This window comes from Vidua chalybeata, chromosome 1 (genome assembly GCF_026979565.1).
Source record: "Vidua chalybeata isolate OUT-0048 chromosome 1, bVidCha1 merged haplotype, whole genome shotgun sequence".
In the NCBI taxonomy this organism is placed as follows: Eukaryota; Metazoa; Chordata; class Aves; order Passeriformes; family Viduidae; genus Vidua; species Vidua chalybeata.
The window spans coordinates 67,073,708-67,145,796 of record NC_071530.1 but is presented as its reverse complement, the minus strand read 5'-3'; the positions used below and the strand labels follow the sequence as shown (position 1 = coordinate 67,145,796).

Here is a 72,089-nt window from a genome sequence, read left to right as displayed (position 1 = left end):
CCAACACAGTGCTCCCTTCTGATCTCATGAGAAGGTGTTCAGCTTCCTCTCTTCCTTCATTTCTCTTGGGAATCAAGTGTAGTTCATGCTCCTCATCCATATTTTGCTACTGATAAGACAAGAAATCTACAACACTTTATAGAATTACATAACATCCATTCAAGATGGAGAACTGCATTCCAGCTTCCTCAAATTTTTGTGAAAACCCTTAGAATTCAAATGAAAAGCAGAACTGAATCTTCAGCAAAGTTAAGATGATGTCACAAAAAGGAAACTTAAGGAGATATTAGATGGGAAGGAAAGGGGAACAGTGAATACACAACAGGTAAATGGAATCAATAAAACATCATTTTAAAAAAAGTAGGTAAAAAAAAAAAGGACATCAAATAACAAACAGACTGCACATTGCTAATGCTTGTATGGCTGATTGCTTAGAAACACATGAGGTAAGGTAACGGGGTGAACACCCCAATACCTTCAGGGGAATGAATACCATTGGGTTTTTAAAGCCACAGTTGTGACTTGTTGGCTCTGGGCTAACACTGGGAACAAAGAGACACTCAGCCCCCACTCACCTGGCTGATGTAAGTAGAAAGTCATGACAACATAAGCAGCTTCTGGCCCCACCACTCCTTCTCCCTGCTCATCCCTCTTCTGCTGGCACAGCTATGCACACCTTCACCTGACAGAGCCCATCAGAGCACCAATCCTGCTCCAAACACCTGGCACAAGGGAAGGGCACCACTGCAACAAGTTGAGGAGCCCTCCTGAGCCCCATCAGTGTTCTGGCAGCTCATGGAGCATCTCTGGCCTTGGCTCTGAAGCCACTGCCTGACTGTGGCTTGCAAGGTGGCTCTCAGTCACCGGCTCATAGTTCTGGTGTGCCTCGTCATTTAGGTGTCCCAAATGTCCTTGCAGGCATGGCAGTGTCTTCAGTCAGGAACAGGGGTGCTACAATGAAGAGGTGGATTTCATTCATAACACTGGTTGTGTTGATTTCTCCCAAGAGCGGTTGCATTTTGAAAGGAAAATATTTGTCGATTTCTTATTTTGCCTTGTGATCTAATGTACCTGTTTTTCCTTTCCTTCCTTGTCACCACACTAGTTATTAGTTATTTATAGAGCAAGCAAAAATGGGATAAATTCTTAGAAAAAATAGATATGGGAAAGGTGTGGTCTCTGGTGCTAAAATTCTGACTAGATGTGATGGGGTAAAGTGGGAGTGAGAAGGCTGGAGGTTAAGATGGGCTCATGGACAAAGATTACAGCATAAGTACATTTTGGATGTTCCATTTTTATAATAATTTTGTTGATTCACAGGAAATCATTATTTTGCCATCCTGACCTCATACCTCAGAAATCAGTAACTTTCTCATCACTTGATCTAGTGGTTATGAAAAATTTCATTGCAAACCATCTTCATGCTGTTTTTTTTTACCTCTGTTGTTTCTGCTGCGAAACAAAAATAATGTTAATAGTTCAGGAAAGCCGAACTTTAGAATTCAAAATACCAGGAAATTTGAAGTTTAAAAATTGATAGCAATTTTTCTGTCCTGTGTTGAAGGAACTAGAGTCCTAAATTAGATGCGATGCTTCACGGAAGCCAAATCTGAGATCTGAAGTCAGAAGTAGCATGATCAAACAAATGTAAGTGGAGCTGGAATTGAAAACTTCTTTTGGGGGAGAAGCATGTGTCTCTGTGACCCTTGCAAAGAGCATGTTGCAAGCTGAAGAGTAGCACATGCAACAATAAAAGCTCAAATCAGAAATTTGGGTGAAGTTGTGGAAAAAGACACTCCTCAGAAAAAAAGTGGAAGGATCTGAATACAATCTAGCTGTATTGACAGGGAAGAGGGAAAAATAACAAAAAATAATCTCTACCAAGCCAGATTGGAAAGACAGTTTCTGACATTGGGTCATATCAAGAAGTAAATTTAAGACATATAAGAGATGCAGAAAAAATTGCATGCTCCAGTTTCTCCTTAATCTGAAATGGGTTTAGCGGTATGAGGGCCAGCTGTAGTGGACAATCCACAACATACCATTTCCCATTTCTGCCCACACTAAACCCTCAGATTTTCTATATTCTTTTGTTAAATTAAACATATTGAGTAGTATTTCATTAATAATGATGAAATTTGTGTAACAGAACTTTTATCTCCATCAGTGTTCCAGTTACATTCAATGTGCTATTTGGTAAGATGGGTCTTTCGTCCAAAAAGCAATGCAAATATCAGCTGCAAAGCTGTAACTTAGAGTTATCATTTTGGTGAAGCCTGAGTTTCTCTGACTAGCTAGCAGAGGGATCTCCTCTTAGAGCTGTAATGCAGCTCAGATGCTGATACAGTTTTTGTAAGAGAATTTGCCTCAGGTGTGGCTATAATTTTACCCTCCAGCAAAAGAGTCATCCAGATCAAACACAGAAGCATTGATATGAACAGGTGATCACTATTTTGTAGAATAACATTGGAAAGAAACAGGTTGAAATGTCAAATGTGAACTGCTGTGAGCTCATTTCACATCACCCTTACTACAGGACCTGACTGCTGCTCACATGTGAAAAACCCAGCACTTCACGTGAGAAGACCTCAACCAACTCAAGGATGTGTGTGCATTTGTGGACAACATTTACCTCAGGATCTAATTATCTTCAGGCTTTTGTCAGTGTGGCTTTGGCACCTGAAAAAAAAAGCTGAATTAGGCTGGTACTAATAGTAGACCACTTAAACTGACTGGCTGGCTCTCCCAGAGTGTTCCAGCAACTGCTGGGTGCCTCTGCCTCTTCCTCCTCCACCAGGTAAAGCCTGCAATGCCTGCTGGCTCTGGGTTGCAGCCTGCTGTTTATCTGTGGCAGGCAAGCAGCAGCCCCTCTGCTTCCAGAGCTCCAGCCTCTCCCCATGCTGGTGATAAGTTACTCCTCGAGTCCTTTCTGCCAATTGTTCTTGGCAAAAGGACCAGGGAAGACTTCTGTTGTTGCTGGCTGTTATCTCTGCCTCTGACTCCACTTGGCAGAGGTGCAAATCCATCTCTCTGGTGTGGAAACAAGCTGCTGGACTTCGGATGAGTCAACTCATTAATAAACAAAGAGTTACAAAGGAAGCAGGGATCGGTCTTAACAAAATAAATGCTTTGAAAGTTTGGATGCTAAGGTATTTGTCCTCCCCAGCATGACACTGCTTTATCTTGGGCCCCAGCCTTCCTATCAGAAAATGGGGAAGTTCATAGTTTATCAAATTTTAATCAGCTGAAATGCTGATGTATTACTTACATAGCATGGAAAATATTTTCTCTGCTGTTACTGGTGAAAGTGGGTTATTTTTAATTATTAATTCATATCTGTTTCTATACCTTCCCTGCTTTGTGGAATATGCCAGTGCTAAGTGGAAGACCTTCCATCACCTACTGCTTACCCTATCTCTCTGAACAAACCTAAGCAAGCTCCTCTGTGGGAAGCTCAGGACTGAAATATTAGGTTCTCATGGAATTCTCTTCTTTGCTGAAGTAGAAGTATGTGATCAGATTCAGGAACATGGCACTTGGAGGATGGGGGGTTGCAGCTTTTTGGTGGGTGGGGTTGGTGAGGTTTACTTTGTGTTAGTTTATTTTTTTTCCAGGGAGAAGGTATTTGGATTTTCTCCTTGTCCATAGCCCACTGTTGACCAGGAAAAATTTCCTTTGGATGGAGCCTTAGCTTTTGTCCAGCAACACCACTGTAGTGGTAAAAAGGAAAGCCTGGCTCAGCTTTCTGATGCTCCTTATGCCACCCCTAAGGACAGCAACCCCTCTTTCCTTGTGCCAGCACTGGGAAAACCTCACAGTTTCCTTATCTGCAAGATGTCCACAGCCAGATGCCCTTCTCTCACCTTCAGAAACCAGTCTTGCTCTCCAGCAGACACTTCAACAGCCAGTCCCCACTGAAGTCCACAACTATTCCAGTGATATAAAAACAAAGCAAGGTAAGTACTTTACACTTCAGAAAAGCTGGAAGCAAAAGGAGCTGTAGGCAAACATGCTGCTAAGACTATTAATTCCACATAAAGCAAATATGGACAGATAGATAAAAAGCTTATTTACAGCAAACTCTTAATAAGCAAGAGCCACAAAATATTACAAGTTTGGCACAGACTGCAGCCACCTTGCCTTTCAATACCTTTGCATGGTAAATTTATTTGAAAGCTTAGAAAGTAATTCTAATGGCATGGATGTACTTGCTTTATAGCGGAAAAAGAAATTGGGATCCTTTGTATTTTCCTAGCAGAAGCATGTCCTCTCTCTCCACCAAGTCAATGTGCCATTTAGTTTCCCCCCAGGGCACCTTTCAAAGCCATGCAGGATCCAATGTCACCCCACCTCCTACAAGGTATTCCCAACCAACTGCTAGGAATGAATTAACAAAAAATCTCACATTTTACTGGAAGTATGATGTATCCTTTTTCCTTTAACATTCCCACATCCTATTGCACCTCACTGTTTTCCTGGGTAGATAAACATTCATGTGCATTTCACAAAATTCTTGAAGAGGAGAATGTACATATCTCGTCATACCTGGTTTATTTCCAGTGTTAAACTTGTCAGTGAATTTTGGGCAGAAAGTTGTTCAAGAGCTAGGAAAGGTCACAATGAAATTAGGCCAAGAAAGCCAATGGAAACTTTCCTAAGCAGAGTCCTTTGATGAAGCATGGACAATTTTCCCAGAAAGTTCACCGACAGAGCAGTTGGTCAATGACAACCAACAGTGTGGACAACAAATCAATTGCATGTTATATAAAAAACCCAATTTCTCTAATCAGTTGTAACAGTCAAATAGATTTAATCAATTTTCTCTCTACTCTTGGATAATAAAGGAATATTAATAGATCTATGATTTACTTTGTGCTGTTTACTATATTAAAAACTTCAGACTCTACACCATGCCTCTAAACTTTCTCCCTACATACACACCTCTCAAAACTTCATTAGATTTTTGCTGTCCTTTTCCCTTCTCAGTCATATTCCTTCTGAAGTGGAGCAGACTGTATTTAGTAGTCCAAGTACATACTATATATCAAGCTTTTACATTATTTTATTTTTAGTACTATTTATTCTTCTCTTAAAACTACCTTATTTCCCATGTACGTCCTTGCTTTTCAGCCAACATGGCGTGATGGAAAGATCCTTTCTCTCAGTTCTTCACAGCCACATCTCTGTCCTTTTCTGACCTGGTTTCAATGAATTAAAATCCAGCATATACAAATAGTCAACATTGTTCTCTAAATCACATTACACTGCAATATCAGCTTTGTCATCATGTCAGATTGCCTGATCTTTGTTAGCTCCTTCCACATTTCCTTCTCCTCCTTTCTAAATGTGACTGAGTAATTTCTTTTGGGCACGTGTTGATTTTACGATCCCACTGCTTGCGCCTTCCTCCAAATCAAACATTAGAGAGCACCAGCACAAACTTTGGGGGAACTCCACTTAACCTTAATTAAACTCTATGAAAACAACTTGCATCCACCTTTTCCGCTGTAGAGCCTCATACTTTCTACCATAAAGTAAACCAAACTGACCTCTTCATGTTAAAGAACGAAAAAATAGAGGAAAAAACCCAGAACTGTGCAATCTCTGATATAGACTTGTTGAGGAAAAAAGTGGGTAAAAGATAGAAGTTAGAGCTCAGAGGGCATCCTTGCTCACTAGGAAGCCAAGCACAAAATTGAAAGGAGAAGAGAGAAATCAGAAGAGTGAACGTGACCCCTGAGGGTGAGTCCCACAGCACTCAAGGAGGCCATACAAGTGATGGCCACTCTCTTGGTCAGACCAACAACACCTGGCATGGTTAAAGAAGGGACTGGTCATTGCTGAAACTTGCATGTCCTCAAGGACCTCATCTCCTGCAAGTCCAAAGGCAGCTGTTGTACTGGTTGCCAAGGGTTTATGGGATGCAAAAACCAAGTCATAAAAAAGGAAAAAAAGGAAAAAAGGGAGGGAAGAAATGTGCTAAAACTCTCCAGTCCTCCCAGGTATAATTACAGAAAATAACAACAAAAATAAGGTGGCTTTTGGCACTTTTGGTGTTCCGAGGTGTTTACTGTTTTGAGTCTCGACTGCGGTAATGTGTAGGATGCATAAACTGTGGAGTTGGCCAAGCAGAACGGGCACGCAACCTGCTAATTGGGGAAAGTCTGCCCAAGCATCCGGCCACGGGATGGCAACACAGCAGCCCCCAGAAAGTCAATTTTAATTTTTTAATAATTATCTTAAATGCTGGCTCAACCACCAATCTAAAAATTAAATTAATATCTGTTTAATACGCAGAATCAATGGGTTTTGTTCTGAATATGCATTAGCTTTCATCCCATCTCTGTTTGTAGCATTTAATAGTAAGAAATATATAAAAATAACAAAACTGCCAATGCCTTATCTATGTAGTATTTCTGTCTCTGCAGTCTGGGTTTTCTCCTTTTCCTTAGTTACACAGAGGTTACACAGATCCCAGGAGCAAGAAATTATACTTAGCACAAAACACAGCTATTCCACCAACATATTCAGGAACCAGCCCCCACAAAAAAAACCCAAAAAAGCCCTACAACTCCCCCTGCTACTACACTTGGATGCACAGTAAATTTACCTGTTAGAAAGAAATGCAATTTGAGACCTTTTCTTTCCCTTTCAATTTTATAGAAAATAAATTTGGAGCCTTCATGACTCAGTTACTTGCACACTAAGAAAAGGTGACAATCCTGTTTTCTATAGACATTAAAATAACGACAATAAATTCCACTCCTCTCTAATAAATTCCATGTTTTTTTTAAAAAAATAAAATATATAATAGATTGCCTAAGGTTTCCAGACAACATATCCTAAAATATACTTTGCTTCCAAGAAAGCTGACACTTGAGTCTTCTTATCTAATCTTTAGCTGTTTATTGCTCAGTTAAATTTCTTCTGAACAAAGGGCTTAGCAAAATATCAGTATAGATATTATGGAATAACAAGACATAATGACTCTTCACTTACTTTACTCAGTTCTCTGGGACTGTTTTTTCTCCCCTCTTTTTCTTCCTTATGATCCCATATGGAGTGAGGGTCTGATTCTCAGTGCAGGTTTTAGCTAATTGCACAGGGCCGCAAACACTTTTTAGGTAGGTAAACTACATACTTCTAAGTGTGAAAGGTGGCAACCAAAATAATGTTTCACATTGTAAATTATCTGACCTTTCAGTTTAACATCTGTTACTGGCTTAATGGCCACTAATGGTGCTCCAGGAACAGAAATCATTTACTGCCTTTTACTCCTTTTGTATTATACTGCCAACTCAGCAATGGGCTGAAGTAAAGCCAGAGGGACAGCACTGGTGGAAAGCAGAGCATCAAGTCCCATAGCAGTCACAAGTATGAGGCCATGTGAAAAAGGACAGGAAGTGAATGCTGTAGGGCTCTACCAAAACAATTGTGGAAACTATTAGCTTATCACCTCTTTACTATGAGCAAGAGTAGAGATGGCAAAATCTTATTACCTACCCTTCACAGGTACTAACAACCAGCCTACTATTCATAAAACGTGGCATGAGCCATGAAACACACTAAAGTTCTTTGACCTCATTACTCATGAGATGCCTTCCAATTTTAAATGCTTGGAAAAAGCTAATTTTGAGTTTTGATGAACTATTTAAATCTTGATACAGGAAACAGGATCACATCTTCACTATTTCATAAAAAAGAAATAAATAGCTAAGTTGAAAACCTACAAAAATAGATTCAATTTGACAAAGATCTAAATAGCATGGACATGAAAGTTCAGTGGCATGAGAACAGTGATTACATTAATCAGATTTCCTCACCAGAGTTCAAGGCCATTATTTGAAAAAGAGACTTCTTGCTTCTGTCCTCAAGAAGTCATGCCTGATTACAAAACCCCCAGCTAAATTCTAGCTGCAGTGACGTTCATGTGAATTTTGCTAAAGGCTTCAGCAGGAGCAGGATTTTGTCCTGTTTTCCCTGGCACAAACACAACACAATGGGGAGACATGCAAAGCCCTCTGCTGAGTCCAGGTCTTTCTGGCCAAGCGATCCCTTGTAAATGCTGAATGTGCTTCCAGATGCTGACTCCAGACAGCCTCTGCAGCCTCTAATGCCGTGCTACAAGTGATCTCACACAGCCCTGGAGCTGGTAGAGCTCTGTTAAACCCTCTCAAAGAAACAAGAAAAGAAAAACAACTCTAAGGAAGGTAATATGATATTTACATATTCTCATTAAATCAGCACTATTTCCCTTCTGAATTAAATGAAATCAATACCTTTCGTTTTTAAGAATATATTCTTCATACTCCATCCAGATGCAAGAATGACAGTAAGTTCAGTTAACAGTTTCTGGTTTAATTCTACTCGATTTTCAATGTGCATTGACTTGCAGTTTCCTTATTATAACTTCACAAATTTAATAGTGCAATGTTCCCTGAGCTGCCTTACTAAGATTCTTAATTTTGGATCCAAACACCCACTTTCAGAAGTATTCTTCATTTGCTTGATTATTAAACATGTAAAGCAAGCTCTTCAAAGATCAAGAGCATCAACTCTTTTCCCAGGAGCAGTGTTTCATTTTTTTATATGCCAATATAATGTCTATCATTCAGTCCAAATTGCAATTCCCTTTAAGACCTACTCAAACACAAATGAGTAAGCTAAAGATTAACCTGCAAAAGCAATTATTATTATTATTAAAAGCATTAATAGAACAAAACAAAAAGAAGAGGCATAAAATGAATACAGAAAGCAGATGCAGTCATTGAGTGACAGAAACTGGACCAAGATAATGCTGGTAAAAAATGACATTCATTGAGATGCATAAGAAAGAGATAAAAATGCTCTGTCACCACTCATTTTTTTTCCCATATGTTTTCCTGGTACAGCACATTTCTGAGACCATGTCACTGGCTTTACTTCATAGAGATAAAATGGGAAAACAATGACTGTATTGTACCTTCCTATCTCTAAATAAATTTGATTTGATAAGGGTACTTTGCCATCAGGTTCCTGTTCCTTTTATGTGTAATTCATGTGATTGCTAATGAAAGCTCATTAAGAAAGAAGCCTTTGCCTGTCACCAGACAAAGGAGGATGTAAAAGCACTTCATTGTTCCTGCTCTGAAGGAAAACAATTTGCCATAGCCAGACCCACCTCCCAGCAGTGCCAAGCACATGGTAATTTATTACCTCTGGATGACTGATTTCAAGCAAAGGAAACTGAAATGTCATACCTTCATTCATAACACCGCCTCATGGAATTATTTTTTCCGGATTCCTGGGAAGTTGAAATATTTGAGAAGAATATCAGGAACTGTTGTTTTAGCCTGTTTGGTGAGTAGATAATTGCCTTCCAACTCTATTCTTTCAGGAAATGATGTGAGTGTTGCATTGTTCCTAGATGGGGGCAGCAATGTTTTTTAACAAGACACACACATACATATTTTTAAAAGAAACAAAACACAATAAAAACATGCAGTCTAAGCCACTGTACTGGACCAGACTTTTTGAATCTCGCAGAGATAAGGGGTTGGCCCAGACAACATGTCCACATTTCACATAACTCAGAGCATTCTTTAGAAGGGATGTAAGCAACGCTTTTTGTTGAAGTACAAAAAAAAAAGAGACATTTCAAACAAAACCTTTTATGATGTGAGAGTAAAAAGCTCATTATGTTAAGTGATATCAAGCATGACCAGAAAAGACCCTAGGGAGAAATTACACTTTCTTTATTGGATTCTGTGGGACAAACCAGCCTGGGAACTTGAAAGCAGAAGGAAGGTGCACGTGGAAATCACATCATATATGAAGAATAATTCCTTACCGCGTGAAAATTATTTGGAAATAGTTTTCAGCTAAAGTTTCTCTTCATGGCAGCGTTTTCAAAGAGAGCACACTGAGGCAATGACCTACAGTAGCACTGATACAATGGCTGCTGGATAACCTCCTCACAGAGGTATGTGGTCCTAGTCCAGTAATGTGTCAATGGGCAAAATACAATGAGGACTGAAACTTGTAAGAACAAGGGCTCAGTTTGAGCCTCTTTCTTTATTTTGACTAAAGATAATGGCAAAAATTTAACACAGTTAAACTTCAAAAGAAAAAAAGAAAAGTGAACACAGTTAAATTTTCACAGTTTTTCAATTTCAATATAATTTTTGATTGAAGTAAAATTTGGCCTGGAAAGGGTGTACTATTTTTTCTAAGGGAGAGGGGTTTAAGGACTAAGGGAAAGCACGCAGGAACTCTGCTATGGCTTTCCATGCTCCAGATTGACCACCACACATTTCTCGAGGCATGCTCTGAAAACAAACTCAAGGAAGATTTTTTGCATTTAGTGACCGTGTGCTGATGGTGACCACCTCAGTGGCAAATACAAACTGTACAACAACCTGATGTAATGGGCTGCATTGTCCATTTCCCCCTACCTCAACATCTGGCTAAGAAACAAATGTCAATAATTAGACAGCTTTATTACATAATATTCTATCTGTTTCTGGATGTTTTAAAGGAAATTGCATATGCTGTACCATCTGCAAGCCACAGCTGCAATAAAGTTTCAAAACACAATGCATCCTGGTCATTCCAAATTAATTTTTTTTTTTAGTACATGTGTATATATTTTGAGATTTGGTGTTTTGGTTTTTTGAGTCTTTTTACAACTAGAGATGGTAGCCAGTGATTAGGCCCACTTGTCCTGGATACATGTGTACACAAAGAAGTGTTAAACAAAACAGGAGAAAGGTGCTGTCCTACATTAGGTATCTGTACGATATTTGTATTCTGTACAAGGTGCCCCAGACAGCAAATTAATCACACTGGCTGATAAAATGAGCATCTCTAAACTTGCTCAAGACACAAGTATCACAGTCCTGTTAGCTTCAAGTGCTTCTTGATTCCAGAAATTTTTTCCATTCTGGTGATGTATTGCAGGCTGCTTATTGTAAAAAAAGTTTTGAATCCTTAGGACTTTGAGAGCTTGACAGTTAACTCCTTAGGATTCCAAAAGCTAATTTGTTGATTGAAACCAAGCTGCTACTTAGGCATACTACTGCAATTCTACTTTACAATTTTGAACATATATTGTTTAGTAAATAAATGATGCCCGATTTCCTTTCAAATCAGTACATTGGAAGGATGCACAGTATTTCCTATTTATGTAATTCAGCTTAGAAGGTTTCTAGTTGACATAGTAAATATTGGAACATATTTAGAGCCATCTGGAGAGGGGATTTTCAGGAACCGGAATTTATTTAATGCGGGCTAAAAACATCTGGAAAGGACAAACTTGTGTCCCCTCATAAAGGACTTCCTATAACCTCAAGCAATCCTGAACTAAATTTCCCAGGGCTAAAGCTACTGAAAAGTGCTGTGCACATTCTAGAACACATTGTAGCAAGAGGCGTTTTTGCATATCCTAGTTTGGGAAAGCACTGACTAGGGACCACCCCACAGGCCTTCCAAATCAAGAGGGTAAATTTATTTTACAATCAATTCAAAGACAAGTAAAAATGCCTATCCAGTTCCTGCCACATTTACTGCAGCAAGAACAAAGGTTTGTTGTCTTTTTTTCCAGATTAAAGAATATTGTGACCATATATCATGAAATGCTGGATAAATTTATAGAATATGTCCATCTCAAAATGTTAGTAATGAGTACCAAGCAAAAGCCATACATAGTACCTTGGTTCCCACTAAATTCCATTACATCACAAATGCAATGTCTGATAAAAACAAATAATAATAATAATAAATACATATATACTCAATTGCGGGTCTCCTTGTATCCACCCAGTGAGTCATTAGTGGAAGACTGAGGAAATGCAAGGTTTTATTTTAAATTACAGTTTTAACATACAGTATTGTCCACCCTTCAGTACAGTTGTCTTGAAAGCTCATCTTGAAAGGGTTGTCTTTTTCTTCACAATCTACAAAATGAAGTTAAATAAAAATCTGAACCAACTATGTTCTGATTCGGCCCAGATAAAGCATGGAAGGTGGCAAACTGAAACTTAGCTGGATAGTTCTACATGATTACTAGTTAGGAAGTACAAGCCTGAACCCAGATTTTCAAAGCTACAGCTTTACACCCTAGCAGGACTTCTGCAAGGTTTTCTTCTTTCTAATGCTCATAATTGTCTTGAGTAAATTTGTTCCTACTTTGCTCATTGCTTATACATCTAACCACCAAGGTACTGCATGCAGAACTGTACACTCTGCAGAACTGGAAGTTACATGGATGTGGAGTAATGTATTTTACAGGATTTCTTTCAACCCTATAAAACTCCCTTTGTTAATTGCTTCAAAATAGACTCTGATGCTTTTTGACTTCTGCCCTCTCTTTTAAGTGTCTACATTATTTGGATTTTTTGAACAATCTTTGACTATTAAACTATTTATGAAAGTTGTGGTAATCATTAACATCCTACTACAACTGCTGCAATTCCATCTTCCTGCAAATTCTGCTGCACCTTGACACACAGACCAGAAGTTTGGCCAACAGCACTGGGCATATTGCATCTTTAAGCACTTTGAGAAGTCCATTTCATCATAAGCAATTAAAATAACTGGTCTGTTTCTAAAATGTCTGGTACAGTAATTTGATTCAAAAATTTTATTTGCAGAAGAGCCCATTTCCTTTTTATGGCGTAATCTCCTTCAAGAAGCTTAAATTTTTGCATAAAATCTTCAGAAAACCTGATCCACTAAAACCAACAGTGTTAGAATGCAGCTCTTAAAAGTTAATGTCCAACATTTGAGTCTAATCTGAGATTATAATAAATTTTAATTAGAATGCAAAAGAACTGCAGACAACATTGTTCACATCAGCACATGTTACATAAATAACTTTAAGAGTGTTCTGTTCTAATGGACCAAACGCCACTTGTAGCAGCCACTGGTAAATACTGTCACTTTATAATATAAAGTATGCAGCTTCATCCATCAAGTGTTTTTTACTTACACAAAACACTGTTACAACTGAACAGTATACCTCGTATAAAACCAGGCTTCCTCATGCTCCTTCTCCAAACTACACTGACACCTGCTGGGGAACTGCTCAGAATCCACACCCTTGAGACTACATTCAGCATTTTTCAACTCAGCAGTGAACTGATTCAATTCACTTCCTGATTATGCCATGTATCTGCTGTATAGTTTGACTTCTGAAAAAAAAAACCACAATTTTTGAGGAAAGATCTAACAAGCCATAAATTATCAGAGAAGATGTGATGTTCCAGTTGTAATGATCTACCTTTTCTTTAAAATGTATGTCATTTCTTTAAAATGACCTAGTGTCACCATGAAAAGAAGCAGAGGACAAACATACAAATCAACATTCTTCTTCATTCCTAGGAATAAAACAATGTGGTAGGCCTTGGATATAAAACATTCCAAGAAGAACAGCACTTAGGTTCTTTGTTAATATAAGGCAGTTAAAGAAACCCCAAACCCTTAAATACCTCTTCAGTTCCTCAATTTGTTATTGCTCCTAAGAAGGGGCAGATTTCATAAAGCAGTTCCAAGGAAGCCACCAGCTTCTTGCTATGTGTTTGTTAGAACAGAAAGACTAGGAAAATATTCCAGTGGTTACATGACACCCAACCCCACTTTCAGTTCCAAAGAACATCTCAGCAAAATAAGCAGCACTAATATTCAAACAAAAAGTTATACATATAGTCTGGTACGAAAAGGACTGCAAAACTCACCTTTCATACTAGAAGTTAAGTTAATATTGAGGACTTTTTTCAACTCCTACTGGAATCCAATGCAAACTTCTATCAGGTTTAACAGGGATTAAATAAAGCCTCAAGGTTTTTAAAACTATGGAATCCAGTCATGTAAAATTGCAAGTATAATGTGAAACACTTTCACCAATGGCATAAAACCAACTATTAAACTATTGATTTTTCTATTTCTCCCAAATAGCTGAGACTGTGAATAACAAAATCTGGAATTTTGCAAAGAAAGTTGCACTGTGGAGGACTATTGTGCACAGACAGACCATAGTCCCACTTCGATAAAAAAATGATGATGATAGGAATCTTTATCAGTCAGACATACTGAGATAGTATTGGACACATCAGGTATTGGTTGAGATTTTTTAAGCATTTGGACAGAAAAATAGGTTCTCCTACAAATGTTGGCAAGTTGCTTCAAACGTGATTAAACTTTTCCAAGCAACTACAGCATATCATGAAAAAAAAAAAAAGTGGAAGTTACTAAATGAAATTATTTCAGGAACAGGTATTTTTCATTTAGTCCCCACAATGAATAACATTGACCAAGAGGTAGACACATTTTGAAGAAGTGCACTTTCAAATGATCTCCAGCATAAAACATTCTGAAAGAGGAACACATTTTCTGTGTTACTACTTAAGAAGCTTTCAAAAAAAATCAGGAGTACACATCCCAGGTTTTGGAAATAGCACTTTATTTTCCAGTGAATATCCAACTTGTAACACTTGCATAATTGCTTATGAACCTTCAAATTGATGAAATCCTAAAACCTACAGGTCCAGTGCACAGTTACTTAGATATCTAAATCTTAATAAAAATTATCAGTGCAAAAATAAAAATTAATTCAGAATGCAGTTAAATGCATTTTGTTAGAAAGATATTTGGGCTTTGAGCACATATACATCAAATAATCTGGTAAGAGAAGCCACTTCCAGTCTGTGCTCCAAACAAAACTATTCCACACCCAAATCTAAAGACAGGCAAGAACTAATTTTTTCTTTTTAAATGAAAAGTCTGAGCTTAGTTACAACATTCATCAGGGGTACACAAGCTGAGAAATATTACAGAAGTCACTCTCTATTCAGATAGGAGTTGTTCAAAAAAGAGGCTTTCCTATTTTTCATGTGTGGGATCCTTTTGAGACATCTATGTTTTTTCCATTCAGAACAGAGAATTAACAGCATTCCAGTGTGCCCAGTGTTGGCAAATCCTCTTTTCAGTCCAGATACACAATGATGATTGATGAAGCTGTTGGGCCCACAGTAGCAGGCAGAGCACCTTGGCAGGAATTCAGTGTTATTGAAAGAAATCTCAAATACTTATTCCATCTCCTCCACTAACTTTAATCACACTATCAAAATGCTGCCAGGAATGGAGCCTTGAAACCAAGCCATAAACCTACACAAGCAACCCTTGTTGGTACATTACTGCTTCAATACAGGTAAAGCATAAATTCTGTTTATTTTTACCTGTTTCCATTCTACATTGGACACTAGCTAAATTATGGAAAGATATTTCCTGCACAAACGGTTAGCTGGTAGCAAATTTCATTAAGGTACTGTGTCTCACTTTCCTTGGTTCATGAACTGATTGAGTTAACTTCTTCAGTTACACTGCTGGTAACTGCAATTTTGGGATAAAGGAAAGCAGTGCAGCAGCGTATTTCACATATGCTGTAAAAGTTGGTCAGAAAGCAGATCAGTACTACAGGCATTTAACCACTAATCTGCTCATTTGTCATGCTGATAAAGAAACAAAAATCTTACCTCAGTTGCTTCATAAAGTTCTGACAAGCTTATCCTAAGTAAACCAATAGCATGCCAAATATTTAAGGTAAAATGGTACTAGCTACAAAGCTAATACAAAGACTGATATGCTTCTCATGATCACTTTTTAGCTTGCTTTGGCTTTGCTTAGAACAGTAAAAGAGATGCCTGAGACATTTACAGGGAGAAAAAAAGAGGAATTGTTGACCAAGCTTACCTTACAATTTTTATGTAGCCATTCAAATTGCAACTCTACTTCATAATACTGAACATTCAACCCAAAATTTGAATTAAAATTGGATTTAAAACTCTGTTGAGATCTTTCACTGGTTAATCTTCAAAGTAAAATATTCCATAAGACAAGTTTATTTTCTTGAAATCTACAAGCAGAATATAGTTTTCCCAGTGAATTCACAGCTAACCATGGCTGGAATCTATTAACCTACTTTTTGGGAAAGGGCTGTGGCTGCACACCAGGACAGTTGATATTACATTAGTGTCTGTTTACCCAAATGATACGATACTCTGTGGATGGGAGAGAACTCCAGTTTGCAACTCCCTGAGCTTGATGTAGTCACACAATTTCCAGTTCCACCTTCCAATAAAGAAAGAAATACTGGCATTCCACCTGCCCTGAACCAAAAAAGCATAGATAGGCACTTAAATTGAAAGTATACAAACCTTTTCTTCCTGTACCAAGCCTATAGAGGAAATTCTCCTTTTTTCTATCAGCTTCAGCTTTCCAAAAGAACCTCAATTTAAGTCAGAAGCAACTGAGCATGGCACAAATCCAGCATTATTGAAAAAAGTCTTAAAAAGAAGCGTATTTGGCCAGTTCCTTCTCCATCTCAGAATACTGCTCTTTGAGACGCTCCATAGCTTTTCTGTGCTCTTCATCCACCTCTGCACGTTTGTTCTGCTGTTCTTTCATGAACTCCTCCCAGTGGGCAATGCACTTCTCCTCACGAGCCATCACCTTGTCTGCCTGAATCTGACAGGAGGAAAATAGGAAGCTTTTAACAATCATTTCCATAGTAAAATAGGGGGGTAAATGAGAGCTACATAATGTTAAAGTATCTGGAAACTAGCAAGAAAACATATGGAAAGGGGAAACTAAAAAGAAAACTTTTATATTTGTATTGCCAATCCAAAACAAGTGGTAAAATGTCTGCAATATTATTAATGTGATTGTGCTAGCAATGATGCTATTTCTATAAAATACGATAACAGAGATATTAAATGTTTTGAAACTGGCAGCTAGTGTTTCTGCTTTAGCCAGCTAGCTCTCATTGTGACTAATGTCTTCCTTTATAAATAAGTTATTTTTCCCCTCATATTTTCCTACTGCTTGGCTTCTGCTAAGTCTAATTCCATTCACTATCTTATCTTGAAAAAAAAAAAAAGTCTAGATAGCTAGAAAAAGAGATCATCCAATGCACATAACAAAACACAGTGTAATTCTGTGGATTGCTTGCAAACTGTATTGACAGTCTGGCCCCCTCATATTACAAGTGTAGAAGCCAAAATAAATCTAGGCAGTTGTTCTTCCATTTGCTCCATCTCCCAGCAAAACAGAGGATTAATCCTTCTTTTTTTAGCCCCTCTCCTTTTCAGTGTATCAACAATGACTATTTCTTATGTGTGGTATTTTTGTCAACTAAAGGCACTGGGAATCCATTTATATATTCTTACACACTCTCTCCGCTGTTCTTCAAGATCACACAGCACAGGCTAAATACCCGACTTTTTTCAGTGCAGCCTTTGATACACTTTAACAACATTATGCCAAGATCCATTTTGTTTGCACCCAATTCAGTAACATTTCCTGACAAGATACACTAGTGCACACTAACAGTTTGATACACTACTTTGTATTCAACAGGTTTTGAAACATTGGTGTTTCAAACACTTATTGAGGTAATTATACATCACCTAACCAAGCCTGACGCTACATTCTGCCAAAATCTCATTATTTTTTCAGAACACATAATTTCAGAAAAGTAAGGAAAAGGTATTTCTCCTCAAGTGGCTGCACTACAATGACAACTTTTACCTTTATTTCTTAAAAATTTACCTACACGTTACTACTACCATTTGGAAAGTTTCAAGCCAGAAAGTTGTACTATGAAAACTTTAAGAAATGCTACGAATCCTGGACACCTGTAACTACTCTTCCACTACATATTAAAAGAAAAAAAGAGTGGAAACATACAGCTAATATTTTTTAAAAAGAACAGTCACCATTCTTACTGACTGTTCATTTTCTAAGTTATAAATTTCTTATTAAAGTTTTACTTCAAACAAACAGTAACAGAACTGTAAGAATTTCCTACCTCTCTATGAGTATCTACTCTAGTGTCAGACACAAGCAAATTCTGTCAGTGCTCAGACGTGTGTGTTGCCCAGTACCATATTCAATTGCAACTGCCCATCTTCATCAGTTGCAAAAAAGGAAAGAAAAACATGACTATCAGCTTACATCCATGAATGCACAGCCTGTTTTGCTTGATGGCCATGGAAATGTCTTTGGTTTTTCCTGAATTAAATTATAATCAACAGCATTTTGCAAGTAAAGAGATAACACAGGAATACAATAAAGAAGTAGTAATTGGAATACATGAAACTAATTTCTTGTATAATTTTCCAGGTTTTGGATTCAGAGCACATGTATTTCAAATAAGCAAAGTGTAGCCAACTGAAAAGGTTCCAATGATTCGCATGTTCCTATAATATACCTCTTCATTAAATAACCCATCCACAAGTGAAAAAAACACTTCCTTTTCAACAAGCAATATATATAATATGGTCAATGTTCTTAGCTAACTAGGAAAGATTTACATTTCCATTCTGGTAGGTTAGTAGATGTTTTTTGTTCCACAGAAAATAAGCATTTTTTATATTTAAGCTTTCCCTGTATGCGACAAATGTTATAGTCTGAACTAGGAGGGAAAATAAACCAAAGGAAATAAAAAAAATAGTTTCCATATATCAGGAGATTGTAGAAAGAGTTAGCTAGATCCATTAACTTTGCAGTGAGCATTTTGTAAGTGCAGAAATCACCCCAAAAGAAGTTTTACTGCCAGTATAGAAAAATATGTTTTTAAGTTTTGCTATACTTAAGGCAGACAAACTTGCTGTGAAGCACAAGACTCTTGGATCACAAAAATCTATCCATCCATACTTTACCTTTCTTGCTTCACACTCCCTCTCTTGGAGTCTACGGACCATAGCATTGGCAGCTTGCACTGAAACAACAAATTGCAGTAGATCAGCTGGAAATCAAAGGGATCGCATGAAAGGGATTTAGAAGATGCAAGGCTGTTGCAAGGTGAAGATTATATTCCACTGTGTCACTTAACTATGCTCAAGAGTCACCTGTACTTGCAGAAAATGCTTTACACTTACAACTTTAACACTTGTAAAAGTAAGCAGGCTTATTGCAGTGTTCAACCTTGGTATGTTCTAGAAGCCAAAAGCAGGAAGGCAGTGAGGTCCTCTTGTGCCCACACTCTTAGTGCTGCTGATGAGCTGGAGTGCACTCCTCAGCACCTCAGAAGGACATCAAATACCACTCTCAAGTCAGTAAGTAGAAACAGGTGATCAAACTCTAACTCTTAAGTTAGTAGTTAGTTTTTTTTTTTTTTTTTTCTTTATTTTTTCCCCATCAGCTGTGTATAGACTCCAAATATACAACATCTTTATGCTGGTAGTTGACACAACAAAAGGATTGCAGGAAAACATTGAAACTTAAAATTTAGTCATGCAAATAAGGCATCCTAATACCATCTAATTGGGGTGAACCTTCAATGCTGCTCCCTGACTTTCTCATGGCCAGCTGTGCGGTACATCTTCAGTAATATAATCCTAGAATAGTTGAGGGGTTAAAGGACCTCTGGAGGTCATGTCCAACCTCCCTGTTCAAGCAGCAGCAGCTTGAGCCAGTTGTCCAGGACTGCATCCAGTTGCTGCTTGGGAAATTAGTGTGTTTAATTCTGCGTTAAAATTAAGTGTTAAATAAGTTATGGGAGGGTGGGGTGGAAAGTGTGTGGCAATACAGTTCCTATTTCCATTGACAGGTTTTCCCAGGCTTAGTCTGGGAGAGAAGAGATGGACTGAAATTTTGTCCATGGCTTTAGTCAATGTGGAGCACTATTTCCAAGTGAATAGGAAAAGAATGAGCTGAAACAGCTTCTACTTAAACAACAAAAAACTTTAATGTAACCTTAGCAAGAGCTGATTGGCTGGACTACTATGTATCAGAAAACATCCCTGTTGTTTTCCTTTTAAAGTTGTACAGAAGTGAGAACAATGCACTAAAGAATAGAAAATTACCCAAGTGTGGTAATTTTTTAACAAATCATACTTTAAATCCAAACTATCTAAATTTTGATGCCTCAAAATGATGCATCAAGAGCAATAAGAAGCAACCTTACATCTCTTGAAGGTTTCACTCAAATTGTCCTGCATTGCCTGCTCACACTTCGGAAGAACATGCTCATTTGTTTCAAAGATCGTATTTTTGAGATTTTCAAGTACTCGCAGTTCTCGGAGGCCACGTTTTTCCTGCCACAAAAATGAAAGAAAGTGAGTGGCTAGCAAGGAATTCCACTTCACAAATTAGAGATGGCTTCCTAGTTGATAAACCAATAGCTTTATCTCAAAGACTAGACCATTGTCTACTGAAGTGTTACTCTACTTACTTAACAACATAGATAAAATTGCCAAAAAAAGAGAGCAATGTCCCATTCTTCACATTAAATTACAAAAATCCTTTGAATGACTCTTCTGGCCCTTGTGAGAAAAGACAGTATTAACTATTTACATACCATAGCGAAAAATGTCCTGTTTTGTATAGATAATTTACAGCATCTCTAAAACAACAGAGAGCAATACAGCTTTTTAATTTTTATAATTCAAAAATGAAGTTACTGAGAAATAACAAAGTAGTGATTCTACTTGCTTGATGTCTGACCTGCCACATTTAGTATGGCAGGAGGTGAAAACAATGCAAGTAAAATTGTTTTAACTGAAATAAAGCAATGAAGTTGATTAAAAAATAATATAACACAATTGAATAAAGAGGCAGCTCTTCTAGATCACTACTGATCATGATTAATTACAAGTACACGAATTATAATCTTGTTTTATTGTCTAAATTTACAAAATAATCTATTTTTCTGAAGCCACAGCACTATCCCCACTCTGAATTTCACCAGCATTTTACTTTAGATAAAAACTCTACATAAACAAAAAATACTCTATCACATGAAGTGGGATAGGGATCACCACACCCATTGTAAAACTTCAGAAACAGAGACACAGACAAGCAAAACTCCTTAATTAAACAGGCTCCAGATTTCCAGAGTGCAAATCTCCATTCCTTGCACACTAGGTGCTAATCATTGAAAAAATAAGACCATATCTCAAATTAGAAACAAGTGGAATTTTTGGGTGCTGTTGGTCCTAAGCTCACTTAAAAGAAATTCTAAGTTGCAAAAATTCAAACAATTCTCTACTTTGCTATTTTCCCCCCATAAAAGTATAAACCAGTAACTAAATTTCAATAAAAGATCTAAGAATGTATTAAATTTGTCTAAGAAACAGAACAAGACTTCAAGTGAAATGAGACAAATACATGAATTATCAACCTAAAGATATAAATTCTAATTTTGTCCAGGAGTTTAATGCTTTCCTTCCTGTGGAATGACATTTAAAACTACTTACTGTATCCTACAGCTTAGTTAGGGAAAGCAGAGAAAAGAAGTAACTTCTCATGTCTCTCGAGCCCATATGATACAGATCTGATGAGACTTTATTTCATCTCCATATTTTGCTAAACCAGCAGAGACAAAATAGACCTGCTTTAAATATAAGCTGCAATCTAGGTTGTGAGGGGTGAGAGGGAAAGACATTTTAATGTCATTCAAATCAGGTCTGCATACTGGTATTTTGAGGTGTAGCTGCATTTTCAGTTACATTTTTAAATTCCACATTCTGTAAGAAAGAAAATCCATACAGAAACAGCCTTTTGCTGGCATAGGATTAAAATTTTCTAAACTTCTGCTGCCATCTTGTGGAAACCAAATTATACTTTCCAGGCAAATCTGTACATAAACACTTCTACACATTCAGTACTTAAGCCTTATTTGCAGCCAATCAAATAACAGCTATTCATTTTTTAATGATTTTATTACTTTGCACAAAGTGTTCCTCTTCTCTTCCAATAGTATAACCTTCACTTGTGTAACGAAAATCAAAGAAAATAAAAATACAACTGTGCTAGCTGAATCCAGCTGAGGCATAAAGTAGCTTCTCAAAAAGATGTAAACCTACACTGGCCAACAATACTTTCCTTGAACCAACCAGACTTCTCTAAGATGTTAGGACTACATTTATTCTCCTACATCAAAATTCTTGCCAGTCTTCTGCAGGAAAAAAAAAAAAAACCTCAAAAATCCACATTTATTTTCAAAAGTTTTAAAAGAAAAAGACCTAAATTACTGCCTTGTTTGCTAAAGATGTAGATGTATACTACAGGTGTATTATTTTGGGGGGAAAAAAAAATCCACGTCAAGCCCTTTTGAAGACAGTTCTGTACCTACTATGATATCTAAAAAGATGCTAAAGCTGTCAAAGTTTCAGACCCTGCCAGCATCCAATAAGATACAAATACTTACTTCAAATTCTTTAACAAAGTAACGTATTTCTCCCTGAATTACTGGTCGGTGATCCAGCAGTCTTGAGTACACTTCCCCAACATCTAGAAGATTAATGAAAGCCAGAATTTTAGTTTTTCTCTCACTCTCACACCAGGCGACACAACACAGGCAGCACACTATACCTCAGTGTGAGGAAGGACTATTGCTCATCAAGCTCATACAAAACCAAAAGAGCACCAGAACAGAATTTGTAGGGTGACCTGTGTATCCAGCAAACTGCCAGCTTAGATAAAACACAATGAACCAGTATTCCAGATGCCAAAGACACCTTTCTGGAAAGGTGAATGCTCTCCTCTGCGTCTCAGCATCCTTTGTCTCAATCCTCTTCTCTTCAGTACAGCTTCCTTGTTAATGCTGGTAAAAGACCTGAGCTAAATGCTGCAGCTTAACAGAGATCCACAGAGTAAGTGTGGGCGACTTCTGCAGCAAGAGACAGGAGGAATCCTCACTACAAAGGAAAACTGTCAGCATTTTCATGTATTCTAGGGCCAGACTTGAAATTTAGTCTTGGAAAAGAGTATTTACTATTTAAGTATATGTGGAGAAACAGGCTCGCCTGTCACAAAGAAAAAGGCTGCTAAGTTAAAAAGAACTGTGAGAGCATAGCAAATACTGTTTCAAGAAACAGAAAATGCAGTCCCAAAAAAAGACTTTCAGGTGGCACTGCCATCTAAAGGATGCGTTCTCCTGCCCCAGCTGATGGACCTGCTCTGTGGCTCTACTGTATCCACCTGCGTTTGTTCAACACCCTGAACCCCACCACGTTCAAAATGGTACAGAGCGATTATTTAGAAATTCGGGAAGGTCATGATTGCAATAAATAATGCATTGGCTAAGCCACTTCGCAGTCCAAAGGCTTTTGAGCACGATTAACCACGACAAAACTTGGGTGAACAAGACCGAAAGTAAGAACTTCCCAGGAAACTCCATGCCCGTGGCAATGTCCTCGGCGGCCGACTCGGCCCCCCGAGAAAACGCCACAGAGACACCCTGGTATCCAGTTCTGACAGACGAAAGCCAGTTAAGCCTCCCAGGCGTCCAGCTTTAAACCTCAGCACACGCCGCCGGACTGGGCGGAGAGCTGGAGGGCGCTGCAATCCCGGAGATCTGGCCCGGTCCTGGGGGGTCCCGGGACACTGCGGCCGCTCCCGGGGCCCCTGGGCCGTCTCTCCGCCGCTGCCGCGGGGTTACACAGCGGGCTCGGCACCTCTGGGCGCCCGCACCGCTCCCTCCTTACCCTTTATGATGGGCTGGATCGGGGACCCGGCGGCAGGAGAGTCCCGTCTCCTGTCGGCGGGCGGCGGGGCCGCCGCGCCGCCGCGGCCGGGGGACGCGGGGCCAGCCCCGCTCATGGCGCTCGGCGGCCCCCGGGCAGCGCAGCGCGGGCCGCCCCGGCCCTGCCCCGGCCTCCCTCCCGCAGAGCTTCCGCCGGGCCCGCTGCCGCGCCGTGAGGTCATCGCGGCGCGCCGGCCGCGGCTGCGGGAACCGCCCCCGAGGAGCCGCGAGCCGTCCCGAACCTGCGGGCGTGGGGACGGCTCTTGCCGGGGGAGAGACGCGCGCGGGTCCGGAGAAGGGCGGCGGCGCTGGGGAAGGAGCTGGAGGGCATGTCCTGTGAGGAGCGGCTTGAGGGAGCTGCGGGTGTTTGGCCTGAGGCAGAGGAGGCTCAGGAGAGACCTTACTGCTCTCTACAAACGCCTTGAAAGGAGGCTCTAGCCAGGTGGGGTCGGTCTCTTCTCCCAGGTAACCAGCGACAGGACAGGAGGACATGGCCTCCAGGTGTGTCTGGCGATGTTCAGGTTAGACATCAGGAGGAATTTCTCCAGAGAAAGGGTGACTAGACGCTGCAATGGGCTGCCCAGGGACGTGGTGGAGTCACCATTCCTGGTGGTGTTTAAAGAAAGATTGGACGTGGTGGTCTAGTTGGCATGGTGGTGTTTAGTCATAGGCAGGATTCGATGATCTCAGAGGTTTTTTTCCAATCTAATTGATTCTCGGATTCAGTAATTATAGTAGGAGACATATATTAACACAGTTTGCTTCTAGGTGCAGCAAACGTGAATAACAACTGCTGGACACGCAGGCTACGAATAAACAAACAAAAACCAACCAAACAAATAAAAAAGAGCAACAGTCTCTTTTTACAACTATTTTAAAAAGCAAAAGTGATGCAAAATCCCTGTACATTTCTTTTAAAACCATTTCAGAGCACAAGAGAGGCTCTCAGTATGAGAAAGACATGGAGCTCCTGGAGGGGGTCCAGTGGAGAGCTACAAAATTGATTAGGGGACTGGAGCATTTCTTGCAATGAAAGGCTGAGAGAACTGGGCTTGTGCAGCCCTAAGAAGAAACAGTTGAGAGGGAACCTTATCAATGTTTATCTGAAGGGAGGGTAACAAGAGGATGGAGCCAGGCTTTTCTTGGTGGTCCCAAGCAATAGGACAAGAGGCAGCGGGCAGAAACTGATACACAGGAAATTCCGCCTGAATATGAGGAAGAACTTCCTTACTGTACAGGTGACTGAGCACTGGAACAGATTGTCCAGAGAGGTTGTGGAGTCTCCCTCCCTGGAGATACTTAAGTTCCTTCTGGATGAAATCTTGTGCCAAGTGCTCTGGAATGACCCTGCTAGAGCAGGGAGGTTGGACCAGATGAGCCACTAGTGGTCCCTTCCAACCTGACCCCCCCTGTGATTCCATGAGAGCATTAGGATATTTTCAGTATACTTCCCCTCCCTCTTGGCCACTTATAAATTACAGTATATTAACTTCTGTTTGTGACTTTTTTCTTCTTGCTACTCAAGAAACTCAATAATTTCTAGAACAGGTTGATTGTATTTAGGCCATTGCATCTAAATTTGTTTCCTTTTTTACATATTTTTTTTTAAATCTGCAATACATGCCACACTTCTCAGTGTCACTGTATGGTCAATGAAGAATAAACTGGACCAAAAATTTTGCTACAGGTACTGCAGCCTTCAGTGTCCTGAAGGCTTCCTTCCTACCTGGAATACCAGAAGGGTGCCAGTTTAGCTGGAACAGTTACTAGTTTATTAGCAGAATACAGAAGTAGTACGTATTCTTCATTAGAAATTAGTTCTGCCCATGTTCTACTCTGCATAGCTTTTACAAGTGGGAGCAGTTGTGTGGATCAGGAAAAAGGGGGACTTTTTTAAAGCTATTTGAACTGACACAAAAAATGATTATATTATTAAATCCTGTGCCACATTATAAAAGCTTGGAAACTGCTACTATACTTTTTTTTTTTTGGACAGTATCTATAATCTTCTAAACTCAGGCTTAAAAATTAGTTAATTGGTTTTGTTGTAACAATCTCCTCCAAAATCAGGCAAAATATAGCTGGAACCTGTCTAAATAATAAAATGAATCTTACATTGGGAAGTGGTCAATACTTCAACTAACATTATTCTTAAATTTAGCGTAAGTATATAATGTAAAATAGTTTTCTACTCCTTCACTGTTACATAGTCTGTATTATATTAATTAAACAATAAGTAAATATAAGAATTACTTTAAAAATAGTTCCCTTCTACATGAACTATTTCCTGAAAGTGATCAGCTGTTACAACCTGTAAATTAGTATTTATATTTTTCCACTTGAACCCAAAACATGTAACCATTTGACAATCACCAGTAAATTACACTCATGCTCATATATTGATAATACCTGAAGAATATTTCATCTGGCTTAATCATCACTACTAATTTGGGTAGAATTGTTCAAATCTTAATTTTACCCATTCCAGCTTAGCTGCCATCCTTTCATAGCCTCTCAGACAAGTTATTTGCCCCTCTAAGCCCTATGCTCCAGCTTTTTATTTGTTAAGAAGCAAATCCTGTAGTTAAGGAGCCTTGTAACTACTGCATTTCTAGGAAAGAAATGACTAATTGCATCATGACTAATGTCAGGTTCAGAATTATGGGACTGCAACAAGAGCAAATCCTGTGACAGATAGTTGCATTGGTTTCTAGGACTACTGTTCTGAAACCATTCCTCCTTTGTTTGAATAACAATTTTTGTTCCTTTTTTTTTCTTTACTTTTTTTTTTTTTTTTTAAGAATATGCTATTTGTTGTATTTATGCCTGGTTTTGTTTTTTGTTCCCCTGCTTACTCTCATTGCCCAGTCAAGCTTATTTTCAAAACATATTTTAAAGAAATTAAGGACTTAAAAGGTGATGGCTATAAAAAGACAATACTTGTGGAGCCCCTAACCTGTCAGTTTGTAGAAAGTAGTCATCAAGTCACAAAAATATGGAAATAGCTATGGCTTGGAGCATGAAAATCAACATATGTAGTCATCATGTATTTTTCTGGAAGATAGGCTAAACAACCTCTGTCATTTTTGCTATGCAATGGAACCCGCTTTCTCTTTTAGGGATCACCCTGCCACTTCCCATTAGCATTAGCAGCACTCTGAATTGCAAAATCTTCAGATGAACGTGCCGAGTCCTGTCATTTCCCCCACAGGCTGTCTGGCAATGATAATCCACTAAAGGATTATTTCATCCAAGTGGCGGTGTCCGAGTCAAATGCCGGCAACAGGCAGGAAAGCCCAAACCTGTTGAGGCAGACATCTGCCCAGATGGGAGGAATCGGAGCGACGGCCCTTAAGAGGGCAAGGCGGGGGACATACTTTGTGCCAGCAGAATAAGTCCATGGGCTGCACCCGTGATGGGAGAGCAAGACCATGATGGTGATGGCTGGAAGTTTGCGGGCTGCGATGCCCATGCTGGCCAAAGCAGGCCCCGGGCTGTGCTCTTTGGAGGAGTGCCTTGTCACATTAGCTGGGCGGCCACTGTGTTTGATGCTCAACCTGGACAGACAGGCCTGCCAGGCAGAAACTGCTCAGGCAGATGATGCTGGGGAGGACAAAAATTATCCAGCGCAAGACTGAGAAGACAGATGACACCCAGCAGGAACAGCAAGCCAAATCTGCAGAATCCACAATGCAGCTGGCTAGCCTGGGGCTACCTGCCTCTTTGAAATGGAATAGACATCACCTACGAGCTGTCAAATTAGATCACCAGCCTGAAAATGCTGAAAGAGATTTAGTTCTTCCAACAGAGAAGGGAAAGTTTAATGGATGAAAATCTTCCTAAAGGGGCCAAGGTAGTGTGGGAGGGGAAAGGGGAATCCTTCAGATGCAGCAACAATGAAAAATTAATCACTTCCCACCTGCCTGCAGAGTGAGAGATGGGATGCACTGTAGTCACTACCAGCATGGAAAATAAAGGCCACGCCTGCAGGAACATGCACAGAGCAGCAACAAGTAATGCTTGTTACAATATCGATCCCCCTTTCCAAATCAGTGATATCATTATGTTGCCCTGGAGCTGGGCTCTGAGGTATGATACATCTCACATTCAAGACATGCAGTGGTGGGATACAAAGGCCCAGTCTGAATCTGAAAACTCGGCAAAGCAAGAGGTGCATTATGGCATTTCCCCTTTAATTTATTTTGCAATAAAATTCCAAAACAAAGAAAATGTGTCTAATTGAAATCAATTTTGATACATAAATAGAAAAAAAAAATTAAGATTACCAAGTGAGTAAACATGTGCTCAGGTGTATGGTGAATATGAAAACTGGCACTTCCATCAGGGACAGCAGCAGCATGATCCAATTATAGATGCAAAAAAGAAATACTGCTCTCAGGTGGAAAATATTAAATGGAGCAATCCATTAAGCAGCTGTATCATTGCAATTACACTTTGAAGTTAAAGACTGTGAAACACACCAAGATTAAAAGAGATTATAAGATTAAAAACCAAAAGGGGAAAAAATCAAATAGGCCTACTGATCCCTCTTTCTAGAAAAAAAAAATCAAAAAGGCAGAAAAAAATTACATACTAGGTTCTGTATATACATACAATTGTAAAATCAATTTATGGCCATGCTAAGCAAATCTACTTGAAAAATCTATTCCCAACTTCAACATTCATGTAGCAGACAAACCATAAATCACCTGCAGAGATGCAAAGAAGATGCTAACAGATCAGAAAGAATATGAACCAGACTTCTGAATAGAAGAGCTTACACTGGATTTCTTAATAATGATTTTATTGGTCTATCTACTCCTTTATTTTCATCTCTCTCAGCTAATTGCTTTTAAAGTACATTGTCCTCTTCCAAACCAACATCTGTGTTTTGATCATCTACTGTTTTTTTAACCAAGCAGAAAATAAAGATAGCCAAGTTCTACTGCTCTTTCATCTGTATTGTTACTTGGGTGTATTTCACAGACAAAACCACTTCTAAGTCAGATTTTCATATAAAATAATTAATATAAATGAATGTCTTATTTGAATTGCAAAGTACATTTACATTAAACCTTACTTAGAGTCTCAGCTCCCTGGGAGTAACCCAGGATCCACACCCACACTGAAGGGTCCAGATTAATCTTCCATTAGCTATAATTGAAATTAATGTGTGTGTATGTGTGAGAATGAAACAAAGTGAAGTTGTAGAATTATCAAGATACTCCAAAGCTTTAACAACTATTGGGAAGTCTAAGGTGCACCTCACAAAAAATCAGCTCCTCATTTTTAGGCCTATGTCCTTCCAAAGATTCAGCCAGTAGCATGCAATTCCTGAGAGAAGGTCTACTTCAGTTTACAAATATTTTGAAAAGAGCTGGATAGACGATAGAGAAGGAATACAAGATGAGAAAGATTAAAAATATGTGAAAATACCACCTCTTACAGGCAAACAGCTAAAGTGTTTGCTAGGAGATTGCATTGGTAAAAGGTACTTTCTACACAAAGAATCTTGGGAAATTCAATAGATGCAAACTTATTCACAGCAAGTACTTACTGTGGGTGGGGTGAAGAAAGGTAACGAAACTGTCTGGATTGGACTCTTTCAAGTGTGAACCAGAAGTAATACCTTCTAACTCATTTTCTGTGTGAAACACTGGGATGCCAGCCTGGCAGGTAAATCACTCATGACCAGGAACATGACAGAAAACATGTTACACATTTAAGATATCATAAATAATTTCTTTAGTTTTGCTGCTCAAAAGCCTTCACTTCGGTTCCATTTGAATGGACAGATCTTAGTCCCCAGGTCTAAACTGGAACTATTTTTTTTTTGTTCAGTGTAAGCATTCCAAATTTCTCATTCCTACTCAATCTTTCCTAATCCCGTATTAAACCCAGATTTTTCTATAAATCACTGTTACCCAGTTACAAGTCTCAGAGCAAGGAACACCCCTAGAGACTTCGGAAGTCAAACTGAACTCTCACTTAAAAGTGAAGTTACACACACAAAGACAACTAAAAATCATCAGCACATTTCTAACATATCTCATGCAGTACTTGAACAACTGTTTCAACCTGGTTGGTCTACAAGCAGTCATCTTGGCATCAAGGGGAAAAAGTGCTATGTGTAGGATTTCACTGAACACTGAAAATTATCATATTTATTTCACTGTTGAATTCTTCTGTTGCTGAAAGGTTGTCATGCAGCACTATCTCACCATATGGCAACACACTCAAGTCCCAGGGGCACATACTTATAAGACCATAACATGTCAGGCCCCTTGAATAAATTAGAACAATTATGCAAAATAATAATACTGCAATGATGAGATACATTAACAAACGAAAATGATGCTGTTCATGAAATGCTGTGGAAATAAATTCCACACATCACTGTGGTCATCATCATCAAAATGCAAAGCAACGAAAGTAAAACATCACAGTGCCCTTCAGCAACTGGAGTTTTAAGAACTGAGAAAGGGGTTGCAAGGGAGCAGTCTCTTTTACTAATGTTCAGTGAAAGTATAACATGTTACAGAAAGAGGAAGTAGCTTTAAAAGCAGCTCAACATTCACCCATGCAAACCCTTTACACAGACCATCAATATTAATTTGAGAGCTCCCACTATGTATCTCATATTTTAAAACTATGAAGTATAGTTGTAAAAAATGTACCTCATAACAGTCTCAGACCAACTCAGAATTGTGTGATTTTTCAGAAGTTTTCTTACAGATTTATTTGTCCTTGATCAAAAGGCATGAGATAGAAAGGGGGAGAAGCGAGAAAAATCAATACCATCTGGTTTTCCCAGTCATCTCTCTAAAGGCAAAGTCTCAATTCATCCTTTGCTTTTAACCCTCTATCCCCTAAAGTTTCTCCAAGCAGGGGAAAGAAAATTGAATTATGCTCAAGTTACTATACAATAATGACCAAAGGTCTTTTAGATAGTAGAGAGTTAAATGTTACTAATCCACTTCTGAACACTTCATCTTTCTACTAGGTGAACTTTTTTTTTTTTTTTAACATTTCAGCAAGTAACACTTTTGTTGTACACCAGAGAAAATAAAACTAGCACAAGAGGCTAGGGGATACTGCAGCAGTAGCATGTAGCCAACCTGAGAAATCCCAATACTTGCAAACAGCAGCTGTTTGGGATTAAAAAAAAGATGACATTTTGTAGCATCATCTCTACAACAACCTAACTGAAAAGATGACAGTATTGTTCCCAGCAACATTTAGCTGTCTCAATTTCATTCTTCTCAGCTGTAATGTAAGCTATTTTCATGGATGAGGGCTTGAATATTTGCTTTAAAGAACTTAATTTTCACTTGCAAAAGCATAGTTAAGAACAATAAATCCATAAGATGAACGTGAAACTTCCCTAAACCCTGACCAAATGCACTGATGACTCACACCCATGCTCCCTCTTCAGAAAAAGAAAATGGTTAATTATAGCAGAATTTAGTAGAAATGCAGGTATTTTTCTAAGTCGTACCATCACTTACTTTCACACGTGAGGGAAAAAGCAAACTCACTTGAATACATACTATTAGGTAACAAATGTTTGAATAAATTGGATATTAAGAGTACAAGTAGTAACAGTAAACACCTGAAGTGCTCAGGCAGTTGAAAATGAAAAGATTTGAGAATGAAGTTTCTAATGTACATTTGTACTAAAACCCACTCCACAACTCTTGAACAGATGTCAAGATTTCAGAGAGGTCTTTGTAAGTACATAAGGTGAGCTTCTAAACAGCAAGGAACAGGAGTAGCTAGAAGTGGAGAATTAAGTCCCCAGGAAATTCTGACAAATTAAAGTTTTGCTTTTAAATAACTTGGTGTGCCTGTAAATACATCTTCAGTAAAAGAATTAAGAATAAAATGATGTATATCTACAGAAAACACCTATTATAGCCTGGAATTGTCTCAGTTATGGTTATCCTTCCAAGTTTCCTCTGTCTATTTATGTGTCAGGATATATTTTAATTACCTCATCTCATTATCTACTTTTTTTTTTAGGGCCTCTTGACATTCAAAATGCTCAAACATCTGTCCAAGATAGCTTTTTTATATTTACTGGGTGAGAGGCTTCTAAGTAGCACATAAAACAAAAGAATGTATTAGTGAAGTTGTCTGCTAAGCACTGCTGAAGAAACCAACATAGAAGTTCATTTATCAAATAAAATATCAAAGTATTTTTGTATTACTTTTGTGTCTTAAAAGAAATGTTATCTGAATTGTCCAGAAGGTAATTAACCAATTCAAGTTAGCACTTTCATACTTGTTACAAATAAAAACCAGAGGACCACACTCTACAGTAAAATGACCCATCCAAATGTGTTACTCAACAACAGTGTAGTTGGTTTTAAAGCCCATTTTAAACAATGGTAGTAAACTTGACAGAGCAGCAAATTACCTTAAGTTTTGGTTAGTTTTGTTGGGGGGTGGAAAAAGTGCACTTGCACTTGTGTAAAAAATGAAGTGAGGCACATGCAAAATCTTTAAGAACACTAACTTTGCTACCCAGTTTTAAAGAAAATATTTTTACAGTCAAAACAATACACCACAAGATGAAGCAGGAAGTGAACTAACCCTTTAAAAATCTTCTTTACTGAAGAAAAACTAGAAGGTTTCACAGCCAAATTAAGACTACAGTTTTAAAATAATTTATTCAGTCACATAAATACTTTGTAACATTTGCATGTTCCCTTTTTCACATCCTTGGCACACAATATAGCTCTTAACTTGTACAAAACTAGTGTAAACATTCATGGAAAACAAAATGAAAGGAAAGCTGGTTGACATACATAAACATTCAATAAATAGCAAAAGGAGTGAATAATTGATGGTAAAGATAATGTAATTTCACTTGAATGTTTAATTAAAAGAACCTTAAAATTTTTAAAAAATAATGAATTAAAACTCAATTTTTCCATCTTTCTACCATTTTTGTGTTTAATCAGATACACAATAATAATTCTTTAGTTCAAATTCTTGAATGAACAACAGCAATTCAATGCAGTTGTATCATCTGAGGCATTGACAGTTTCGGTTCACATACAGAAGGTTACAAAACAGTATTTGCAGGTTAGTGGCTTTGGACAGTACAACTTCTGAACTCCCACACCTCATTCCAACACAACATTAAGATTTGTCTTAATGAGCATTAGTGTACAATCTGTTCTTGATAAAGACGACATCAGACAGATGCTGTCGGACACCTGGGTAATGCTGAATGTGGTTGAACCATCGAGACACATTAAGGTATTTCTCCTTTTCTTGCACTGTGAGGTCCACCTGCATGGGGAATAAATACAAGGCACCAGTAACACCAGGCACTACATCATTAGAGTCATAACATGTGGTAAGGTGAAATAAACATGTGGTAAAGGTAATAATAAATTATTTAAACTCAAGTAACTTGTTACAGTCCAGCAGTGTTCTATCCTAATTTCACACAGTAAAACTCAAACCCATAATATGTACGGGAATTTAACCTACTCAAAGGAACAGACCTGGAGGTGGAATATACAGTTGCATGATAGAGAGGGGGGGAAAAGCCTGCATGAATTTAATGCATCTCTCTATTCATGGGGTCAGCATACAGTACAGGGCAGTGGAGGGAAGAGTTCCACAACATGCACAACCCTTTCATGTTCATTTAGCAGACAGTCTTGCCTCACAGGCAAAGTGACTACTTCATGTTTCAAGGTGCATTTTAAGCACAGGAGTAAGCTTTTTCCAGACAATTTCAGAGTGGATAGGATAATTGGAAATTGTTTTGTATGACTATTGCTCAAAATAGAATAGTTACTAAGAATCAGCATAACTTAACTATTCAGATCTGCTACCTTACATTATTAAGATAGCAATGGCATTATTCAAATTACAACAGTAAAAGAAGATAGCAATGGCATTATTCAAATTACAACAGTAAAAGAAACTGGAAACCTGCCCATACTTCATCAAAATATTTGAAGTACTATCACACAGAACAGCTTCAGGATCAATCAGGAAGAAGTCTCTATCACACTATTGCAACAGCTCCTTGTCACAGGATATGTGGCTAAGTTTAATGCAGAGCTTCAAGTCTATCCTTAATAAGAAGACTGGCTTAGGTTAAGTTATCTACAGTTACAGATCCAAATTCTACCTTTAAAAGTCTTTCAAATTTAGGTCAGCAGCACCCTCAAAGCTTTACTACAAAGTCTGTTATTATTTTGGAGTTTTTCAAGTCAGCTGTACAACTACTCCCATCTTGTATCACCTGTATTACTATTCTTGAGTAGCAATTTTATGTCTTCTTATTTCTCTGTAATCAAGTTGGCTTATCAGTTTAGACCATAATCTCTTTTCTCACATTGACATACAACAACTGAATTACAAATGGGGTAGTCCTCAAAACAGACTATAAAACCTGCATCAGGAACCAAATGTGATCCTCACATCAGCTCCCCTATCCTATCTCAACAAGAGTGAAACCAATCAGTGCAGGATTCACCTCACTTCATTTTCAGTTAGCCAATTCACCATCAAGCTTAACTTAAATCTTGACAATGCCAGCAGTCAATGAAGAAGGACACATCTGCAGAGGACAGTTTTACCACATAAATAGTGATCTAGACATGCCTAATATTTTTCATATTTAGATTTTTAAAGCTAATCAAGGTTAATCTCCTCAAAAGCTAAACAAATGGCATATTCCTTACACTTTGTTCTACAAACGCAAGATTTTATAGATGCTGCAGGTTCACTGAAAATTTGGTCTTGGGGACAGGACAGCTGGAAACAAATATGTTTCAACAAACTTTGGATCACAGAAAGAGATAAACATACTCATTTAGATATTCAGGTGTATGAGTAAAAAGCTGTTCTTTAAAACCTCATCATGTATTACATTTCACCTTGTGACATGCCCCCCTTTTGATTTCAGGAGTTTCCTATCAGATTTGCTGCTTCTCCTTGCTGTTCTCTCACATAGCGCAGCACTTGGCTGAGAACTGGGAAGCTTTAAACATGTAGCAGCAAAAAGAACGTAAGGATATATACTACAAGATGAACCAGTGGAAAAATACCAAGCGAGAAGAATTTCAAGGAGTTGCAGAAGGGAATTCTAAACCAATGGAACACAGCTTTAAAGCTCAACTAATGAGAAGTTAAGAGCATAGTTACTGTGGCAGTAACCAAAAGGCAGGGATCTTGCAGCTGCTCCTAAACCCAAGAAGCTGCTCTTCCTAGGGAACGTACCTGCCATAATACAAGCACAGCACTACAGATGTATTTCCTTCTGCAATTTTGTACTGTTATGAACCCCAGTTCAGGCAGTATGAGAAAATCTGCTCTTCTTGCTGCTGGCATGGAAATGTAAACATTGTTCCTACAGTTGTAGACTGATAGAAATGCGCAGAAAAACCATAAAAACCAGCCACGTATTTTTGCAGATCTAGAAATATAAGAGCGTTATTGGCAATTAAAGAAGTGAATAGCACTAACAAAGAGGGGGAAGAAAGTCTAGAATTTTTAAAGGCATTACAAATAAAAAGTGGAAGCTATAGTAATATAACACTGTTTCAGAAACTGCTGGAGTTTCTGCAAGTGCAGTATATTCAGGACCAAAAAAAAAAAAAAGCAGTACCATTTAGGGAAAGATGCTTTTCATCACCTGCAGTGTGCTATAATTAATGGTAGCTGGATGCTGATGCTTGATATGAAGCTGGAGGATCATTTACAAAGTAACACAGTGCGTGAAAACAACAATGTGTGTGCTCTAAAGCAATCTAAAACTACTGGAAGTGAAGAAAGGTATTTAAGTATGAGCAAATACTAAAATACTGAAACTTTAAGTTCCTTGAGTTCACAATAACCTTTTTCAAAGTCTTTAATAGATAAGCACCTGGTTATGGAAATGCTGAGCTAAATTTTAGATTTTGCAGCACATACAGTATTTCCTTCCCATAATCTTTTACTGCAAATTCTTGATCTTCATGTTTCTCCAATGTAAATAAAAAACAGAAGTCCGGAAAACTAGTCCTCTTTCATTCTGTTAGCACAGTGAAAAAACATCTGAAGGGCAAAACAGGCAGCTATGCTAATAATAAGACCTCTTTTTGTACTCTAGGCACAACAAGCAAGATATTTTTACTTATTTACATAATGTACTCTATCAGTGAAATATATTAAAAAGCACTTTGTGGCATGCTCTACTTTTTACTCGGAACATAACTCTTAGGTTAATTGTTTAGAGATCACTTCCATGGCATTTTTTACAACATTTTGTTAGATGGGTATTTTCTATTCTTCCTCATTAAATTAGATAATTCCCCCAAGTTAAGAAAGGCTGCTGTTCTGCTGTTAAAATAATTATTTGCTATTAAAGCAATTATTCTAATAGCAAAGAAGCAGACACTTAATTTGACAGACTTTTTTTTTCATGTCATGAAAAAAAAAAAAAGTCTTTTTCTTCCACTAGAAAGCTCACTGAGGGGAACCAAGGTGGTTATCATACAATGCAACTCAAAGAGTTTCTGAAAGGGCTAAAAATACACAAGCTTTAATTATATTTTCTTTCTGTAGCATTGGGGATGCAGGCATAAAGCCCCATTCCCACAACCTGCAGGTCATGGAAAATCTAAAAATACCTGCCTACATATGAACCTCTTCAACATGAGGAAAAGCATAGATACTATCTGACTTTTTAAACTTAGCCTTTAGATATGGGAGAAAAAGAAAAAAAAACAAACAGCTGGATGGTCTATTTCATGACATACATGTACTTTCACATAGTTTTGTCTAATTTTATGCTGTTAAAGGAATAAGCTTAAAATGACTTTTTTTTAGGTTAAAACTGCTTCTTTTGCAATTCAGTTGAAGAACTATTTTTAGTATCATTGCTTAGAAGAAAACCCTGTTACCTCAGTACTAAAATAAGCAACATGTCAGCAAATATTAACAAAAAGTCATGGCAATCTGTTTATTACAGGAAATATTCCTTATGAAAAAAATAACTCTAAAATAAACTACTATTGTAGTCTCATTATGGTTCAATATTAGTGGTTCTGACTCAAGGACAACTGCTTAGTTTGTTTTGTACTTGATCATATTCAGTTTGACACCAAACTTTTGATTGAGGCGTCTTCCATGTGCAGATACAAACTTCACCCATAAGTAATTTTCCAGACCTTATTAAGGAAATTTTCAAGTCAGACAGATAGATTTGAGACCACTTCCTTGGTTCTGACAACATTTTTGAAGTATAAAAGCAGATCAATCATCATATTGATTACTTATCTTGAAATAAATCTGGACTTGAGCTGATCAAAAATATTTACAAATTAAGGTATCTGGAAACTTAAAAAAAATTAAAAAATCCCCCAAATTAGAAAACAGGTTCATTACCACAGGGGGATTTTAATGCTCGCTGATTGCCTAAGCTAACCTCAAGCAATGCTTTTAAGTTCATGTTTTCTCTGCAATCTATGCTTTAACCTAGTAGAGTTTTATTGTTCATATTAATCCACACATGTATATCTGGAATTGAAGTGTCTATAAGACAACAATATTAATGTTACATACACAGAGACATCAATTATATATGACAATGTAGATCACATTGATTGAAAATGCAGTATCAAGCATTACATTTTTTGGGTGTTTGTAACCTACATTATGATGCAGAACAGCATGTACTATTTAGTTCCTGCCTTATTACTATGAGTGTGTATTTCTAATTAAAAGACCCAAAACAGATTCTGTCTGCAAAATCCCTGAAACACTACCTGTGAATCTGATTCTCACTGATTGAAATAGTAATTCATTTCCCACAATATGGATTTTTCAACACATTGCACTACTGTATTTATTAGGATAACTAGAAGAGACAGAGAGAATGAAAGGCAGGCACACAATTGCAGAATTAAGAGTTGCTGCTGTTCAGTAAACAAACTGTCAGTTCAAATGGATGAGCCTGAACAGTGAAGAAGCAGACTCCAGAACCCCTCCTGGATAATGGGAAGGGCAAAATGAAGATGGGAGGGAGGAATGAATAGAAAGATGCATGATCTATACTCAGAGAAACCAAGATATCACAGGTGAAGAACTGAGCTATAGGAGTGGTTGGTCTTAAAAACTTTTTCAAAGAAACGTGAATCAGAAGGGTTTTAAAGTTTTACTACTTGGCTTATTCAGGATGACCATGGTATGTCAGTAGTATTTACAGTATCCTATCACTAATGTCTGTGTTAGCATGTAGTTTTTAGTCTATCAAAAGCAGACATTAACCTTTAAGGTACTACCAGTGATATTTTCAGATCAATTTTCTAGACAACTTGATGGACAGCAAGATCTGTGGGTGTGCCCTATGCCCCATGTCTCCCATTTCTACCTCCTTTCTTAAAGCATCATAGGAAACACGTATTGATATTTTGCACAAGGCTTAGCTGAAGCAATGGTGGATATGACAAACTGCTTCTCTGAACTACATCACATGAGATACAGCAGCTATCCCTGCCTCCCCCATAAAGCTTAGGGCAGAGCAGCAGCTCTGGACATACTCTCTTCCAATTACAAGAGAAATTAAAATAATTAAAAGACATTAGAAAACATAAAATCACAAGATTCTACAGTTGAAGATCCTGCCTCTGTATGTTTATCAATTCTGAAACCTTCACAATACATGTAATTCCTAGTTAGTAGCTCCTAGATTTTCCTATTTATTTAGAACAGTCACCCTGTTGCTTGCCCTTTATACCTTTCCGATTCAGAAAATTACCTTTGATGAAATTAAACATTTCAGAAACAGATGCTGTACTATAAACTTGTCCCAAGTAGTGTCTGGATGTTTGCAGGCACCCAGGAGCACTAAGTCATTTGTTTTTACCATCTGTTCTATTTCCCAAAGCAATAACTTGTATCTTTTCATCTTGATTAGGTGGTCTACTCTAGAGCAAACTCTAAATTTAAAATGTTTGGATTTTCCCCTGCCAAGTTTTTTTTTTAAAAAAGTCTCATTTGAACTTGTACTCTCTTACAGAATATAAAATCTTATTTTTAGAAAATACTTATAGTCTTTTTTATGTCTGCATATCATATGTGAAAGGTAACCCATTCTGACACTGTAACCGACACATCTACTGCTTAAGATATTTTACAAGGTAAATAATTTAACAGAATTAATTCTATGTGACTTACTCTAGCATGTTTTCAAAAACCTTTTGAAATGAAGCTTCCCTGTCCTGTGCTTGACAATCATTTGAACTTTTACTCCTGGACAGTCAAGATACAGATACATAAGTTTTCTTTAATTTCTGGTAGAATTTCACTACTTGATTACCCCTCCCCTCTGCTTCCATTTTGAAATGTATTCTTCTACACTTCTCCCAGAGCTCTACTTTTAATTGTATAAAAGTAACCATTCACCCAGCTGATTGAATTCAATTCTCAGACACACATGCATTTGTCAGAGGCATCTCCTTCTAATTATCTTCACTCCCCCCTTCAATTTTCTAATGCAAAACTGACTGATTTCGTCTTTTCCCAAGAATTTTTATGTGAGTCCTTTGGTTTCTTCCCACTCCAGAGAATGACAATGGCTCATTTACAAACACATTCCAGCCACCAAAATGCATATAGCGTCTACTGGTTTATCTTTAAATTAGCACTTGGGGTTCAGAACTGAAGGTGCACTTCATAGTAGCCTGAGCTGACTACAAATAATCTCAACATCTTCCTCACCCAGAACAAATTTATTTTTGGCGTGGGGCTTTTTTTCCTTCTCTTCCTAAGCACCAACTCCTTATGTTATTTTCATATTATGTACCTTATCAAGCCTTATCACTTAAGTCTGGAAACACAAACGACAATTTGTTATGGCTCAAATGTTTTTCTATGTATTAAGGAGCTTAATTTACATGCATTTGTATTTCTCTAATACTAATGGAGTAATACTTTCAGTTCTGACACATCCTTTCAGCCTCATTTATCTATTTGCCCCCATGTACTTATGTGACTGTAGTTCAGTGAGGTTTCAGACTTGAAAAGGCAAGAGCCCTCAATCGTAGAAACACAGGGATAGGTATCACCCTTTCTATATTTTGCAGAGGAAACGAAAGCATTCTGACACTACAGGTCTTTTGACAGATCCATAGCTAAATATTCAAGAATAAAATGGAAAACTTAAAAACAAGTTTTATTTTCCTCTGTTCTGTTCAGTAAGTTAACTTCTACGACAATAAAATGTCCTTTAGATAAGTAGCAATTATGATAGCTGTACATATAAAAATGATGCAAGTAATGCTTACCATGATATGATGCAATCCATAGTACATCAAAATGTCTGCTAAGGTAAAAATGTTTCCTGCAAGGTAGACTTTATCTTCAAGGTGCATGTTAAGATCCTAAAAAGGAAGAAATCATTATACTGCTGTAGTATGGACTTTGTGAAACGATATATTAATGCAGTTGTTAAAAATAATAGAAATTTCCTCTGGAGACCATGAATATAAAATAAACACCAGTTTTAAGTTATGCCAACTCTGCAAACAAAACAGATAATAAAAGAAAAAATTCTAGAAAGCAAGTGACAAGATAATAAAATAAAATATCATTCTTTTAACAGTGAGAATTAGGTAAAAATTTAAATGCTGATCTATAAACAAAGTGCTTTATATGTAGCAAAATTTTTGTAAATGCAAATGTAAATTATTTTAAGCTGGCTCCACAGAAATACTTTCAAGTCTGTCTTTTCTTGGCTTCTAATTACTCAGTTCAAAAATTAGAGTTGTGTATTTATTATGAGTGCAAATTCTAATGTTTAACATTTGATTAATGGAAAATGCAGTCCTATGATAAAAGGACAGCATACTGTTCTTCCAGCAGCAGCTATGCCTGTTCTCCAGGACTCCGTGCAGCTGGCCAGCAAGGTTCTGGAACTCCAAATGTCTAAGGACCAGGAAAACACACCGGAATAGTGGGGTGGGAGACAAGGTGTTTCAAGCTTGATGCTGGTATCTTGATACCCATCAGTTGCTGTCACTTGACACCTGCTTTTATTAATGTAGAAGTTACTGCTAGCAATTCTTTGTGACTGATATTGTCAATTCAGCTGCCATCCAAGTCTTTAGGAAGAGAGAATTTCCAGCATTTTAAGATCATCTCAACTGTTCCAGATCAGAGGCTATGAGGGTGGGTAGTAGAAGGTTTCCATTCAGGTTCAGTAAATAATTATTTAAAATGCATATAAACAGAGACTCCTCTCCATGGCTTTTTGTATGCAGCCATTCTCTGCCAGAAAACAAGGTGACAGGCTCATTGTTGCCCAAGTTTATCAGTTCTGAGGACAGAGGCATCACACATCAGCTCTACCTCTTTACCTGTCCTTCCTTTTCTCCAAATCCTACCTACTTGTAATCCAATTTATACACCTTTCTGCCCCCCCTCTTTTTTCTAAATAAATATGACAATAAAATTACCTACTTTAACCGTGACTCCAGCATAAGCCAGCTTTAGTTTTACAGTATTATTTTCAGGTATCTACAAAAACAGTTTCCCAGCTTTGCCTTGGATTTGGAAACTCCCCTAATTTGAAGGAAAAAAAAGAAGCACACAATGCTTAAGTGGCTTAAGCCACTCCCTTCCCCTGCCCCAGAAACAGAGGTAAGCAGCTTAAACATAACTAACATTTTCAAAAATTTTAATTTTTCAGTCTCAATTAGAGCACATTCCATTTTCAGACATTTTACTGAATAAACAAGTCTTGGGCAAGGAGAAGAGGGTTAATATTTAGTGAACAATTGAAAAATTATATTTGGCCTTCAGCATGTTGCACTTTTTGGGGTTACATAATTTTACTGATATCGGGATTTCCCATAATGCATATATAGAAAATAAACCAAGACCAAACCACCAAAGTAGAATGTTGAGACTTTAAGACATCTAACCTGGCATTTGCTTTTGACAAGTTCGACTCCATTAAGCCACTATTCTTTGAAAACCTCTTCATGACAGGACTCCCGTACTTCTGTAATATTTGAACATCCCCATGTCTGGTTTGATTTCTTTTATTAGAACAAATCAGGGAAACATATTAACCCCTGCATAGTTAAAATTCTGTAAGGTCAACTGCCCCTGGCTATATAGCTTCTTTTCTTTAGAATGGTTTACTGCTTTGTTCATGTTAGTGGGTGCTCAAATTACCTCAAACATGTAACTACAGTTCTGTGGAATTTTCTACATGCAACACAAAGGCAAATCCAATGTTAAGAAGAAAAAACCCCAAACCTAAAGATCTTCTTTATTAGAAAAAAAAAATCCACAGACTTGTCTGTTTTGAAACAAATTCTCTGACTAGCATTTTTCATTTCAATTAACCAGAAATTCCACATGCATTGTAATGAAAACTATCACCACAGAAATGATATCTTCTCCCCCTCCTCCCCTGCTCTTCTTGGCTTAGGCTATGGAATCAGGATTTTGTAAAGGAAAAAGCTCATTATCTCTGAAGGTAGCATCACCACAGTTATTTCCCTGCTGAAAATTTTGGATTTCTTCACCAAAGAAATTACAGCATTACTCAGCTAATTCTGAATTTTATATTGCATGTGTACACTCAATACACATAGTTATCAGTAAAAAAATCCTAAAACTTTAAAGGCAAGGTAAGCCATCACAGCATGAACAATTATTTATTCTGGTTCATCAAATTTTATGAAGTCAGTTAACTGAGCAAATTAAATTTGACAAAAATAGTTTAGTCTTGTATAAATTAGCATTAGTTTACAATTCTGGTTTTGAACATGTACTTTCCTCCCCTAAAATACAGACATTCCGATTTTATTCTGCAAGTCACACAAATTCAGAAACACCATATTTTTTTCATGTGCATTAGGCACATTTACTTAATCTTGCCTCATGGGTTATGCTTCCCATGGATGATTATATTACTGGCTAATAGCCAAATGTGCTAAAATTCCCAAAAGTCAAGTTTGCTCAAGTGACCACAGTATTAAAGTGAAATAGTGTTCCAGTCCTGGAGAGATTAATGAAAATATGAACACAAAACTCTACAGAATTTCTATCACATGCAGGAAATTCAGGTCTGCTGGCTGTCAACTGAATAATTTGTCTTTCATGTACTGGACACCATTACTTAAATTAATTCCATATATACAAACCCAGGATTAAAAAATCAAGATAGTCCCAGAAGTTGCTTGTAACTATATAAACTTACTGTTGCATTCCTTTGGGAAACTCTCGAATTTCAGACAGGTACTTAAGGCATAGCTGCATTACAATGCATTAAAACTGCATACACTGAACAACTGCAGTAATTCAAACACCATTTTTGGGTAAGAGGGGGAGAAAAGCAACAGAAAGAGTTGTTACATTATTTATGGACTAACTGATGGATTTCCATTTGCTTGTTCTATTTGGAAAAAAAATCCTATTTACAGTCTCTATCTAGCAACAGCTCAACACATCCCATTCAGAGCACGTGTCTCAGCACCCCCAGCACTGCTTACTGCCTGTTAAATATGCAATCCAATGGCCCCAAATCCATTTAATCTGCTCAGGCTGCTGAATCCCTGCCAATCACTGCCAGTTGTGACAGTGGCTCGGATATGGAACTGTTGCTTCTTAGGACAACTCAGGAGCTTCCAACAGACCTAATCACACTCTGCTTTTGTTCTGGATGTTTTGCCCACAACACCCTGCTGGTGTATGTGCTTCCCTTACACACAGACATCCTGTCCTTTCAGTCAGCAAGATTCTCGAGGTCATTTATGCCCTAAATGCTTTTACGTCTCTCGCACCATGCAAAGACAAAAAGCTGAGCAGTCCAAAATGTTTCAAGAAAGCCCCTGACAATGCAGAACCCAAGAAAGGGTTTCTGCAGCCACATCCAAGAAAAGCAGAACTACACTTTTGATACATAGATGTGTTTTTAATTCTCATGCAAGACTCTTCTCTCTAACTGGCAAACTATGAGCTAAACCTGGTCTGGAAGAATATTATATTACTGAGTTTCCTGTAAAAGAAGAAAAATAATTAACAAATATTGCTGCAATAATAAAAAATCAACCTTTAAACCTGTAAGTGTGCAAAAAAACAGTGTACAGAGCTGTGGATTAATGGCATGAACAGAGCATGGATTAACCTGCTTTTGTACCTGTGGAAACAGTAATTTTTCAAGCAAGCACATTAAATAGATATTGAAGCTCTCTTATTCAGATTTCTATTTGGATTTAATGATTTCAGCCAGCCAGCACAGGAGATTGCGATAAAGCTAACTGAAATCATGGAACATTGTTGTCTATGAGACACTTAGTTATCATCCTTCAGAGACCAGAAGTTTCTACATTTATGTGGATGCTTTTACGTGAATTTAACAAGCTACCAGTTATTTGTCAGAGGTTTCTGAAGATGGGGTATGAGGGGGGAAGAATCCTCAGGTTTAAAATACCTAAAATTGATAAAGCAGAGGCATTAAAATCTCCTGAACAGAATTCACTAACACCTAAGTAGACATTTGATGGCACAGAGGAACAGAAAAGACACTGGTTATTCCACATGACAACTCAGAAATTTTCAGATTTTTTTTTTCCTACAGAGCTTAAATTACCACTAACTAAACATCAAAGAAACAAAAGATTATACTCTTTTACCCTGTGGAAAAGAAAGTTAATGTAAGGCATTGTATATTATGCTATCACTGCTATTGGCATTCATCATTCCTACAGATCTGCTGAGGAACAGATTTGGAGCAAAAGTACTGCTCCCATTTATTTTGTCAAGTACAGAAGCACAAATCAAAATTAGACAAAACTCAACAAGCCCTTTATTGGTCCATTCTGAACATTGTGGCATTTGCTCTGCATGAATATGAAAACCCTGGTTGAGATGGTCTATTTCACCATAATTTTCCTGCCAAGTAACAGCTTTAGGCAACACATTAGTAAGAACAATTTAACAACCTATTTTCGTAAAGCAAACAGAAAATCCTTCCAATTCAAATTAACAAACATGAAACCAGTTATTTACTGACATTTTGTAGAACCAGAACATCAGTTAAGGGTTAAATAGAGGCAGCCTAAAGTTTATAGCAGAAGTTACTGAACTGTTTTGGTGCAGCTTATTATAAATTGTGGCTCTAGGCTGCAACCGTCCCAAGACTGCCATTGTGTATTCCAGACACGTTGTAAAACTACAGCCTCAGACTTCCCTCCCTATTTTAGTTCTTTTTTTTTTCACTCATACTCCCTTTTGGCACAGTATACTTTAATGGTAGGCTGCCCCTTTTCTGATTAATCATGGTGGCAAGAGAACAAATTAAAAAAAAAAAAAAGCTCTTAATTGCTATACTATGAAATTATTAGTGCTGAAACAATTCCACAGCAGCCTTGTGTTAAAATAAATTCTGGTTATTCAACACTTGCTTTAAAAAAATCCACAGAAAAACATTTAAATGCACTTAAAGGCAGAGATTCTCTCTAAAGTAACACCGTTTGTTTCTCAGTAAGGAAATTTTGCTTTGCTTGGAAATGCTTGATATATCCACATATTTGTATTTCAGCATATTGTCTTTTCTACACAACCAGTGTCACTAAGGCCAAAGATGGAAAGGGATCCCAGCTCCAGCAGGAAACTACCATATCTCTGCATCTGGTTTTAATGCTCCAATGCAGTTCTGCAAATACTCAAATGTATGTGCTGACACTGCAGGTATGGTCCCTAAAACTATCCTGAGCTCATGAATTTTGTAACAACAAGACAGAAAACTTGCTTTTGGTTTTTATAAAAGGCAAGAGAGGTAAATGCAAGTTAGTTATTTGTTCTCATATGGTCTTCTCACAGTTTGGGAGAAAAAAAAGCATCACAAGTTTCAAGTTTGTTCAAGGAATGACTGAAACTCTGTGACCCTTGTCATAAAAGTTTAGACAACAGGGACCTCCATGGGCCACCTCGTCCATACCATAGCTAAACCAAGTTACCATACCAAGTTAAACCCTGATTAGGCAGTGCCTCCTTCAATCAAGTTCTAAAAATCTGAAAGGGTTGACAGTTTTCATGCTGTATCGGTAGAGTAACCATGACTATGAAGGTTTTGATAGCATTTGCACACAGAAAGTATGAGCAGATGTGTTACAATGTAAACATAAGCAATATAAGCAATGTAAACAAACTAATTATTAACCAATGGAAGATATTCCCCAGATCCAATGAAACCAAGATAACTCAAGATTATTTGGGGCTCTAGTGAGAGAAATGGTTTGTCAGGGTTTTCACCAAGTTGGTAGGTAATGCAGGCACCATAGGCTTCAAGACCAAGGGGGCTATCAGCTCGAAGAGTAACAAAACGTTGTTTTGTATCACTTTAAGATGCATTTTCCTTTAAGTAACAGTGTTAATACTGCTCCGGTTTGTCTTTGGGTTCTGCACACCTCGTCAGAGCCAGAATAATAATAGGACTCTGCCAGCTTCAAGAACAGTCAACCTTGCAGCTCACAAATTTCTAAACTCAGACTCACTGGCAGCACTGACCAATGTAACTCTCCATCTAAAACATACTTTTAAAACTAGAAAAAATAAACACTTGAAAAATTGATTGAATTTCACTGCCCTTTTATACATAATTTGTAAACAGTGCTTAACAGTGTAAAGCAAATTTTCTCTTCAAGTTGTTCCCACAAGACTGCAAAAATACTTATTACCAGTTGCAAGGAGTAAGGAAAATAGAGTAAGTTTTGCTATCTGCTCCTTGCCATCTGGCTGCTCAAACAACAAGGGGGACCCTCGATATTCTCTTTTCTGCTTCCACCTGTTTAAGATGAAGTAAGCTTCAGCCTACAATAAAAGTTTAATAACAGCAGACCAAGGACTCCACACAAAGTAGCTCAGTGTTAAGGACAGTTTTGTAGAGGCTCCTTTATGATTTCAGTTTTCATACACAATTCTGTCCAGTACGTCCTTTTAGCATCAATACCAATTACCACAGCATCAACTATGGCTTGTATCCCACAATTGCCACATCATTAAGAATAGCTCTTAAAACAAACAGAGACGTGTTATCCTGGAACACAACATCAACTTGCTTATAACCAAGAAGATAGTATGAAACTGGTGCTTCACACAGGCAGCTGAACAGTCTCTAAACTGCGGGGAACACCCTTCACAATTTACAGCCATTGAGCACTGCAAGAGCTCTGCTTCATGTACATTACAGTTTTAGCTGTTTTTCTGTTTCAGGTTGCTGGGTATTTTTGTCAATAAAAGTGAAAAGCAGGAAAAGCCAGTACTTAGTGATACTGTCAAGCCTTTAGAATTTGTTAAATTTTATTAATTGGATGCTCACACAAACATTAGCACTGTAATCTTCTTCAAGGTCCAGTCACTCCAAAATTCAGTGGCAAGGTAATTAAGCACTCCTTACCTTCAGAACTGTCCTAGTATCTTCCTTACTGCAGCCTCCATTTACCCGGGTCACTCTGTATTCCAGCCACTGCTGCACCACAGCCTTTTCCTCAGCAGTGCTCCCCAGCAGTTGGTCTTTCCTAGCCTGCCTGACCAGGTGGGCAGCGATGGTCATCAACCCTGTCAGCCCAGGGCCATTGTTGGTTTGGAGAACAGGAACCTGGAAGTGGAAACAGAAGGGGAATGAATGGCTATTGGTTTTTTGTGCTCCCTCAGAACATAGAACCATTCAGGTAAAGGTGGTGCCATCAAAACCAAGTCTGTGTTCACTTTTTGCTCTTTGGGGTGTTTTATTTTCAATTCTTACAGAAGAACATGAACAAATCAGGACACCTTTAGCTCCAATTAAGCAAATTCTGTCAATATTAGGCAGAAATAGCATTGCTTGTTCTAACACTGGCAGAAATCTTATTATTAACTGATTTCTAACTCATTTCCAAATTCAGGACTCTGACTTAAGACTGTGAAGTCAGTAGCATCCAACTTCTCTCTGAGCAAGCAGGCTGCAGTAACCAAACCTCCTGAAAAGCTTATTCCTACATACTGTACCATTCCAAAACACCCTGAATAGCAGTCTGACACCAGCAGGACAACACAACACACCTCCAGCTTTAGCCATGATGTCTTTATGAGTGACAGCAGCATGTGTTCAACCGTGGGAAAGGAACCTGGACCATCACCTCAAGAAATGAAGTGAGTGAACTGAACTCACTGCAACAGGCTGAAGTCCATTCAGGCATTTATGACATAAAATGAAAGAAACTGAATAAAATGCAACACTTTTAAAATATTTGACCACACAGAAAAGTCTGTTTATGTCCAGATTTATTTAATCTAAGGTGCAAGCTGGAAGCATAATATTATTTTTGTACTTGTATCAAGAATCTTTCACTACCATCATGTTTTTTTTTTTTTTTTCCACTGAGCTTCCAGCCAGAAAAGCTACACAGAGACCTAGTTACTTGGAGTTTTCAGCATTATGCTTTATGGTAATAGCACTAAAATACCAGCTGGGCTGGAAAACAATTAAGGCAGTTTTTGCAACTGAAGAACACACATACATATTCAGGACTCTAGTCATAAACTGTCAGTGAAAAAACCCAAAACATAAGACAACCGCAGAGCTTCATTTCTCAACCAACCTTCTCCAGGAGGGAGGCTCAAACAAAGGGCTCATAAATTTGTGACACTGCCAACTCTAAATTGCATTTTTCATGCCTTAGGTGCCTCTTAAACCATGGAACCTAATGTTTCCAGGTAAACTTTGAAACACTAAGACATCTAGAACCACAGAATCATCAAAGTTGGAAAGGACCTTTAAGAGCATCCAGTCCAGCATCCACCCAGCACTGCCACTGCAACCCTAAATCACCACCCAGTGCCACATCCAGACAGCTCTTAAACGTCTCCAGAAATGGATACTCCACCCTGGGCAACCTAATCCAATGCCTGAGCACCACCAGGGAAAAACATTTGCTAATATCTAATCTGAGTCTCCCTTGTCTCAGCTTAGGCCATTCCCTCTGGCCCTCTCACTGCAGGCTCCCACCCCACTACAACCTCATGTCAGGTAGGAGTACTTTAAAAGAATAAAATATTTAAGAGCAACACGTCCTCAATGCAGACATCTTCCTCTTATCAAAGCAGCACCTTTTTCTTCCCATGTAATTTACTCAAGATAGCACAGACGCGACTCGCAGAGGCATAGGGAAAGTAAAGTGCTGAAAGAACAAGTATAAATCAAGCCGAAATCCCGTCCATGACACATGATGACCCTTCCCACAAGCAGAGGGAAGGAGTTTCCAGAGCCTACAGGCTCGCAGGCAGCGAGGCCCTAAAAAACCCACAACATATGTGAGTTGGTGAGGGAAGGGCTGGAGGGAGCACAGGTGAGACGACTCAAGGAGACGTCGGCTGGTCTGGTATCTGGGGGGCCGCAGCCACCGTCACATCGGTGTCTGGGGGGGAATTGCCAGGGAGGCGAGAAGGGAAGCTCGGAAGGAAGGAGCCACTGGGGAAAGGAGACCAGAGGACGCCCGCCCTCCCACGCGCGTCGCCACCGCCACCCGCTCCAGGCCCCTCCTCGCTCCCTTCACCTTCCGCTCCCCCTGGACGCCGTACTTGTTCCCGCCCGGCAGCCCCAGCAGCCGCTCCAGCAGCTCCAGCTCCTCGGCGCCCCGCACCGCTGCCGCCATCTTGCGCGGCGGGACACGCGGGACAAGGAAGGAGGGCGGCAACAACCGCTCGCCCCATTGGCGGACAGCGCCACGGCGCCTCCGAAGGAAGCGCCACTGCCATTGGCCCGAAAGGGCCGGCCAGCCAATGAGAAGCCAAGGGAGGCTTCGCGTCCAGCGTTCGGGGGGCAAGGGAGAAGTAGCGGGGTCACGGCCGACGCATGCGCAGTTGCGCCTGCACGTCCCCGGCCGCATGGCGGGCCAGGCACGCGCGCGCCTAAGCCGCGCCTCCGGGGCGGGGCCCTGCGGGGGGCGGGGCCATGTGAGGGGCGGGGCCTTGCGGGGGCGGGGCCTTGCGGGGGCGGGGCAGCCGTGAGGGGCGGAGGAGGCGGAGCCGCCCCTTTGCCCACCCCTGGCGGGGCGGGGGCAGCGGATGAGGTGTCCCGGCATTGGGGTTTCACGGCATCGGTTTGGCCGAAAAGACCTTAGCGATCGCGGAGTCCCGTCTATGACCCAACACCACCATGTCAGTTGGACCATGGCACTGACTGCCACGTCCAGTCTGTTCTTCAACACCTCCAGAGATGGTGACTCCATCACCTCGCTGGGCAGCCGATTCCAATGCTAATTCCACCTTTTCTTGGGAAAATTTCCTCCTGATGGCCAGCCTGAACATCCCCTGGTGCAGCTTTAGGCCGTTTCCTCTTGCCCTGTTGCTGGTTGCCTGGCAGAAGAGGCCGATCCCCACGTGGCTACAGCCCCCTTGCAGGCAGCTGTGGAGAGTGATAAGGTCACCCCTGAGCCTCCTCTTCTCCAGGCTCAACACTCCCAGCTTGCTCAGCCACTCCTCACAGCACTTCTGCTCCAGACCTTTCCCAGCTTCACTGCCCTTCTCTGGACAGCTCCGGTGTCCCAGCCTGCCAGCCCCTCATTGCTCGGTTCCATGGATGGCTCAGTGCTACACAAGGAGCTGCCCCCAGGTTGTCCACAGAGACGGTCCTTCCCTTCTCCTGAGCTTCTCAGGAGCCATTGCACCACTTCTATCCATCCATTCACCCGTCCTGCCTTCCTCCATCTAGCAAATCTTGAACTTGTCCAAGTGCAGCCAAATTTAGTAGGGGAGGCTGAAGTTTTGTGGAGAGCTACATCTCTAGGGATCTAGTGAAAATATCAGCCAGAACCAAGGTGCTACTCAAAGGCATAAAAGAAGGAGGAGGAGGAGGGATAAAAGTAGGGTTAAGAAGATCATCCTAATCACCACTGTTAATGGTGGCAGTGGAGCTAAGAGATAAACCCCACAAAATCTCAGCTGGCCATAAAATAGCCTTACTTAACTGCACTTTAGTGTATTTGAGATTTGATGAAGACATGATTTAATGACCTTTTCAATGGAAGATACTCTGCTTCAGATGTCATACTTTTACGTCTGATCATAAATGTTATGAACCTGGAAGTTTTAGACTTCCAGGTTTATTTGTGCAGAGTATCAAAGTGCAATTCTTGATAGAAGACTACTAAACACCAAATTAACATTTTTTACTAGAAAGAATGAGCTACTCTTGTCCTACTGCTGACACTTTCACAATACAGACTCAGGGCTATCACTGCGTTAGTCATCTCAGATAAGATGATCCTGACAAGTGTCCTGTTTCTGCAGTGAAACACTTTATCTTGATTCAAGGTGACATTTAGATTTGTACCTTCTGTTGTAGAAAAAGTCTGAAAGCGGACACTGAGCCTTCTTCTGGCTGGGGAGCAAATCTGAAATTGTGAGTGGATTTTTAAGCTTTATAGGATCTTTTATATTAACATCTGCACAGCACTTAATTTAAAAAAAAACAGCCTTGAAAATGGCCTTGCTCTTTGCAGAGCTTTTTAAAATTAATCAGCTCCTTTCTTTAAGCAGTATTTTGAAATTATATTGTTCCAGTAGTGTTCCAGCTCTGTGATATCAATGAATGATCTAAAATTATACAGAAGGCTTCCTCTTCAGTGGGAAAATTGAAAGAAATTCTTTGCCCCCTTTTTGAAAGCTAGTTGATAGTTTCATTATTGAGCAATTTTACTTCTGTTAATGAACCATCTATCAGTAAATATATGCTTACACTTACAGGTTATTTTATATATTTATACTTTTTAGAAGCTTTAGAACCTAGAAGATGTGATCTACCTGTGTAAAATATTAGTACTGATGTGTTGAAATATCTATCAGTTAAAATAAAAAGGTCACAATTTCAGTCAGCTTTGTTTTTTTTTTTTTTTTTTTTATTTTTTTTTTTTTTTTTTTTTTTTTTTTTTTGTTATGACTTTCTACCCTCAAACCTCAAAGTTTTAAAGACTTTGGAAAAGGAGACTTTATAAATTAGGTGGAGGAGATTAACTGCTTGCAGTTGTGTCGTAGTTTTCCCTTGATAGCAGTGTTTAGCAAAGTCTCTCTCCCTTTCTTCTTCTGGGCACAGTTCTCCCTTCATTCCATTAGGTGGAGCTTTGTGATTAAGGCTGCAGAAGAAACTTGCTTCCGAGTGCAAAATAATTCACCACGAAATGGCTGGGGGAGGAGGTGAACGATGCCTTCTTTGCTTAGAGGTATCGTTGTCCTGTATGCAAGCTTGAGACACAAAAATCTGAATCAAGACCCTCACGTACAAGGAAAATAAATTGAAAAATCGATTCTGTCAAACAGGGCCCTGCTCTAATCTGCTGTTGTCATAGTCAAGTTCCGAATCTAAAATACCTTAGGTTATAAATTAAATGTCAAATATAATTAATTTGCCACTTGAAACATGAAGTGGATGACTGTCCTTTGGAGAAAGCCTGACAGCTTTATGTATGTCACATTGGTATCTGTTAAAACAAGCTTCACATGCCAGATGATCCTTGTGTGAATCATATTGCTGTTAGCTGTACCAGAATTTTGTCGATGGAATAAGTCTCAGAACAGTTTTCTCCTTAATTGTCTGAAGCTTTTGCAAGACAATATAAATCAAGTGTCATCTGCATCATCTGTGCAGAATAGTGGTTTTATCATACATCAAATAAGCAATTTATTTCTTATTCATTACTACAGAAGCTATTGTTGAATATTTACATACAAATCTATATTTTATACAAATGGAGAATGTTTTCTGCCCTGTGCTTTGAACCTGCTGCAGTTACAATTTGAATCCAGTTTTCCTTCCATCTTCTTAACTTCAGCAACAGCTGCTGTAGCCCTGCCATCCTCTTCCACAGGGAGGCCAAGGTTATAATTGAGTACCACTCCTTCCTCAGCCCACTTCCCTGGGGTGTGGAGATCCAGTTTGCACGGCCTCCTCCCCTTGCCCAAAACCAGAAGCAAAGAGGCCTTTTCACATTTTGTGTTTTGTGTCCTTGCTTTGCACAATGAACTGTGTTCACCTTAAGGCTTGTTTATTCACAGGTACCCCCAGGGAGGTAGAGGAGGCAGGTTTGCCCAATGGACACTTTTACATAGTTGTTGAAATAAAAATGTCAGTATATAAGATTTTATGTCAATAAAATGTTATTTCCCACTAACAGGACCAGTAGGACCTTCCTAATCCAAACCTCATAAAAATTTCCCAAGCAGGATGCTACAGCAAGTTTTCACCATTAATTTTTTAAATGTGGCTAATGAACTGGCTAAATGTTTGTGGGTGATCAGGATATTCATTTAGCTTAAGAGGAAAAAAAAAAAAGAGATTGAGACCATGCTGCTCATTGAAAGGAGGGGAACTTGTGCAGAGAAACTGAAAGATCCAGACTTGTTCCTGGTTCCTGCAGTGGCTGAATGAAGCAGAGAGGAAATTGACCTTTTTTTTTTTTTTTTTTCCCCAAGTGCTCTTTGAAAATCGAGCACACGAAAAGAATGGTTCTTGTAACAGCCAACTCTCCTCTGCTTCAGCTTCTCTTTTTTCCTGCTTAACCCCATGCTGCATAAGAGAAACATGAGCCCTAGGTCTGTGTTAAAATTTAGCCATTCTTGTATGTATCAGGCAGAAAACAGCTCCAAAACAATATTTTAAACCTAAGAGGCACAACAATTTTTTCTTTTTGTCTCATTTTCACTAGGTTACGCTGACAAAAGGACTGCAACTTAGAAGCCTTTCTGCAGGCAGGCACTCAGAGAGGTTACTGTCCCAGCAGCTGATTTTAGCCCAAGTGCATATTGAAGGAAAGAGGGAAAGGAACATTGTTGTGTGATTACTGCTTTGACAGTGCACCACTAAAAGCAGGGAAAGGAAGACTTGTCATACTTCTGAGAATACTGACCTCATGCACATGTATGCCTTAATTTAGCCAGGGATGCATATATTTATATTCATTTTAGTCAGATCAACAACAGGATTGGTGATTGACCATTATAAAATTCACTGATTTCTTTTTCACTTCTGTTCCATGGAAGACAATTGCAAGTCATGGTGCTGCCCAGGTGCTGCAGTGAGTTAAGGTCATCATCTTAGCTGCAAGACAGGGCCAGATCCGCAGGCGGGATAGCTGCATTACTGCACTGCTGCATGGAAGCTAATTAACCCAAGTAAGAAGAAATCAGCTCCACACCACCATGCCTAAAATGTTCCCAGACCTGACTCACTTGTGCATAGTTCAGAGCACCCTGAAGTTTGTCTCTTATAAGCATATCTACATTTGGGTCTCAAAAATCTTGTGACTCAATTTTGAAATTAAACAACTGTTGAACATAGGTGACAGTTTGGGTTTGATAATTCCAAAACAACTTTGACTGTTTTCCATGGATTTGGAGACCAATCAACAGAGTGTGTATGTATTCATAAACACATATATTAATCTATAGAAATTGTCTCATTGATGTTCCTTTGGAGTATTTTTTTACAGAAAGCCCAGGAAACTTTATTCTTCAATAAGGAAAGAGTCAACTCTTAAGCACTGATTGTTATGAGGTTTATTTCCCCGAGACAAGAAAATATGGACCTACACAGAAAATTTACTGAGAATTCTGTAGAGACATATTCTGCTCTCAGCTTCATCCTCTTAAGTGAAATTTACTATCCTTTATTTCTCACTTGCCTTCCAAATTTGAAGATATCATTAAAGATAAACAAGCATTATTGCTGGGTGTATGGAAATTCGGGCTTACAAAAAATGGCACAGAAGAGAACAAACTGGCATCTGACATACTAACCTGAATGCTTAAGTTTGTTGCAGCAGTGGACCACTGTTTTTTTCAGCAGTTGTGTGTATCTGGCACAAGCAGTTCTGTCCCTGACAGCCAAATAGATGAAGCAGATGACAGATTTTAAAGGTGCTATACCTATAAAACTGCACCTGGTTTATCATGTTTAAATGTGGTACATTTGGTTGTTGAAATATAATCTGCAGCTTCTTTTAGAGATAAGTATGTGCTGAGTTTAGTCTGTTGTGTTTTTGAGAACATGATCGTTGTAAGTGAATTGCTGCTGTCAAGAAGCTGTTTTTAGGGGGGTTGCCCTAATTACATAATGCAGACTCCTGGAATGAAAAGGTTAAGCTATTTCAGTGTACAGTATCAGTAACGTGCCACGTTTGTTCAGACTAATTCTGTTCTTTGTTCTCCAGCAATGGCTGTGCTGAGCTGGAAATATGTCCTGAATATACACTAGATGGCAGGCGGGTCAGGGGGCTGGAAGTGAGCCTTGCCCATTCATCACACAGCCCTCTCTCATGCCTCCAAAAGATCAATTGGTCTTCCCCAGGCCTCTACAAAGCACATTTGGCTGGCTGTACTAGATATGAGTATGCAGTCAGCAGACTAGAAGCTGATGTAGCCCTCTGCCCACAGGATGCTAGGCCATGTTGTTTCTGACAGATTTGCTTTTGCCTTTTAGCCGACAAGGAGAAGCTGCCCGATCAGTAACAGCTCGATCAGTAGCAGCTGTTGTTGAGAATAAGGCTTGTGTTAGAGAAGTGGATGTGTTAAAGAAGTGCTGTCAGCACCTGAGGCAGGCTCTGATGGCTTGTCTTCAACAGTAGACTCCTGTATTTGCCCTGCAGGAGACGATGGCAGCTTGTCGCAAATTTTTTGTAGCAGAACATCTTTCCAATGCTCTGTGATGCCCCAGGATGAAAGATGCCCTCAATGTTGCCCTTAAAGTGGTGATCTCATTGCAATGCCAGTATGTACAGTCTTGAATACATTATTGCTTACTGGAGGATCCTTTGGGAGCTGTTGTGACACAAGGTCAAATTCAGCCCTCATGTAAACTTGTGGTGCTCGCTTGACCCACAGCTCTGTCACTGTAACAGAAATGCTGTCAGCTTTCACCTCTCCTGATGTCCTTGAGGAAAGGGTGGATTTGAAAGGAGATGTCACATCACTATCAGATTATACTAATGTCATAGGTGAGTCTCACAGGGCTCTAAGAATGAACCACATTTTAAAATATTCTTTCCTGTAGTTATGTATTTTCCCCTTAGTAGTAGTTGTAGGAAAGCCATGAGTGGCCATCAATTGCTTTTCCTGTCTCAGACAAAAAGTTTCCTCAGTGTTGAGTTGCAGTCAGATGCATTAAGGATTCCTGCTCTGGTGTGAGAATTTCTGAACTGGTGCACCTCTTTTGATTTTAATGATCAAGTATTCTTCAGATTTTAAGGACACAGCTACTCCACAGACTCATGCTAATATAGTTATTGGTACAGATAAAACAAGTTTCTACTGAGGATCTTAGGTAGTTTCTTATATCTGTTTCAGGGCTCAAGTACTTCCATAGAAGCAAGGCAGTTTTTATTGCCAGTTCATCTAAACCTAATCAGCACATCTCTGGATAACAAAAGGTGGAAAACATGTGTTTTTTTCTACACTCCTCTAAACCTACTGCTGCTTGTGGCTCTGTAACAGTTGAGAATTATGAAAAAGCAAATGCTTCTGTAGTTTCAATTGCCTTACTGAGTAGTGAAATAGTTGAGACTCTTGAGTGTAGCAATGGGAAAATCTCACTTTGAATAAGCTTGTATATTTTAGTATTTAGAGAATGCAGTAGTTAAAAGAGTGACAAAAAAAAAAATGGGAATCAGGATTAGATAGTTCCTAATCCAACCATATGACACTTCCTAGAATAAAGTACCTGCACATTTTCTCTAACAGGACATGAATGAGCAAATACTACACACAAACACATTTGTCTTTTCTTCTTTTTGAGTCACTGAGGAACCACTCACTAAAATGAGGAAACATTTCAGAACAGGAAAATAAGAAAAGAGCAATAGAGACTTAGCAGACTGAATAGGCAGGTGTGTTTATCCAGACATGAACACCGAGAGGATCCTTCTCTGAGCAGCAGCCAGCCCCAAAGGAAAGCTAAGAAACCCTTCCTCCTGTAAATGTGGTTTGAGACAAGTTGCATGAAGACAACAGAAGGAAACATCAGGTCACAACCGGACAAATGAAAATATGGAGCTAATGACTGACTATAGTTTGAGATCTCCTTCATATACATGCAGTCACAGGGTTTATTTGCAGCAAAGCCTCCTGAAGCTGGTATTGCTAGTGAAAGTAAATGAGAAGTAAAAATGTAGGTTCCTACATTTGTTCTTTGCTTCTCTTTACTTGGTCTCTTTTAATTGCTGGAGACAGAGATCTACAAAGTAAGATAGCAAATTAAAAATATCAAATTGAAATTTGGCAGTACATTATATAACTTTTTAATGCATCTTTTTCCAGGAAAGCAACTTTCTTAAAGGTAAAATGTGTTTGGAATATTATTTAGACACCCAGGCCAACACCAACTCTGTCTGTGGGAGGCTGCCTTTGTGAGAGGAAATTTAGATTTAGCTTTTGGCAAGTGTGTTAGTTTGACATTAGCACATACCTCTCCTAAAGACAAATCTGTATTACTATGGAGACATCAGATGAAGCTCTGCTACTGCGATTCATGGCACTTTACCCAGGATTGCAGGAAGGAGTTACACACAAACCTTATGAGTTTAAGAATTTCAGATTATGTTGACCATAACACATGAGTTTGATAATGGACCTACCAGAAGAAAACAGGGTGACAAATAGAAGATTATCTTGTTGTCCAGTGCCTCTGCAAAATCACACAATTCCTCCTTTTCCTAGGTGTTAGGGTGGGTTTTTGTTTTGGTTTGATCTTCTTTTTTAAATTTTGATTTTTGTACTGATCTCTCTTCCTTTTCCCTGTTCCTCCCTGCAGTAATCCTCAGTCTTGCTTCTACTCTCCATCCAAAACTTGTCAAAACCATATATGGTGAGACAGACATTTTTTTAAATTGAGTATTTATTTATAGCTGTTTTGGAAAGCATTTTGTGAAGGTGAGGAGCAAAGATTACGTGATGATGAGTATTTGAACTGATTACAGCAAGGTAGTATAATGCAAAGGAAGCAGGTTATGGTTATAAGCTGCTGGGTGTTGTTCAACACATCGGTGACATTTTGAAATATCTGGTTTAGAATTATTTGAGCCTATAGTCTGGGGGCCTGTAATTGAGTTTTACTTCTTGGGAGCTCACAGAGGTTCAGATAGTGGTTTACAAAATATACACAGAGATCAAGAGGTTTGAAATTCAGACTGATTTTCTTTTCTTTTTTTTTTTTTTTTTTGGTTTTGTTTTGTTTTGTTTTGGTGTGGCAAAAAGGAATAAACCTTCAAAACACTTTCATCCAAGGCCAGTTCCTGCCAGCAAGGGAAATTTAATCCACTTGAACCACCAAATCATTGAGTACATTTATTCATTAAAGTAATCAATCAGGGGAAATAGGTTTTTCTTTTTATCTATTAAATGGCAAAACTGATGAGTTCATAAAAATGTCAAGAAATTTTCATCTCTGCTATCTCTTTTCTAAGGTCAGCTGTCTTCAAACATATTATCCCATTTGTGGGAATCTTACTTATTCTGTCTTTCTTGTAGAAAGCTGAGCATTGAGTATTACACAGAGATTAAAATTGAGTAGAAACAATAGAAAATGTCAAACATAGCAGAAATCATGACACTTGCTCTTTTGACTAGGCACAAAAGCATCAACAGCTGTTAATTTTTGAAGCTAGTACTCTGGCAGTGTTACATTAATACATCAGTCACAGCAACTTCTTGTTTCCATTTTTGCTATCATCTACAAGTTTGTCAAGATCTATCGTCTCTTTCCCTTATGCAGTTGGCTTCTTTTATTTTGACAAATGGATCCTTGCCAAGAAGTTATGTATGTGCCTTGCACATCATCATTTAGAAGCAAGAGACAGTGTTGGGATTATCATTTTTCTCTACCATTTATAATGCAGTCTGCTTCTTTGAGATCTTTCAGTGGAAAAGACCGGGTGACTAAAATCATCAACTGCCCATTTGCCATGGGAAATAAAATTAGATGCACTGTTTGCCTGACTCTCTCTAAATCTAGAAATTAAGCTCCTTTTATTTTGGAAAAGATGAAGTGCCTCCCAGGTTTGTCTTTGAGCTCTTGTTCATTTAGGAAAGGAGGAATATAAAGCAACCAACTGCATCATGAAATCATTGTCTTACATCTGTAAACAGTCCTTTAAAACAGACTAACCCAAATTTATGAAACACTCATTAAGACCTCCGAGTGAGAGACCTTACAATTGTTATAATGATTCTAAACCTAAAAAATGTTGCTACAGGTAAGGAAGAGATGAAATAAAAGGCATTGCCAATATTTTGGGTGAAGTAGCAATTTCAAAGGTGGCATTTTCAGATCTTCCCAGGAAGATACAGGACCGTGGGCCATGCCCCAACCTCCAGAGGAGGAAGGATATTCCCAGGTAATTTCCTGAAGTAAAATTCTGTCTTGAAATGTGTTGGTACCAAACCATTATCTTGTTACTATTGAATTTGGTGATGGGTTTAACGGTGTGAATGTGAAAAAGGCATGCTAATCTTCCTCAGTAGTGTCAGGAATATCTACTACCTCCCCCAGCAATGCAGCTTCACCTGTGGCCAATTGACAGAGGAAATTGATTGACAGCAGCCCTGAAGTATGGACTAATTAAATATATCATAAGTAGGTTGCAGTGAACACAAATCAGCTTGACCCAAAAAATTTTGGTTCCCAGATGTCAGCAAGATTTTCTGTTTAGCTTTGTAATATGGTCAGGGTCCAGAAGCAGTCTCTAAATAACAGGGGCATTTTTGATGCCAATTCTTAGTCCACACAGTTTTAAAGTTGACTAACAAGTATCTGTGGAGCAAGCAGACTCTAAAGGGCAGCCAAAGGCCTGTTTGTGTGGAGAAATCAGCATGGGGTAAGGTAAGATGAAAACTGAGGGTACAGAAGCTGTCTGCACTCATTCTTCACAGGGAGAGTGGTGAGCCCTCAGGGTGTGCTCAGATGGCCCCTGCCAGTGCTCACTGAGGTAGTTTAAGGGGTCACAGTCCCTGAGTGTCTGCTTTGGCCTTTTGCTGGAGATTACAGCCCTTATTCCAGTGGAGATGGAAAGGAGCTCATGGCCACCCTTCCACCGTCCTCTTTCAAAGACTGCTGTGTTCATTGAAATTAGCCATGAAGACTGATTGGTGTTTATGAGCTGAGCTGCTGTTGATGGAGGCTGAAGAACTGAACCACACATGGGTTTGCTGCCCCAGCTAAGGGAAGAGGACTGCTCTCAGAAGCATGGGGCATGTGCCATAATGACATAAAAGTTTTAAGAGCAACCCTTTGTGAACGTAGATATCATGTATTTAATGATTAAAAGGCTCTACACAGTGGATCAGGGCAGAATAGCTGGTGCCTTGTATGTTTCCAGATTATGGTCTTGCACTAACTTCTTGGGAATATCAAAACATAACTCTGCAAATTTCAGGTATTCAAAGATACAGTAAACCTGTTTCTTTTGGGGCAGAGGAATGCCATGTTATTTTGTTATTTCACTAGAATTTGTCAGTCCTCGTATACTGGATGACATTAAACAGATCAGAACTTTGCCTGAGTAAGGAAGTGCAGCTACAATGCTAATTATCCCTAATTAGAATGACAAAACCTGTTCAGATCCTGCTGAGCATTTCCTTATATGTCTACTGCATGCACTGCAAATCAATTTTTCTTGAGGTTTTGATGTGTTGTACACACATCAAAACATATCCTAGGCCTTGGGACTGGGCTGTATCAGCTTTCTACAGAGATGCAGTATTTAAGAAAAGAGAGCAAAGAGGCTCAGATGCAATCTTAAAGAGAGTCTATGCAATTTGGACATCAGTTGTCAGTGTGTAATAGTTCCTTGAACACTCAGCAGAGAGCTAACAAAATATCTTTAATTGCTTTGCATTTTGGAAGGTATCTTAAAGATATGCAGAAAACACAGTTAAGGGTCAAGCTACTGAAGTTTGGACTCACAGCTTAGCCTATGGGCTAGAAATGACCAATCTTTACTATTACTATCAGAAATATCTACGGATGAATGAACATTAAAAATATTGTGAATTCATGCTTGCAAACTAAGCTTATCTTCTGCTCATTGGAAAAATGATCACGTTTGGGATAAATAGGCTATACACAGAAAAGATTGATATATATGCCACATGATTTAGCTCAGTTGGTTGGAACAATGTCAAGGTTTTGGATTCTATCTCTGTATAGCCCAGTCAGTTAAGAGCTGGACTTGATGATCCTTCTGTGTTTTTCCCAGCTCAGAATAATCTGTGGTATGCTGGCTGTAACACATCTTTCTCTTCTGTATCCAGTCTTTGGCTAAGTGTAAATGAACATACCCAGTAGCAGGAACAATTCACAAAGTTGAATCTAACAATATACCATGCAACAAATACTAAGGTGGTCTGCTGTAGCAACCCCACCAGCACGGAAACTTTCCTGACAAAGCTTCATCTGCACTTGGCTGGGTCTAGTAAAGGGAGAAGAGTTCAGGAACTTCAGGCAGATCTTTTGCAACAGGTTTCCTTATGATAAAAAATACCATGTCGTCATACAAATGGTTTTATGGACAACGTGAAAGGCAGCTGGGTCAATATTGATAATAAAGGGGGGAAACTTGGAGATCTGCAGCTCTTCCATGCACCATTGCTCACACCAAAGAGCAGATGTTTGCTATTTGGCATGTACAGTTACTTTGCTGTAATGGAGGCACCCAGCTCTGCTCAGGAGAGCTCCTCTGATACTGATGCCAAAAGCTCAATTCCAACATATCAGGTCGCTGTTTGTTTGAGGAGCAAGTACATGAAGGAGTCCTTGGATTTGCAGATTGATTTGTCTATTTCTATTTCACAGTTTGTCTTGCTTCTGCTGCACTTTATAACATCTGGATTCTGTATGGGCAACAGAGCACATGTTGGTTCTGTCAAATGCTCTCTGCCCTGGAACAGCAAGTGCTGCTGGTCGAAAGGCTCTTATTTTGTGGTTCTACCAAAGGGGGAATGCAAGTGGAAAACAGGTGGAAGAAAATTATCAGTGCTACTCAAAAATGCTACTCATATCAAACTGAAAATACTTAGTAATGCATTCAGAATCTTAAGGAAAGGGAAATCCTGTGAAAACACACCATTCCAGGCCCAAATGAACTTCCACTCTTTACAAGGGAAGTTTTGCCACCAGTTAAAATGAGAGCACTCGGGGTAAGCCTTCTGCAGCCACTGATCCTTCCTTTGTTCATTCATATGATGACAAAACCACACTAAAACAGAAGAGAAGTACTTAGAGCTCTGAGGAAACACAGGGCAGATCCTCGGGTAATTAAATTAGCCCAGTTCCCTTGCAGCCAGTGATGTATTTTCACTGAAGTTACCTGTCCAAGGCTCAGGCTGACAGTGTTTGAACATATCATTGTTCCATAGGTTGCTGCTGTCTCTGTACCTCTGGGTGGGGTAGAAATCAGAGGGCAAATGCAGTCTTCGGGCAACACTTCCGAAGTGTTACATTTTGTATTCAAAAATGTAAATAATTTTCAGACTGACTTTAGTTCATTTCTCACAGGCTAGTTTTACAGAGGTGTGTAACTGCAGCTGGACACTGCTTGTAGGAGTTAAACTTCATGGTTGTCATGAGGGTCCAGTCACTTGGAGGGCTTGCAAGTGCAGCTGCTTGGTCTTTGCAGCCGCACCTGAGTCATGCTGCTTTCACTCACCTGCTTAACCTCACAGATGAGAGGCAGAAACTTTTCACCTGGCCTGATCTCTCACATAGGCACAAATATGCTCATGTTTATAGCTGCAAATAATTAGCATATTTTAAAACCAAACAAAATAGAAGGAAACATTAAATGGAGACATAGGATGTGAAGCATGTAAGCATGCTGGGGGTAAGGCCCAGTTTCCAGAGGCTGCTGACAATTGCCTCGTGCCATAGGGAGAGATGCTGCTTTCCATAATGTGTGGAGCCAATTATATCAGTGTCTTGACAGAGGGCAAGGGGGAGAAATCTTTTCACTGACCCTGACAGACAACAAACTTCTACCCTGAAGCCTGATGTCTGATTAGTTTTTCAGATTTTTTACTGGAAGGTTGTTAAGTAATAAAATAGTTTATTCCTAAGACCAATACTATTTCATTTACCAATATACCATTTGATGTATTCCTCCTTGTTTTTTTCTGACATCAACTTAAATACCTGTTTTTCCCTTCCTGGAGATGTGGAATTGCTAACTGACAAGTCAGTTAGTGGGAGCTGAGTCAGTAATACCTCCAGAGATTAAGGGGGCAGAATATTTATAAGCAATTTAATGTTTTAGAGTAATTTTCATAAAGAAAAAGAAATCTAACAATTAGGTACTAATATAAAATGAAAAAAAAAAGTATACTACTAAAAGGTCAGGTTTCTGTAATATGTTTTGCACGCTAACCACACACACACACACACACACACACACACACACACGCACAAAAGTTAAGTATTTGATTTCACTCTGAACTTTATGCCTTTGATAAATTTAAGATTATTATTGTATTTAAGCCATTTTATGTCCTCAGTGGGAGTTAAGGCACTTAGCACTTGCAGAATTGAAGTAAGGATGTGAGCAGTCATTTGACCACTCTTGAATTGTATTGCCTAACATCTAAGAAGGATCAGGAAGACAATCCTTAGCCCTGAGCATTATATACAAATGAAATAGGGGTTATCTGGGGGCAGCATAATTCATTAAATGTTCCTTCTAAATGTAAAACACCAAATTCCCTCGATACAGTCAGCCTTTCTATCTGCAGTCTAGTTGTGACATAAAAAAAGATATTACAGTAAGAGTAAACTGAAATTCAGAAAAGCCCAGAAGTTCACTGTTAAAGCTCATTCTATTTTATCATTGCATATTTTAACAAACAGACAGAAAAAACAGTATAAGAATCACAGTCCTCTGCAAAAAAAGTCTGATTTTAGAAGATGGGACTAGATTCTTAGGTGGTATTAATCAGGAGATTTACGTTAATTGTAATCCAATTACCCCTGTAGCTCTATCGACTGAGAATCTGATCCAGGAGCTGTAACAGAAAAGCATCCATTTGTAGTTTCATCTTCCCCTCATACATCTCTCTCTTTTACTTCAGGCCAGTCTGAGAAAAATTTCAAACAAATACTCTGATCAGATTTTTATGAAGACTGCATAGAATTACACTGGGGCAAAACCCCCAGTTTATTTCAAGGAAAGATGTAAGCTAACCAGACCAAAGTTAAAAAAAAAATCTCATAACTGTAATTGTACTGTAAGACATGTACATCACCCCATTACACAGACTGTGTGTTCTTACCTTTAATATATTTATTCTTACACCAAACCCTCTCATGGAACAAGGAAGGGTTAGTTGTCCAGTTTGGCCAAATAGGACACAACAGGGTAAGTAAGTAGTTTGCTCAAGGCTACCCAGGAAAACATATCAGAAAAGCATGAGTCTTCCTCATGCTGGGCTAATGCCACGGTCCCCAGACCACTTATCCTGCATCTGCTTCTGTTATTTAATTAATACAGAGGCTATCGATAATCTTTGGAAAGTCAGTTATTTATGCTCCAGTTTAACCAACACAGAAAAGTGAAAACGTCTGTCTTGTGAGCTGACAAATGGAAGTGTTATATACAGGCAATTGATTTTAAATTTGCTGCTGCCACGCCATTAACAGGAGAGCAGCCCAAAGACCGGGATGATTCAAAGGTCCCCTTGGCTCTACCAGCACTGCCCAGTGCCCTGCTCGTACTTGGTGTCATGTGAGAGAGAGGCAGACAAGTAACCAGGCTGGTCCCCCTTCATTGTACAGCCCCATCTGTGCTCACAAAGCTGGCACGAAGTCTCAGCTCTGAACGAAGGTACTGCTGACCCCACTGGATATTCAGTTATGCCAAGTGACACTCGCTTTCAGTTTAAATTGACAACAAATAGGAAGGAAAGTGCAAGAAGTCTTGGACAACAGTTTTGCAGGATTTACCCTAAATTAGACAATAAAAATATATAAAAATTTGTGGAGAAAAGGGAATGGAAAAACCTTAAAAAGAAGCATTTATATTTCCTTTTCCAGAATTATGTTTTAAAATTTCCTCATGGAAATGTTGCTGATTCATGTATTTTAAAAATACTCTCTTCCTATTCAGCCTCTCCCACAGTAGGTCAGTCCTGATTCACTGTCAGCTGAAGTAGATATTTGTATTGCCTTATGTTCGCATTAATCTTAATACATCTAGGGTCCCTCTAGAACTTTAGAATACTTTTCAACTACAGATATTTTAAAGTCCTTTAAGAGAGCATATACTAAAAATGATGTTACAAGCGGGTAGTAGAAGGATTTTGTTCCTTATTATCTGTGACCATGCAGAATTGCAAAGGAGACAGTGAAAGAAATAGGTGAATCTGGCAACTTACTGGCTTTTTATTACCTTACTACAGTTAGATAGGGAACAGGCAAAAGCATGCCTTTTTCTGAGTGATTCCTGTTTTATTCAAAATCCATGAGGGCTTACCTTAAAAATATATGATGCTATTGAGTTCAGCAAGCTGCATGATTTATTCAACTGGGCTCACCATTTCTTCCTGTCAGTTATATGTGATCAGTTATTGAAAGTGTCTATGACTCATTATATATTTATTTTTTGGAGTTCAGAGACAGTCTTTAAAAGATTTCACACAGAGATACTAGGGCCCAATACTCAAGAGCTGACTATTAGTTAGTCAGGTTAGTCAGTGAAATAAGTGTTTTGGGACACATTATCAATTGATACAAGTCCTTGTAAACTTCATGCTTCCAAATTACCTCAGCCCTGAGAATCTGTCCTATTATCACTGACCTTGTACCTGGCCATTTTTGGTGCAGTTTTGCTTTGGCATGGTGCAGTGTGGCTGAGACTTTTTCCCAGAAAAAAAATACAAAATGTTATACACGATCTCATGTCAGCTATTTTGTACCTCAAATTGATGGAACAAAGCATGTTATTTCCACTTAGTGGGAAGAAACCAACATTGTTATTTCTACTGCTCTAGTGTCAGGGCTTTTTATTTCCACTGCAGTGATTGTACAGGCTCTCATAACCAATAAGCCAACATCCACCCTGCCAAAAAAAACCCAACAAAAAACCACCTTGGTTGGTCTGAAGCACATTAGAGCACACAAAAGAAAACTGACTTAGGCTGCAGATAGAAAGGAAATGTCTATTCTCCTGATAGTAGGGTGGAATTTGACTAAAAAAAATACATGTTTCTGACAGATGGACAACCTCTGGATCATTTCCTGTTCTTCAGATGATGCAAATACAAAAACCAAAACAACAAGCTGAGGGCATGTATAGATTCCTAAATTCAAAAAGGGGAAAGGAAACATGCACTACTTGCTTGTGATTTTATAAAATAAATGCAGTTCAGGTTTAAAGCTTCTGGACACAAGTGATCAGATCTAAAGGGCCCAGATACACCATATCAGACAAAAAAATGTCATATCTATCTACAGCAGTGTAAGTTCTTAGAGAATTTCCTCTGAATAAGGGACACAGAATCACTTCTCAAAATTTTCTGCGATGAGAAACAGCTTCAGGGTGAAACTGTGGCTCCCTGGAAACTTTGTCACAGAGTTGATGTGAACTAGTTCTCTGTGAACGCTGGTTGTGCCCCATTCCCAGATTGCTCTTCCCAGTTTTCAACCTCAACTGCCCTCAGTCTTCAGCCCTCTGAGTGACCTTTTCTTACAGCACAGCATGGTACTCTGACCTACTCCAGCTCCCAACAAAAGGCTTTCTGTTGAACAGCATGTGAACCTGGGCCAGGAAAAGATGGCGTAGATTTTATGAGGATTGTGGACTACAGAGACATTGCCCCTGAACACACAGGAAGCTGGATTCTTGGGTTGGTGGAAATCTACAATAGCTCACGAATGTAAATAGAACAAGATGCATTTGTCTTAGATGAGTGTAGATTCTGGGTCTACCCACAATTTATTTGCTGTGTTGAGAAATAAAATATCTTGGTTTTATTCCTTATAAGTAGAAAAAATATATTTTTATTATCCACAAAACTAAGACTGACTCACACTTATATGGCTTCAGTAACATGATGTGTTTTTAAATGATGAAAACTTCACAGGCAAAACTTAGAAGATGCTTTTAGGTGAAAATGATGATTCTGTTATATGCAAACATAATGATCTCAGTTCAAAAAATTAGCACAAAATGTGTGCAGAAATATGAAAATGAGTGCGTGAACAGAAATGATCACCGTTCACCTTGGAATGTGTATGTTAGGGCTCTTAACAGCATTGTTTTTTTCATGAAGATGTACTGAATAATTATGGACTGTGACTTGAGACTTGACTTCTTATATTCACAATATAAGAATATCAGATATATAATTTCGAAAAGTGTAGAAATTTTTATGAAATTGATTTACTTCATAGAGAATTTTACTGAGAACTTTTTTCATGTCACCACAGCCTTTAAATTTGAGGCTGACATCAGCAGAAGATACGTGCTGTTTATTACTATATGTTGGGGGAAAAGTTTCAAAAAGTCTGCTACAAGTGCCTGCAAAAATTAGTCATATTAATTTTAACCCATAATAAACGGTTCTCACTGGTACCAGCCAACCTCCGCTTAGTTACTGCTATACATCCTTACCCAGTTGGAGGTGTGGCCATCCTGAGCTTGTTTCTCAGAGTGTCTGAGGATGGGGAGTTGGAGAAGATTTCAGCCCAGTCTGAGATCTCAGATCCTGCACCTGGATCTTTATCAGGGAGCAAGAGCAGTAGCAGAGGACGGGAAAATGCTGGGCACGCTCCCGCTGGAAGCACAACACGGCAGAGCTGTGGATGCGGTCCCCGCCGGGGCGCCGGTGCCGCACCGCCGGTCCCTGCAGCGCCGGCTGAGGTCACTGTGGCTCCGCACCTCCCGTTGCTTTTGGAGCAGCTTTTTGCTGCTGGAAGAAAGGATACGGCAACAGATTTTTCTACTTTTTTTTTTTTCTCTCTCAGCACATATAGTTTCTAAAAATGAGGACTAACTGATGGTTGTAATTTTGATGGAGATTTACCTGTAGGCAAGACGGCAATCAAACCCACACTATTAACGGAAAGCTGATTGAGTTAATGAATATAATTGTCAACTCTGCAAACTGATTCAGTCTGTCTAACAATCTATCAGTTTGTCTTTCCTCTTGCAGTTGTCCCCATTTATATCTTGCTCTATGGTGGCTGTAGGTGAATACCTAAAATCCCCATAAATATAATATTGTTTGAGGGAGGACTGATGGATGCTTGGGAAAGAAAAGGGGATCTGCTATACTGGGTAGCTGAATTTATCACTGTTCAATTAAACACAATAAATTTGGACCAGGCAGCTGAAATAGTAGGTAATATTAACTTTTTATTTTATCATACATGATAAAATCAAAATGAAATTCAGGTCCTTTATTCATTTGATGAAGTATGCAAAGGACTCATCCTGAACTTAAATGACTTACGGTCTGATGAATTAAACAGTGTACAGGAAGCATTGCATATAGATATCATAGATTGCTGCTCTAAAGTAAGAACAAAATGTTCTGTGGAGCAGGGATGAGATAAGGAGATGTGAGAAACCATAGAAAATGCTTTCTGTGAGTCTGAATTTCAGGCTTGGCAAGCCTGCAGCCCACCAACCTAAAATGAACCACAAAGCCCACCACTGGATCTGCAGGAGATTTCCTTCCATACAAGGAACCCCATGGGCCTGTAAAGAAAGGCTTTCCATCCTCCCCATCAGATCAGAGAGAAAAGAGTGATATTTTAGAAGATGAAGACTAAACTAGTGAATAGTCAGAAAAGCTTAATTCACAGCTCAAGCCAGGGACAAATCCAATTCTGAAGAGCCCTGTAAAGATCACACAGCCTTTCTAGAAGCAGTTCCTTAAATGACCTTTTTCAGATGTATCGGAAGGAGTGTACATTCAACTTCTGATAGAAGAAGCATATTCTGCTTCTTCAGAGCTTGAACCAGTCCTCAGAGCTACCATCACTGAACAGGTGAGGGCCAGACTAAACAAGAGAGTTTCCTGCCTTTCCCCTGGGGTCACTCATAAGAGAACAACAAAAATGAGACGGCACTCCACGTCTGTGATGAACATTGTAAAGCAGTGTCACATTGGAATAATAATACCTACCTTTTACACTGGAAAAAAAAACCCCTGTATTTGCACAGGAGCCACTTTTGAACTGTGCTAGTGAAAGTAGGGAGCAAGAACCCACAGGGAGAGATCAGAATTACTCCCCAAGGCCAGAACCTCTCTCTTTGGAGCAAAATAAGAGACTTCCTTCATGTGCTCCAAAGGAAAGGTGAGGTGGAATCAGATTGCCCTAGCTCTACTTGTCTGTCTGTAAGTGAGGCTTTTGTGCTTCTAAGGGCAGGGACAGTCAGGCCTAGGTAGTCCACAGGGGTTTTAATAGAGGACATGAGGCTGTGGCATGGGCCTGATCTATCTTAACTTATGGAAAGAAGCACAAATTGCCTAAGTGAGGGGCAAAGGGCCACATAATTATATAATTTTTAAAAAGAAGTTGTCAGACTTAGGTAAGTCTCCTAATAAAGAGGTGATCAACTTTTCTGAAATCCATCTCATATACCTGTGTGTAGGTAATGCTGTGTTTTGCAGTCTTCCTTTCATCTGCAAGACTTTTTCTACACAAGCATAATACAATACCTATCTGTCTTCTGACATGAATCTGTGTTCCTAAAGCCTTGCATGTTAGCAGACTGAGAAAGATTTATAAACCATTTGCCCATTTGTCAGCTATTCCTTCATTAGGTCTCACATATGACTAATTTTATTTAATAGAAGAGTATTTTGCGTGTTCTGTCATGCAAAATTGCAAGCCTCTTTCCAACATAAAGAATCCTTCCCCTCCCAAATTTTCTTATGCTGTATCACTGGTGTGTCACAGCTAACAGCTGCTGAATACACATCATTTGTATAACTGTGAGTTTATCCTCAAGTTAGTTGGATTAGACAGTAGGCTCCAGAGACCACACTGCCATTGAATATGCTTACTTCAAATTTAACATGAAGTTTAATCAATAAAAATAACAACAGTAAATTTTTCTCATTCTGCCTTTCTTATGCTGTAGAAATGCCTGAGTATAGATGGCTTTCTTTTGTTCGTAAAGATATACCTTTGTCATTTATTGAGCATTTTATGCTTCACAAGAATTCCTATTACAATGTCACAACTTAAATTTGCCTTGCCTCAATGCTCTTGAAATGCCTTGCCAGCTGATGGAGAAGGGAGTATCATTTGGTGCTTGCATGTAGCTGCCATCTAAATCAACAGTGTCTATGTTCTATATGCATAGGCAACACTAAAATCCCCTGAAAATAGAAAGAAATATGATTTAAGAAAAGTGAAAAACCTCTATTTCAAAGAATAGGGTAGAACTGCTTGTTAGGAACTTCAGTGAATGAATCAATATCTTTTGCTCAAAAATGAAACGTTAGCTAAAAGTTGAATTAAGTTGAGTAAGCCAACTAATTGGAGTCTTAATTGTGATTGTGACCCATAAAAATAATAGATTTGTTTACTTTTTAAAATGTATCTTTATGTATATAAAGACTGTCTGATAGGCATTTTTCAAAAGGAGGCAAGAAGAAAGCAAGGATTTTTTGTTTGCTGTTCAGATCCTGCCTTGCCTGCCTGCCTGTAAGAACCAAAAATGTGTTTAAAGTATAACACATTCAGGAGATTCAGGAGCGAAAAATGCCAAGACTTTAGGAGAGAAAGGGTTTTTAGCCATGACTGTTTTGATTTTTTAATTTTGTTTAATTTTAGTGTCTAAAAAGCATTTGGAAAGAGGATGTTTTTATTTAAAATTCAACATCCACAATACTTACATTATGGTGCGAAAGCTGCATTAAATGACTGATATCTTGGCAGATCTCCCAGGGGCTTGAGCTGTGCAAGATTTTACCCATTATTTTTAAAGCAAACAAGTATAGGGGAAAAAAACAAGCAGAATAAAAAATATTCACCATTTCATTGTAATAAAGAAATAATAATAATTTAAAAATCTTTGGCATATACGGCTTTCACAGAAGAGGTTTTGATTGACCACTGGGTCAGGTTTGTTATCTGAAAATATCTGCCCTAAATATAATTCAGAAATAAAAGGGGGGTTTGTGTGGTGGTGGTAATTTTTTTTTTTACTTAGTACTTTGACAGAGACTTACCCTCCATTTTACCTGAAGAACTTACTAAAATTCGCAATCTGAAATACCAGCTCAAATTCAGACACATGGATGAACACATGGCAGACTGTTTCTCATTGGAAATGGCAAGAAACCTTTCCACTTACTTTTAATACTTATTTAGCAATTTTTATGCAGCACCAGTAACACCATTATCTCAGCACTCACAGAATGACATAAACTGTAAAATATCTTCTTTAAGACATTTAAACCTTTGTTGGATAAAATGCTAGTAAATGTGATATTAATTAAGAAATAATCCTGCACAATAGTAAAAGACATTAGATCCTTATGAGTAAAAGGAGTTCCTCCATTTTTAATATTTTTAAATCTGTGGTAGGCATAAGATAATGTTCTTAATTTGTTACTTTTTAGTAGAAGATCAAAGCGCATTATAAATTTAACCTTGATTTAAACAATACATTTCCTTCATATTCTCTAGGCCTGGGGTTTTTTGAAATCATCAACTTTTGGATGGGTGTGTAAGGCAATATGTGCTCCCTCTGTGCCCAAAAAGTAATGTAAGTAAATTTCCATGGTTGAAAACTTAAGTGTAACCATTTTTAATCTTAGAATCTAGTGTAAAATGGTTGCCTTAACTTTCCAAATGTGCTCAGGTACTATGGTGATGGGCAAAGCACAACAATTAAACTCATGAGAAACTAAACTCATGAGTTTAGTTGTTCTCTAGAGAGAAGATTGTTCAGTACACAGGTGGCTGCTTTAATTTGCAGTACCCCACTGTTCAGCAGCTCTGGGATCAGCTCTATGAAGACTTCCCATTTCTCTGCCATGCTAAGGTATGTATTCAGGGAGATTTATATTCACATACTTATTTCATGTCCCTGGAGTTGAGCTTATTGATTACTCACATACTTAAACATTCTTAACTTTAACAGCTTTTTTAAAATGGGGACTAATTCACTTACAGTCAGTCCCTATTTTGTGCAACAGGGATATACATTTTTAGAAGAGAAAAAAGTAACAAGCCAAAAAGTTTATATGACCTTAAAACAGGCTTTAGACAGATTTGAGGTGTTCCAATACATGACTGAATCTAGCCCATAATGTTAAAACTGCTTTTCTTCCAAAACATGGGCAAACCCATTAATCACTGAGGGCAATAGTAACAGTGGCAGCATGTGGCAGACATTGGTAGTGAGAGAAAAATAGTCTGAGTAAATGCAATACTTTCTTCAACACTGCACACGACTTTAGCATAACTTATTTTGAAAGGTTAAAAGATGCAATTTTGAAACAGCTAGTAAGTATGGTTTAAAATGACTTCTGATCCATATTTTCCCATTTTCTCTCAGTTTAAAAAAATTTTAAAAATAAATAATTT

The 72,089-nt window shown here is 38.7% G+C and overlaps 2 protein-coding genes across 4 annotated transcripts; both read right to left on the bottom strand.

Annotated features, from left to right (window-relative positions):
- Window positions 1-14,415: 14,415 nt before the first annotated feature.
- Window positions 14,416-23,585, bottom strand: BLOC1S5 (biogenesis of lysosomal organelles complex 1 subunit 5). 2 transcript variants are annotated; one of them, XM_053937716.1, is made up of 5 exons: window positions 23,466-23,585; window positions 22,187-22,269; window positions 19,943-20,072; window positions 18,696-18,781; window positions 14,416-16,500 (listed from the first exon to the last, which is right to left on the bottom strand). In XM_053937716.1, the coding sequence occupies exons 1-5, from the start codon at window positions 23,578-23,580 to the stop codon at window positions 16,321-16,323; spliced, it is 594 nt and encodes a 197-aa protein (XP_053793691.1). In that variant the 5' UTR covers window positions 23,581-23,585; the 3' UTR covers window positions 14,416-16,320. The 2 variants fall into 2 exon arrangements, with proteins under 2 accessions (XP_053793691.1, XP_053793701.1); XM_053937726.1 differs by having other exon boundaries at window positions 18,696-18,754.
- Window positions 23,586-32,149: 8,564 nt separating this feature from the next.
- EEF1E1 (eukaryotic translation elongation factor 1 epsilon 1) lies at window positions 32,150-49,314 on the bottom strand. 2 transcript variants are annotated; one of them, XM_053937697.1, is made up of 4 exons: window positions 49,091-49,314; window positions 46,929-47,129; window positions 39,802-39,897; window positions 32,150-32,803 (listed from the first exon to the last, which is right to left on the bottom strand). In XM_053937697.1, the coding sequence occupies exons 1-4, from the start codon at window positions 49,265-49,267 to the stop codon at window positions 32,663-32,665; spliced, it is 615 nt and encodes a 204-aa protein (XP_053793672.1). In that variant the 5' UTR covers window positions 49,268-49,314; the 3' UTR covers window positions 32,150-32,662. The 2 variants fall into 2 exon arrangements, with proteins under 2 accessions (XP_053793672.1, XP_053793680.1); XM_053937705.1 differs by having other exon boundaries at window positions 49,066-49,214.
- Between the last annotated feature and the right edge of the window lie 22,775 nt (window positions 49,315-72,089).

Coding starts and splice junctions, on each gene's coding strand:
- BLOC1S5 (XM_053937716.1), bottom strand. CDS start 23,580: ATGAGCGGGGCTGGCCCCGCGTCCCCCGGCCGCGGCGGCGCGGCGGCC. Junction 22,270..23,465: donor GATCCAGCCCATCATAAAGG/GTAAGGAGGGAG, acceptor TTAATCTTCTAG/ATGTTGGGGAAGTGTACTCA. Junction 20,073..22,186: donor ACTTTGTTAAAGAATTTGAA/GTAAGTATTTGT, acceptor TTTTTGTGGCAG/GAAAAACGTGGCCTCCGAGA.
- EEF1E1 (XM_053937697.1), bottom strand. CDS start 49,267: ATGGCAGTGGCGCTTCCTTCGGAGGCGCCGTGGCGCTGTCCGCCAATG. Junction 47,130..49,090: donor GGGCTGCCGGGCGGGAACAA/GTACGGCGTCCA, acceptor TTCCACTTCCAG/GTTCCTGTTCTCCAAACCAA. Junction 32,804..39,801: donor ATGGATTGCATCATATCATG/GTAAGCATTACT, acceptor TTCCCCATGCAG/GTGGACCTCACAGTGCAAGA.